The following is a 72,089-nucleotide window of genomic DNA, read 5'->3' as shown; positions in this document are numbered from 1 at the left end:
ACTATACAGCGTGAACAATGGGAATTTATTAGCTTACAGCTTTGACTGTTAGAAAATGTCCAAATCAGGCCATCTTCAATGCAATGCTTTCATCCCAAAGACTGACTGTGGCAAGGTATATGGTAACATCTGCTGGTCTTTCCTTTTCTTCTGGGTTTTACTGACTTTCGCTTCTTGCTTCCATGGCTTTTTCTCTTTCTGTATTCATTCCATTTATATTGGATTCCAGTGATAGGATTAAGTCTCATCCTGAATGATGTGGGTCATATCTTAACTGAAGTAGCCTCATCTAAATATCCTACTTACAATGGGTTCACATCCACAGGAATGGATTAGATTTAAGAACATGTTTTTCTGGGGCTTATACAGCTTCCAACCACCACAGAAGGGATTTGGTCAACATATTTACTCAGTACCTACCATGAGTTTAATAGGCATTGGAGATTCAGCAATACAATATTCCCTCATAGAGTATCCTAATGAAAGGACCAGGGAATAAACAAGTTGTCAGGGGATAAAGCCAAAATGAAATTATAAAACTGGAGAAAAGAGAGTGAAGGGGGTTACTATTTAGATGGGGTGGTCAAGGAAGACCTCACTAATGGGTAAGAGATATCACATGAGACCTATGTTGAGGCAATTTATTGTGATTAAGGCAAGGAAGGAAACCTCCATAAAGACGGAGAGTAGGGGGACTGGAAGTAACTTTGTTGGTGTTGCAGAACAAGAGTCAAGTTCTGAGTCCTAATCTTGGCTCTTTCAACAGCCTTTCCTTCTTAACTTCATCTTTCCAATGAGGGTAATAATGTTTGCCATGTATGTAACTTGGAGCTACTGAAGTGTGAACTAAGGTTTAGAAAATATTTTGAGCACCACAGGCAAGTAGCATTAGGAAATTACAAGGTTCAATTATGTTGTTTTCCTCATATTTTTCTCCTGTTTCTTTCAGTTCTGGCTGTTTTTTAAACATAACAGAGTTGGTGGCCTATTTCTCCCTATCTGTAAGCCAACCTAGTCAGTCAGTTTAAACATGCTTCATCTATCAAGGGCAGTCCTGATATCATCTCCTCTAATTATAGGGTCAAGGTCAGCATCTAACTAAAAAGAAAATGTTCTACCATTTAAGGCAAACTATCTCTATAAGCCATGATTGGACTTGGTGTGTGAGGTTTAACTCTACAGGGAGGTTTCCCTTATAAAATTTATTCTCAGAAGAGTGAAAAACACAGGATGTCACTAAGTTCTTGAGGTAAAAGTAGGGGGTGGGTTGTGTGTAAATAAAAGGTCTGGCAGCAGCTCTCCTGTTTACTGTGTTGACTGTTCTAGATAGGTGGGCAGAATCCTACAAGACCTAACAGTTTTTCTTGGGCTGGGCAACTCAATTAACCTCCTTTCAAAGCTCTCAGATTTTATTCTAACTTCTTTTTATTTTCTTTTAGATACAATAGCCTCTGTTTCCAGGGAAGATTAGAGTAAACCTGGAAGAAACAGGATGATTAGAGGAGGAAAGAAAATAGGAAAATTTAGAGTCAGGCACTGAAATTGATTGGAAACAACAAAAGTTCATGAAAATATTTGGAATTCAAAATTTTAGATATGTACAATGGGATGTACAGAAACAACTCTTCTTACTACACAAAAGTTCAGTCATATTTTAAAAGAGAGTAAAAATAGTTTAATGAACCCCTAGGTATCCTTTACATAGCTTCAGTTTCCAACTCATTGCAAGTTTGTTTTATCTATGTCTCTAACCACTTCCCCATACCCCCCATGGATAATTTTTTTAAAGGAAATTCCAGATATCACATGACTTCATCAGTAAATATTTGACATGTATCTCTAAATGATAAGGACTTCTTTTATTAACATACCCACAATACTATTTTCTCACTCAAGATTAGCAATAAAAATGGGATTTTTGAATGGTATTTGTTATTCACTCATTATTCAAACATTTATTAAGTGCCTACTGCATGCACTGATATTGGATTAGACTTAAGTTTGCCAAAGACAAAATTGCAGTAATTGTATATAGACATACATCATTTTATTACATTTTTCTTTATTGTGCTTTGCAGATAATGGGTTTTTTACAAATTGAAGTTCTGTAGAAACCCCGAGTTGAGCATTTTTCCAACAGCTTGTGCTCACTTCATGTCTCTGTGGCATATTGTGATAATTTTTGCAGTATTTCAAACTTTTTCATTATTATTATATCTATTATGATGATCTGTGTACTTTGATGTAATATTATAATTGTTTTGGGGCACCAAATCTGTACCTATGTAAGATGGGGAACTTAATTAATAAATTTTGTATGTGTGTCTGTGTTCTGACTGCCCCACCAAATGGCTGCCCCCCCCCCCAATCTCTCCCTCCCCTCAGGCTTCCCTATTCCCTGAGATACAACAATATTGAAATTAGGTCAGTTAATAACCCTACAATGACCTCTGAGTATTCAAGTGAAATAAATAGTGGTACATCTCTCACTTTAAATAAAAAACTAAAAATTATTAAGCACAGTGAGGAAGTCATGTTGAAAGCTGATAGGCTGAAAGCTAGGCCTCTTGTACCAAATGGCCAAGTTGTGAATGCAAAAGAAAAATTCTTGGAGGAAATGAAAAGTGCTAGCCCAGTGAATATCAGGTGATAAGAAAGTGAAACAGCCTTATTGCTGATATGGAGAATGTTTGAGAGGTCTGGATAGAAGATCAAACCAGTTACAACATTTCCTTAAGCCAAAGCCTAAACCAGAGCAAGCCTCTAACTCTCTTCAAGTCTATGAAGGCTAAGAGGTGAAGAATTTGCAGAAGAAAACCAAAGCTAGCAGAGGTTGGTATATGGGGTTTAAGGAAAGAAACCATTTCTAAAACATAAATGTTCAAGGTGAAGTAGCAAATGCTAATGTTGAAGCTACAGCAAATTATCATTATCTAGCTAAGATCATTAATGAGAGTGGCTACCCTGAACAACAGATGTTCAGAGTAGACAAAACAGTCTTATATTGGAAGAAGATGCCATCTAGGACTTTAATAGCTGAAGAGAAGTCAATGCCTGGCTTCAAAACTTCAAATGACAAGCCAACTCTCTTTTTCAAGGGCTAATACAGGTGGTGACTTCAAGTTAAAGCCAAATGCTCATTACTATTATGAAATTCCTAGGGCCCTTAAGAACTAAGCTAAATCTACTCTGCTTGTGCTCTATAAATTGACCAACAAAGTCTGGATGACAACATATTTGTATACAATATGGTTTAATAAATAATTTCAGCCCACTCTTGAGACCTACTGCCCAGAAAAAAAAGATTCCCTTCAAAATATTGTTGCTCATTGACATTGCACCTGGACACCCAAGATATACGATGGAGATATACGAGAAGAATGTTTCCATGCCTTCTAACACAACACCCATTCAGGACCCCATAGATTAAGTTGTCATTTTGACATCCAAATTTTATTATTTAAGAAACACATTTCTTAAGGCTATAGCTGCCATAGATAGTGATTCTTCTGATGAATCTGGACAAAGTAAATAGAAACCCTTTTGGAAAGGATTCATCATTCTAGATGTCATTAAGAGCATTTGTGGGAAGCAGCTGTGGCTCAAGCGATTGAGCTCCTGTCTACCATGTGGGAGGTCCTGGGTTTGGTTCCCAGTGTCTCCTGGAGAAGATGAGCCTCCTAGAGAAGATGAACAAAACAGTGAGCTGGTGTGAAGGGCAGGCATGGCAAGCTGCTGCAACAAGATGATATATCAAGGAGACACAAAGAGGAAAGACAATGAGAGATACAACAAAGCAGGGAGCTGGGGTGGCTCGAGTGGTTGAATGCCTCTCTCCCACAAGGGAGGTCCCAGGTCTGGTTCCCAGTGCCTCCTAAAGAAAAGATGAGCAGAGACAGAGACCACACAACACACAGACACAGAGAGAAGACAGCAAGTGCAAACAACAAGGGGGAGAGGGAGTAAATAAATCTTAAAAAAAAAAAAAAGAACATTTGTAATTCATGGGAAGGAGTTAAAATATCAACATTAACAGTTTGGAAGAAGTTGATTCTTAACCTGCATAGATGACTTTGAGGAGTTCAAGACTTCAGTTGAGGAAGTGGTGGAAATAGCAAGAGAAATAGAATTAGAAGTGGAGCCTGAAAATATGACTGAATTGCTGCAATCTCCTGCTAAAATTTGGACAGGTGAGGAGTTGTTTCTTATGGGTGAGCAAAGAAAATGGTTTCTTGAGATGGAATCTATTCCTGGTAAATATGCTGTGAACATTGTTGAAATGACACCAAAGGATTTAGAATATATCATAAAGAGTTGATTTAAAAAAAAAACTTCCATGAAAAGAATAATCAATCAATATGGCAAACATCATTGTCTTATTTTAAGAAATTGCCACAGCCACTCCAACCCTCAGCAAACACCATCCTGATCAGTCACAGCCATCAACATTGAGTTCCTCTACCAGAAAAGGATTACAACTCATCAAAGGATCAAATGATGGTCAGCATTTTTTAGAAATAATGTACTTTTGAAAAAATTACGTAAGTTTATTAAGAAAAACAAGAGTCCTCTATTTGAAAGAATTATAGAATTTTGTAGTATTTATCAGAAAGATTTTACAAATTCTCACAGAGATTATTCCTAGGTATTTAAGTTTTAGGTTATTTTTAATTGACTTTGTATTGCTTTCATTTCCACAGTATTTTTTTTTTTTTTTGCCATTTGCTTTTAATCCATGATTTTTAAAAAAAAATTTTTTTATTAAGGAAGTTGTGGGTTTACAGAACACTAATGTATAAAATACGGGAAGCACATAGATCACCCCACTACCAATACCTAAAGTGTTTTTTAATTAAGATTATACATTGTTTTTTAGACATAATGCTATTGCACAGTTAATAGACTACAGGATGGTATAAGCATAACTTGCATATGCACTGTGAAGCCAAAAATTTGTGTGACTTGTTTTACTGTGATATTCATTTTATTGAGGTAGTCTTGAACTGAACATAATGTATCTTCCAGGTATGCCTATAATGTCCCATTCCAAATATGACAGTAATTTCAAATATTTCACATTAAGGATTTTTTGCAATTTGCTAATGTGGTTTTTAGAGGGCAAGATTCCCAGCTGGCATGAAGGGCCATTCACTATTACTATTGTTGCTGATGTACCTACTACTACAAGGATAGCATTCTTTAATTCCTCACATCCTTCAGTAGTTGTTAGGTAAACAACCACTGTGCTGTTCACTACATTGCTGATGATTGTATTTATGAACCTTTCTTTGTGAAATTAAAACTTTGCCTAGTATTACATACTGCCTAAGAGTTACCTCCTGAAAGCCTCCTTGTTCCCCAAATGTGGCCTCTCTCTAAGTCAAACACAGCATATAAACACACTACCTTCCCCCCAGCATGGGACATGACTCCTGGGGATAAGCCTCCCTGGCACCAACAGATTATTACCAAGTGCCAACTAACAATGCATCTGGAAAAAGACCTTGACCAAAAGGGGGACATGGTAAATACAAATGAGTTTTTATGGCTAAGAGATTTCAAAGTGGGTCAAGAGGTCATTCCATAGGTTATGCTTATGCAAGTCTCCACAGGATCTCATTGACTGCCACAGAAAACAATGCCTCAATAGCAGGATTCCTGAGGACTCTAGAGACATCTAGAAACTATGAGCAGCTCAGGCAGCTCAGGAATTCAGCACCCTGTCAATGGGCCTTACTTTTGAATTTATGCTCCCCAGTGAAACAGAATTAGACTCATTTATAGGTTTCTACACATGGCTCTTCTGCCTCTTTTATTTCAATATTTAATTGACACTATACTTGATAAATATATGTCCCAGAGACTTAAATCTTTGGTCCGTTCATGTACCAATTGAGCCCTGAATTTCAGCAGAGTTGCAACAGCTACTCTCCAGTTAACTGGATTCACCCAAGACCACTAACAAGGAGAAGATGATGAACAACCCCCATTCCAAGGAGCAGAGAGTGTCTGCAGCTGAAAGCAAGATAGCTTCATCCATCTGCCCGTTAGGATCTAAGCAACCTCTCAACTAGAAGCAGAGTGGGTATCACCATCCCCAAATCCTTAAGATTAGGGAATGAACAATGGACTAAAGTAGACTTATTATTAATCTACTATAGACATTATTATTCTAGCAATCAAAGAACTATTATTGATATAAAGGCAGTGGCCACCAGAGGTTCTGACGGATGAGAGAGGGAGGAATAGGTGTAATTTTTAAAATATATATATATATTTTTTTTATTTCTCTCCCCTTCTCCCCCCAACCCCCCCATTGTCTGCTCTCTGTGTCCATTCACTGTGTGTTCTTCTGTGACCGCTTCCATCCTTATCAGCAGCACCGGGTATCTGTGTTTCTTTTTGTTGTGTCATCTTCCTGCATCAGCTCTCCATGTGTGCAGTGCCATTCCTGGGCAGACTGCACTTTCTTTCTCACTGGGCGGCTCTCCTTACGGGGTGCACCTCTTGCGCATGGAACTCCCTTGCGCATGGGACTCCCCTACATGGGGAACACCCCGTGCCACACGGCACTCCTCGCGCGCATCAGCACTGCCCATGGGCCAGCTCCACACAGGTCAAGGAGGCCTGGGGTTTGAACCGGGGACCTCCCATGTGGTAGGCGGATGCCCTATCCATTGGACCAAGTCCACTTCCCAGAATAGGTATAATATGGGGGCGTTTCAGGGCATTGGATTTGTCCTGCATGACATTACAGTAGTAGATACAGGCCATTGTATATTTTATCACCACCTACAAAATTGTGCAGGACAAAGTGTAAACTATAATATTATCTGTAGTCCATGGCTAGTAGCAATGCTTCAATATGTGTTCATCAACTATAGTACCACATTAATGAAGGATGTTGTTAATTTGGAAAAGTGTGGGAGAGGGAGAAAGTGGGGCATATGGGACTCCCTTATTTTTTTTTTAATGTAACACTTATGTAATCTAAAGTGCCTTAAAAAATAAATTTTTAAAAATTGGCAAAAAATAAATAAATACAATCTGTTTGTTAATGAGTTCCGCATTTAGGTGTCTGCCCCTGACTTATCTGCTGGGCTCCAGATTCTTTTATTTAACTACCTATTTGACATCTCGTCTTGGAGATCTAACAGGGATTTCAAACTTAAGATGGTTGAAAGACAATTCACTATCTGCTTCCCTGGCAAAAGATTCCTATTCCTTCCCCAGTCTTCTTCATCTTCGCAAAGTGGCTCCAAGCCTACACTGATGTCCATGCCAAAAACTCAAGAGCAATCTTTTATTCCATTGTTTGCCTCAACTTCTATATACAATTCAACAGACTTTTTTATACCTGACTTTTCCTTTTCCCTCCAACTCCACTGGTTCTGTGCTTTTCTCAGCCATCTTTTGCTGGGACTGCTAAACAGCCCCCTAGTTGGACACTATGCTTGCACTCCTGTTTTTCTAAAATTTATTTTTTCATAGAACATTGGGAGTGATATTTATAAAGTGTAGATTAATGTCACTTTCCTGTTGTAGGCTCTCAATGACGTTCCATTTTACTTACAATAAAATTAAACTTCTTCCGTGACTTTCAACAAATTTGGTGATATAGCCTCTGTCAATTTCTCAAGCTCATCCAGCATTGTTTTCCCTCTTGCCTACTACCCTGTAGTCACACTAGTATTCTTTCTGTTCTGTGAACACCACCTTTGTACTTTCTATGCCCTCTGCCTGGAACACTCTGTCCCCTACAAGTTCATGTGATTGATTTCTTGACATTTAAATCTCAATTAGAATCATATCTATCTATATAAGCCAGTTCTTTAAAATCATGCTGCTTTTATTTACAACAGCTTAGGGTAGGTGATTTATGTATAGTGGTTCTCTCAAACAAGACAGAAAATGCATAAGGAGGAACCACTTTTGAAGAAAATTAGTTCAATTTAGGATCTGTTGTATTTGAGGTAGAATGACTGACAAGCTGTTGATTAATAGACCTGGTCCTTAGGATATGTAGTTACTAGTGCATAGGTAGTACTAATGCATGAATATAAGTAGGATTGCCTCAAGAAATCTGGGGTGGATGGGGACTTTAAAATAGCTGAGGACTGAAAACCTTAAAATGTACCCATTTCATTGAAGGGTGGATGAAAGGAAATAAAAGGCCTGGGAGATAAGGGGTAAGAAAACCAGTGGAGAATGGGGACACAAAGCCAAAGGGAAAGAAGTTTCTAGAAGAATGAAATGATACTCTACAATACATAATTAAAGTGTAAAAACTAAGAGGGGGAAAACACTAAAAAAGTGTTCATTGCAAGATCATTAATGGACTGAGTGAGAGCTTCAAGTTTGATTGCAGTGGATTAGAGTAAAAAGTACAGGCAATGACTGTTGACTGCTTATTTATTGAATGTCCATCTTCTTTGGCAGATGATAAACTCCATGAGGGCAGTGCCCATTCTGTTCATGTGTTCTCGAAATTCAGAACAGTGCCAAACACAAAATAGGCACTCCCCCTCTCAAAAAAAGTAGTTAATCCAATGAATGCATGGAAGGGAGAAGTAGGGAAGAAGGAAGAAGGAGGAGAGCAAAGTGGAAATAAGGAGAGAGAAATGGAGAAAGAAGGAAGGGGAAAAAAAAGAAAAGAAAAGAGAAAGAAAGACAAGGAAAGATACAACAGTATGTAGACAAGGATCTAATTGTTTTCAGGGTGTGAAAGGCTCTAGCTTATTTGTATGTGGAAGCAATCCAATAGGGAGAGTTGTAAGATGCAGGAAAGAGAAAGGCAAAGACAGAGAAATCTCTGTGAATGGGTAGGAAATGGGATCAGGAACTGGGGGAAGCTGCATTTTATTTTGATATTCAATGAAAATTATTCCAGTAAGACTGACAGAATGTCATGATAAGCTACAAATGAATGATAACGTGTTATTTTAAATTATTGTGTAATACTATCATTTTCTTATTAACTGGTTTAATAATGTAATTATGTGAAATAGCTAATATTTGTATCCAATCTTATATTCTTCATTAAATCCTTAATAACTCTGTTACAATTTTTACTAGTTCCATCAAAATTGTCATTTTTAGAAAAACTTTCCACTTTAGTGATAAAACATGGAGGTGTGGTAGAAATAAGACCAAGAATAAGAATAAATATGCTGAATTTTCACATACCATAAATGTCTGAATCTCATTTTTTAAAAAGGAAAAGAGGAGTTCTGCTTTGCCAGCATCAGAGCCAAGAGAGGGCAATAGAAGAAACAGAGAAATAAAGTTTGTTATTTGTTTCAAGAAAGATTCCAGGCTAAATCTCATCTATTTTAGTCCATGTCCTTTGAGGAATGTAAACTTTTCCCCATCCCCAAAGGAAAAAATTGAATAGTCATTAAATTCTATTTCAGTGTTGTGCTAATGTAGCCAAATTTCTTGTTTACAAAAATTGAACTTTCCTAAATTCAAAATGTTGAGGACAAAGCTCTACTGATTTGAGTGTGTGTATGCTTTTTAAAACCTTATTTTGGCCTCACCCCCAAATCCAAAGAAACAAATCTGAGCTTTACCTAATTTGAATCATAGCTGAAGACAGGTAAGAAGTACAAATTTATTTTATTCAAAAACTAGTTTCCCCTGATCTACCAGTAGATTCTTTATCTTTGTTTCATTGAATGTTTGTTAGGTTTGACCTAAGAGGTCATCATTTTTTAAGGAGACTCTGACACTCGGGAAGTCAAAACAACTTGACTACATGCCACTAGTTCTTGAACAAAACTAGCCCTAGACCCCAGATTTTCTGGTTCCTAGACAAGTTCATTTCTTACTCTTCATCAGGTGCCTTTTTGAGGAATCTGCAAATACTATATATGACTGAAAAATTAATTGTGCAACCAAGAAATGACGAGTTCATTTGATTTTTCTAAAGTAAAATTTTTATTCCACTTCTGTCTCAATCGTACCCACTTTCACTAATTCAGAACACAGTTCTCCTATCCCATTAGCAACCTGAACCCATGTTCCCATTTTGTTGGGGTCTTTTTATTGCTCAGTTAATGTCTCCAGCAGTGCAGATGGACACTGTGAACACAGGCGAAGCTTCCTTCATCAATTTAGTTAACTTGCAGAGTTGTAAATGGTATATTAAGAGAACTTTGAAACAAATGGCTTATTTAGGGTTTTGTGGCTCTTTTTTCTTTTATGTGGAGATTCCTCTTACGTGGTTCCATGAACAACTGAGAGCTCTGGAGTGGACACAGGTGGCTGCTCCACCAGCTTTCATGCCCCTCCCCTATCACATCCCTTACTGCACCCACTCAAAGGCTCTTGGTCCACCTGCCTCTTGTCCCAGTACTGTGTGGACACTCACAACTCCACGCAGGGGCAGACCCGGGCTTCCTGCCTATGCAGGGCCCTGCTTAGCACCTTTTTACCACCATCACCACCCCACTCACATACCCAAGCACACACTCAAAGTTCAAATGCAGGGTTTTTTCACAGCCAGGTTTTGGGTTTTGTTTCTGTTTTGTTTGTTACCAATGGGAGAAGGACATCCTTCCACCTTTTTCTCCAACCCGTTCCCCAAGGTTCTGAACACAATCCCTGGTAGACCCAAGCAAGTCCTATCTTCCTCAAGTTTCAAGAAATTCATTTCCTTGAATGTGTGAAACCCTTCTAACTCTTGTTTCATTGAGAAGTTTTCAAAATTAGATTGTCGTGGTTCTCCTAGGGTGAAGAACGGGGGGGAAAAAAGAAGGTGGGTTATGCAATGCTTATAGAACATGACACACAGGTAGCTCTTCCCAGAGGTGGAGCACAGATGTAGCCGGCACAACCAGAAATCATCTTTTACCTGTATTTTTGGCACATTGAGGAAGACACAGAGACCCCAATAGTAATTTCTGTAATGTCTTTAAATCTTATACCCACTAAAATTCCTCCTAGTCTGTTCTCAAATTTCTGTTATTATTTCTCTGACCTACCCTGTACATTTAAAATCTTTCTATTTTCAGCCTAACTTTCTCTTAAAATCTTCTTCCTCTATTTCCTGCTGCTTTGGCCCTGGCTTTATGCTCCTCCAGATTTCCACCATAAGCAGCTATAGTACTTCTATAAAATTTTCTAGGAATTATGATGCCTTAGGATGAGAATGACTCATGAGTTATATTTTAACAGTGGTTCTCAGAGTGTAGTCACCTGAGCAGTGTCAACAAGTGCTGAACTTGACAGAAATGGAAATTATCAAGCCACACCCAGAAACCATGGGTCGGGGGGAGCATCAATTTGTGTTTTCACAAGCCCTGCAGGTCATTCTGATGCACAGAGTTTGAGAACACTATTACAGTAACCATTGCCACATGGTTCTCCTTCAAACCTCATTCTGTATCATCTTACCTGAAAGCTTGTAAGACTTACAGATTCTTGAGACCCATCCCAAGACATTCAGTTTCACCTGAAGTTCCTAGGTGATTTTAATGTTAGCCAAGGTTCTGAAACATTTCCCTATCCTCAAATAAGAATGGAATAGTAAAAGTATATATATTGTCGAAGTTTGGTACGTGTGGTTTTTTGGTTTGTTTTGTTTTTAATGTGGGGGCGAGGGGACAGGGCTTGCCGTTTTCCTTCTTTAAGTTTGAGATGTTTAGGTCTATATATAACCTTAATTCTACAGGACTAATTAGCATAGGTATAGAGCAACATGACATGTCCAATTTTTTAAAAACTTGCTTCATTAAAATATATAAGTGGTCTTTAGAGTTTCTGAGCAGCACATACAGTGGAATTGCTTTAAATAAGTAGAGCTACTTCCAGCATCATGGACACCTAGAACTGCCACAGCATTTTTGTGGTTCACTGATAGCTGGCTTGGTGCCTTCCCACTTAACAAATTTAGCAATGCTTTAGATTCGTGCCCTGGGTAACTGGCCTTCTCACACCCTCCTCTCCAGCCCCAGTCCTTTGGAACACAACTACAGTTCTGCTAATGTCTTTAGACAAAGGCATCATTTTATTCAGCTTTTATTAATAGCAGCAATGTGTTAGCGAATTTGTAGACTGAACCCTGTGCGGAGAAAAGTCATAGACTGGGTGTGGATTTAAGCATTATACTCATCAGGCCATTTTTCCAGTTTCTTTTTATAAGAACCAAAATAGACAATGGAAAAAACACCAGTTTCAATTTTCCAAATGGATGTGAAACTCTGCTTCAGGGGTTTGCTAGTGAAGTTAACGTTTAGATAAAATAACATATACAATCACACAAATCTCTACCTTTTGTGACTTAATCTGCCTCCACTTACTGTCTGTTGACTTGATTAAAGGACTTTCTCTCAGCCTAAGTAATCCTATGGCATGTAGTTATAAGTAATATAATCTTCCTGTTTTAAGAAAATGAAGGGTTGACCAATGTATTCAATTTTCAGCATTTCAATTTAGGTTGCATGAATTACATTGAGGTTCTTCTGACAAGTAAATAAGCCAAAAATCTAAAGTGTCTTATGGCTACCCAAGGGACAATTGTCAAACTGCAATTCAAGGAAAATCTCTATAATGCATGTGGTATTTATGAAAAAAAATTGAATGCCAATTTGTTTCTTGTCTTTACCAACAACAGTAAAATGTTTTTAGTATCTAGACTGTGCTTGCAGTGTGCTAAATAAGCATAAAGGAAAAACATGAGAGGCACTGTAATTAATCTCCAAATGAAAGCACTTCTGTTTTTTGGCTCATGATATTCTAAACAGTACTAGGAATGGATACTCTCTTAGTTTGCCAGGCTGCTACGACAAGTACCACACAAGGGTTGGCTTAAACAATAAGGATTTATTGGCTCACAGTTTTAGAGGCCAGAAGTCCCAAATCAAGGCATCAGCAAAGCCATGTATTCTCCCAGGGACAGTAGAATCCTGGTGATGGCAGTCCCCCATCATATGACAATGTCCTGTGCCTGCTTTCCAGGTTTCCACTGATTTCTCCCTATAAAGGACTCCAGTAATAATAAAGACTAACCCTGATTCAATTTGGCTACAACTAAACAGGATCTTAAAAGATCCTATTCATAAATAAATCCATACCTGTTTTAGTTCCCAGCTGCTGATAAATACCACACAATGGGTTGGCTTAACAATGGGAAGTTATTGGTTCTCAGTTTCAGAGGCTAGATAGCTGGCTTCCTCCCAGAATTGGTAGCATTCTAGATGTCCAGATGGCTGGCCATCCTCGGGTTCCTTGGCTTTCTGTTACATAGTATATTACTCAGCCGAAGGGGTGCTGATGCAAAATACCAGAAATTGGTTGGTTTTTATAAAGGGTGTTTATTTGGGGTAGGAATTTACAGCTACCAGGTCATAAAGCATAAGTTACTTCCCTCACTAAAGTCTATTTGGAGTAAGATGGCTCCCAACATCTGAGAGGGTTCAGGCTTCCTGGATTCCTACGTTCCTGGGGCTTGCTTTTCTCTGGGTTCAAGGTTCCCTCCTTCCTGGGGCTGGCTTCTCTTTCCTCTGCATGCTGACTTCCCAGGGCCCCAGCTTAAGTCTTCAGCATTAAATTCCAACATCAAAACTCCAACTCAGAAAACCCTCAACTCTGTTCTTTGCCATGCCTTTTATCTGTGAGTCCCCACCCCTAATCATAACTCAGTCATGCCCAGGTACAACTCAGACTACAAATATAATCCATTATCTATTCTGGAATTCTAAACCATATCAAACTGCTACACGTGGCAATGTCTTCTTCATTTTCTTCTTGGTTCCATTGACTTCCAGTTTCTGACTCCTTCCCATGGCTTTCTCTCCCATAAGACCTCCTTTTATTTCTACAGGATTAAAAGTCATCCCAATTCAATTGGCTACACCTTAACTAATCTTCAAGAGATCCCATTTGTAATGGGCTCACACCTAAGAACATAAGTTTTTTTGGGGTACATAATTCAACCTACCATAATACTTTAACAGAGAGAACCCAGAAATAAACCCTCACATATTTGGGCAATTGGTTTTCAACAAAGGTACCAATACCTTCAATTGGGGAAAGGACAGTCTCTTCAATAAAAGGTGCTGGGAAAATGGGATATTTCATACAAAAGAATGATGACCATGTACAAAGAGTAACTCCAAATGGATCAAAGACCTAAATCTGAGAACTAAAACTAAACAACTCTTAGAAGAAAACATATGGGAAATTATTCATGATCTTGGCTTTGGCAATGGTTTAAGTATGGCACCAAAAGCATAGGCAACAAAAGGGAAAAAAGGGGTAAAATTGGTTTCATCAAAATTAAAAACATTGTCCATCAAAGGACACTATTAAGAGAATGAAAAGACAATTCACAGAGTGGGAGAAAACATTTGTAAATCATATATCTGATAAGTGGTTAATATTCAGAATATATAAAGAACTCCTACAACTCAAGAAACTCAAGAAAAATGTGAAGTGGAGATATTTTAAAATTCATGAAAATAGGTTAACATTTATTGAACTTATACCAATGGCCAGGCAGTGTGAGACTTTTGTGTATGTCGGTGGGGGCAGGGGGAGGGGGGCATCATCTCAATTGTCTAGCAGTCCTGTTAGGTAACCACTGTTCTCTCTATCCTTTTATAGATGAGAAAACTAAAGCTTTAACAGATTCGATACCGGATTTACACCCAGCTCTAAATGACTCCTGCACTCACCCTTCTGACCATATAGATTATATAGCTCTTTCTTAATTACCCTCTCCAAAGATAACCAGTAGTATTAAGATCCCCGAGAATGTTAAATACCAAAGCACATATAATACAGGAACTAATTTCTTCCCATAAATTGTAAACGTGAATACCTGGGTACTCAATCCCTGTAGTTTTCACAGTTTTTTGCTTTTGTTCATCACCATTTTTTATGTCTTTAATATATTATTAATATTTTTTCCTCTGCATCCCCCAACTCCTATGCAGACTCCCAAATGTACTTTTTGAATCAAGACATTCAGCTTAATAGAAATGGGAACCAGAAAAAGAGGTGTTTTGTTATTCTAGTACTATTTTTAACCTCAGATTTTTTATGCAGCTGTAATAATTAGATATATACAACAGTGAGTTCTATTATATTCATTTATATTGTATTATAAGGATTTCTTATATTATTAAGCACTCTTCACAAAAACATTTCAATAGTTCATAACATTGTATCAAATGAATTAATCACAGATCTATTAACCAATTCTCTCTCATGTGACATAAAGCTGAATTTGAAGTGTAAAAGTTAACCTAACTCTTACTTTAGCCCTTGATAACTAGAAACTAATCAGCAAGTGCTGCTCTCAGGTTGGTGCCTAAGAAGCTATGCACTCAGCAAATTGAATAGCATGTCATACTTTATCAATTTTTACCATATTAACATTGATTACATGTTTCTCAAGTTTCACAGGGAAGTCAAATAATTGACCACAGCTGGCAATATTTTATTTTACATGGAATTCCACAGCTGGAGGACTTCCAGCCTAACCTTAGGCAGGGCTTTAATTGACTACAAAAATTTAAAGGCAATGTCTTCAGCTGGCTGATTTTCTCTCCTTTGTTAGGCTTTCATTTTCTGTCCGCATATTTTCAAAATTACTCATAGGAGTTATATGTCCTTCACTGAGGCCAAAATAGAAGCCAGCAGCCTAATGATATTTATTTCAAAATTGAAAAACAGCTCCTTGAACATTTAGAATACATCATAGGCATTTCTACTAAGCAGTGTTTTGAAACTCACTTGATCCCCTCAAGTTTTACAGCTGCTTCAAATCGATAACCAGGACAGTAACTTCAGAGAACATATTTTGAATACCAGTGATTCTTGCTGTTTGATTTTTATAAACACAAATAAAATAAAAATGAGAAATAAAATACTTTTCCTGCAACTTAGGTTTACAACCTCTTACAAGTTGTAAAATGATGCACCCTTGATATTTTACCCAAATGAACTGATGAAAAAGAAGAGTTCTGTGAGTGTGTGTGTGATGCAGCCTTATTCTTAATATCATGCTTCGTTATTCTGTAGGAATGTTAATAGGTACTTGCAACAGCTTTGTTATTAGAAATAAATGTAAAATCCATTCTACCCACATAATCCACAAAACTTGAATCAACATGTTGTATGAATTAGGCTTAAAATTTTGTAAAGATGATTCGTTTTTATTGGGCACTGTAAGAAAAAGGGAAAAATATGACTGGATGAGGCAATTTCTAGGATATATCCCTGACTTACTAAAAATTGAGACAAGTGAATAGCTTAATCTTATTACAACTGCTTTTTACTTAGAACAAAGAATGCTGCTGTCTATAGGAAAGACACTTAAGGCCCACACGTGAAATAAGAAAAATAATCCTTTAAAAATGAAATAACTACAATATGTCATACCCTAATTTTAAAACATAATTAAAGGTCAGCTGGGATCAACTGGATGACAGTCTTTAACATCTAATAAATAACGTTACATGCATCTGTATGTATGTATGAATATATAAAAATATACACATTTACCCACAAACTCTAGCCTTCTATAATAATTATTTATTTTTACTTTAAAATGAATGTTTAAAATATCTATTTTCATGGAGAACAATTTTAAAAGTTAAAGTACTCCATTTTTAGCATCCTTCAAGCTTTTACTTACAGTATTTCTCAAAATCTTACATTTAAAAGCAAGTCAACTGACAACTTTAAATATACCTCCATTTCTCCAGAGCATTTTTCATGGCCTTTGCTGGGTTAACATGGATATTACTGTTACACACACTCCACAGCCAAGGAATACTTTAAAGGAGTAAAAAGTCTCGTAGGTATTTTATCCCAGGGATTATTCCAATAGCACTTAAAAATGAGATGCCATTTGGAGCCTTAAAACAGTTTGTAAATGATTTTAAGTGGTAAAATATACATCAAAATTGCAAGCTATTAGTAATAAAAAATAATTTTTACACAATTTAAAAATTAGTAACAAGTTTATGTTACCATGGTAGGTCTAATTGCCAACAAATGCAGGCTTTATTATTATTATTTTTTAAACTCAGCCTAAATGTCTGCAGCCCCTTCCTTCTACTGGTGTCAAATGAGGCCATTATGTTGGTACAGTGTCTTTTGTACTATCACATGTGGGAATTCAGTAACCTTTTCACCGCCACAATTAGAAATAACAAAGAGGTATGTATTCATTCAGTATATTCTTAGCACTAATACTTGGCCCAGGACTGGTGAAGTTATTAGACTGGCTCATATCTGGCTCATTGTGTTCTGCCTGTGTAAAATAAGCATTCAGCTAGGGTTCTCATGCTTAAGGCTAGACACCGGTTTATGGGGCAAAAGGCAACAGGGCAATTTAACTTTTCGTTAAGTGTTTTTCCATTAATTGGGCCACACATTTTTACAAGCACCATTGCACACAGATTCGTCCTGAGAAGATTTGCAAATGTTTTGTGTGTCTTTTGTTAGTTCCAACTTGCTTATCCTTGATTTAGCAGACTACATTTATACAAGACTTTTCTTAATTGCCTTTCATGCATAGTTGGGAGAAACAGCAGGCAGCCTTTAAGGAAAGGTTTTGTAGCCTGCGATGGTAGCTTAAATTGCCTCCTTTCCTGTGTTTATTGTTGACAATTCAATTAGCATGTCAAAGCAGCTGTACTGTTTAAGAGGCAGGGTCAACCGGACCACAGATACAACTAATTTTATTAACGCATGAAACTGGCAAAATTAGCTGCCAACGTGCTTCTCCTGTGCACTCACTAAGGAACATAATGGAGAGGGAAAAATCTAGCCAGTTTTCCCAAATATAATTTAATCTTGTGGAAAGTCACAAAGTGAAGCCATTTCTTCCCATTAATGGCTATGGGAAAAAGTTACCCATTTTCTCACTCTTCAACCTTTAATAGAAAACAACCTTCCAATAGTGAGACAAAGACCTCATATTTATTAAAGGTTTTAGGTTTTCTTTTAATAAAATAACATTTTTAACCAAAGAAAGGCAAACAAAATAAGTATTATTCCGGTATTTTATGGATAATTCAGTAGACAATGAAATTTTGGGTAGCCACAAGCATACTGAATTGCTTAGTGCTTGTGGTAGTACAACTGTAACTGGTAAGAGACAGTCTAAATAGTGCAAAAAGGTTACAGGTAGGTGAGCTGAGGTAAGTAAGCTGAGGGGTGGAATGGGAGAAATTTTTCAGTGGAATCTGACAGGGAGGTTCCAGGGAGCAAACACTGCAGGCTCTGCTGATGCAACTGATCTCTGGAGCCATGTGGCACCAGTTTCCTGAATGTGTGCTAGAATTTGGTGGTGACTGCTGGTGCTCTGGAAGTTCCTCATGGAGACTGGTCACAGTCTGCTGGTATGTACTAGCCAGAAGTGGAGACGGGAGTTCTTCAAAGTTCAGTTTGGTGGTGATGATTTTCCAGGTGATAACAATTATATCTTAATGACTTTGATTTATCTTTGGGCATCACAATTGGCTGGCGGTTTCAGAAAGTTTGAGTTGGAGGCAGAAAAAATACAGGATGTACTCTCACAAGGAAACAACTTGGGGTGGCTGTTCTACCTGCCCTGTTTAGTTGCATACCAAAAATTCTACACCAGGTAGAATTTGAGAACTGCATTACTTTTCTTTCCCTTGAGTCATACTATTATAATCCTACCACTGTCTCTGCCTCTTTTCCCACTTAAAATCATTTTATTTTATCATTAATATGTTCTTCTTTAGGATTTAACACTGAGCTATCAAGCATCCTGCAAGTGTTATTTTCACCCCTGAATTTTACCCCTAAAATCCTCATGTTGGATTGCCTGTTGCACTTATATCTCCTTTTATCATTTTCTGCTACCTTCCTTACTCTCTCTCTCTCTCTCTCTCTCTCTCTCTCTCTGTCCCTCCCTCCCTCCCTCCCTCCCTCTCTCTCTTTCTCCTCCCCCCTCTCTCCCCCCCCAACCCCCCCCCCCCACTTCTCATTCTTTTTGTTCCCGGATTAGGCTCCTAGAAAACTACTATTTGGCTTCAAAATAAATATTTCAGAAACTGTTCATGTGAGGGGGTAGATGACAGGGGTCCCACAAAAACAGGAAAACTCCTATATCACCAGTTCTCATCAAAATATAGAGGTCTGAAGCAAAGGATTCTGAAATAAGATGGACTCTGATTCATACAAAATCTACCCATGGAAAATTTCATATTAAGTTGAATGACAAGTTGACCCTGACATTCTACACGGTGTTGCTGGTATTCCCAAAGCTTTGCAACCTAATGGTCTCCTTCCTGAATTACAGAGTTATTTCAATATTGTGTGTTCTCTAAAAGTCTCAAAAAACTGTTGTTTGTAGAATGATACAACTTGTTTTAGAATGATTGCAACTACTGATTATGTAAACTAATCTAGATTCCTTAAGGAAAATGTAAGCAATTTTTGAGAGAACAGCATAACAAATTTCTTCCCCTTTATTGTATAATATCTCCATTTCACAGCTGCTTGAAGTTGATTACAATGCTAAAGACTCCATGAACAAATATGGATTTGTCAGGCATCTTCTACCCCCAGATTATGCTGAATTATATTTCCTATTTAGAACTTTCAGTTATACTTGGAAGAAATTAGAAAGCCAGCTTAGCCAATATTTCTCTTACTTACTTTTTGTAAAAATGTGTATTTAAGTCTGGGAAAACATCTCCTAACTGAAAACCTAAAGTCAAGGTCTTAATCCACCAGCAAACACAATATTGGTCACATTTCATGCATGCTGCAAAAAACCTGGTCTGTTCATTGTTTGGAATGGTTCAGTAGTGTCATAAAATTGTTCCTCACAGGCCACTAAGAAATGTAAACTAATTCAGATAACAAAGTCAAAGCCTAATTTATTAAGACAGTATACGTATTTCACATACCGAATTCATTCCTGCACACTTGAATGGAATTAAATGATGCATAATCATGTGTAAACCCATAATCTCTATTTTATATAGCTTTCAAAGAGATGTCAGCATTGACATATTGGCATATATATAACTATATCCATTTTAATATTAATAAATGCCTTCCTAGATATTCCTAGAACAGCTTTTTTGTGATAAATACAACTTCTACCCATCTGCCAACATCCATTTACTATGAATCCTCCAGTGCTACCTAAAAGTAACTTTTTTTTTTTTTTTTCAGGTACCAGAGTTAGGGATTGAACCTGGGACCTCATGGGTGGGAAGCCAGTGCTCAACCACTGAGCCACATCGGCTTCCCCGAGTTGGTGTTATCATTTATTTTGCTTGTTGCTTGTTTTTGTCTTTTCGGGAGGCACCAGAAACCAAACCTGGGACCTCCCATGCAGGAAGTGGGCACTCAACTCTTGACCCTCATCTCCTCCCTGAAAATAACTCTTCAATTTAGCATTTTCACTTAATCCACTTTGGAGTCTGTCTTATCTCAGTTATTTGAATTATGTAATGAGGTACCAGTAGTGAGGACAGGAGTAGAAATATTCCATTGTTGAGATACATTGCATTTATCAAATATACATTGGTTACTCCCAAACTTTTACCTATAGCTCTCCTCTAAGTTGTCGACTCATATTTCTGACTGGCTAGTCACTATCTCCTATTGGTAAATAATGAGTATACTAAATTTAACACAATCAAATCAGAATTCTTGTCCCCACACCCAATTTTTCCCTCTTCCTCAGTCTTCACCTTCCTAGTCAGTAGAGCCACCATCAACCCAGAGGCTCAAGTCAGATCACTGTTCAGGTTATCGTTGACTCTTTTCTCTTCCCAGCTCCCTACATCTAACTCATCAGCTAGTCCTATGGCTTAGAAATCTAATATATATCCTGAATCTGCCCTCCTCTGTCCCTACCACTGCCACCACCCTAGGCCAAACCACCAATACCTCTCACCTAGAATACTACAACAGCTTTCTGTCTCTTATCTTGCCTCCCACCCCTATATCAGTGTTTCAGAGTCTGAGTAATCTTTTAAAAACAAAAATCTGATCATGGTATTTACCACCTTAGAACACCAGTAGTCTTACATATCACTTGGAATACATACCATACTCCCTAACATAGCCAATATGACCCTACATGTTTGCCCAACTTTATCTCATTCCCCCATTCTGTTCCACCCATGTGGTAGAAATGGTTAAGCAATTGGAAGGCAATTTCCTCCTTCAGTATTTTCAAAAGACCTTTCAGTCCTCCTGGCTTGTTGTGCCCCCAAATCAAGAATAGCTGGTTCCCTCTTATCCTACTGGTAGCAACAGAAATGTCTCCCAAGACAAGCCATTTCTAACCACCAAGGGTGAATCCAGATTTTGTGATCCCTGAAGCTTATTTAATTTGGAAGATGCTTTTTAAAGGGAAAATAAACTTTTAAAATCTTAAGTTAGCAAACTTTTCAAAAAACATGATATTGGGAATTGTCTTAGTTTCACAGATGATAAAACAAATACCATACAATGAGTTGGCTTAAACAATGGGAATTTATTGGCTCACAATTTTGAAGGTAGGAGAAGTCCAGAACTGAGCTGTCAGCAAGGCAATGCTTTCTGCCTGAAGACTGTGGTGTTCTGGAGCTGCCTGTCAGCGATCCTCGGGTGCTTAGATTTCCTGTCACATTGCCAATGCACATGGCAACATCCTCTCCTTTCTCTTCTGGTCCCTTTGACTTCCAGTTTCTCCCTATGGCTTCTCTCTCTGTGGCCTTCTCTGTAAGGCCTCCGGGAATAGGATTACTGATTCAGTTGGCCACAACTTAACAAAAAATAACACCTTCAAAAGGCCCTATAAACAGTGGGTTCATACCCACAGGAATGTTAAGGTTAAGAACTGTTTTTTTCTGGGGTACATAATTCAATCTACCACAGGAATATCCAGGGCCTTGAACGGGGCCAGTGCAATGATCCCATGTAGTGATTGCCCCTTTTAAGCAGGTTCTTTCCCCATTCCAAGCCTAATATTCTCTACCATTGCAGTCGATTCATCCTTTTTAGAGCATTTTACAAACTGTGACTTGTTTATTGTCTGCCTCATGCATCAGATTGTAAATTCCAGCAGGGCAGTTACTATACAAATGTACCCACCACCAAACATTATGTGTGGCAAGCAGCACTCATTTGTTGAATGAGTGAATTGTCCAGTGAGATGCACAGTGCCAGATAAATGTAAAGAATTATTTTACATCTTGAAGTTTGCAAGAAACAACATTGTTTTCCTTTATTTTCCTCTATGGTAATAAGAAGCTATAGCATGGCACAATTCCTGATGTGGAGCAAGCAATTGTTATGCCTACCTACTCCAAGCCTCAGGATATTTTAAGACCACACACTTTAGTTTCAGAGAGAAAAAAAAAACAACACTGTTGTCCGAGAGTATTGGACCTGATTGCCATCACCATCCTCTGTGTTCTGGGGGAAGAGATGTGCTTCAACATGGCTTTTAGCTGTGGTGACACTAGACGGGCGCCAGGGCAGGGTGTCACCATCATCAGTGGAGCCCTGGACTCTTCCCTGGTGCAGGCCCTATCCTTCCTGGTACCTTCATTCCCCTGTCACCTCATTTATTCATGTATTATTAGTTGGCCTGGCCTCTTCCCCGCAAGACATTTCCCTACTCTTGGGGGTGTGGCTCTGAGAAGGGCATCAGGGAAAGGGCCTGTAGCTTGTCCACCCCATCTCTAAGGAGAACTAACAGCTGTACTCAAACGTATTTGGAGCTAATTAGCTCCTTTCTGAGCTTGAAGGAGAAAACTAGGACTTGAAATTTTACGAACGCTTTCTAAGATGATATTCAACCTAAGTTTGAAATATTTTCAAATTTGTCTAAGTGAAAAGTATTAAGCACTTGAAAATATACATAACTTTTACAATTGTAGATAAATGTTTTATGTAATTTGACATCTTCTTGTGCTAAATCCTGAAATGTAACTTGCCAATAGCAGGAATTCTCAAACTCTAGAGTTATCTACAGATGGAGATCATTAAATGTCTTTCATTGTACTCATCTTGAATGAGATAGATAAGCCACATTTTACGTGGTTTATATTTGGTTTTACCTGGACTAGACAAGTGCTAGTAGGATTGCTCCCAAGTCTGGAGTGCTACAAAAATCCTGTTTTCCTTTCATTGAAAACCAAAGTCCTCAAAAAAACAATGAACTGCAAAAATTCAGGCATGGACTCAAGGTTCTTTTGTGTTTATGTGAACAAAAAAGGTTCCATTTATTGAGTAGCTCAGAATCTATGCTATTCATTTATTTGTGACAGTTTAACCAGTCAGCTGGAGTTTTACGGTTAAATTAACCTGAGCTAGGTTAATTATGATGACAATTGAACCTCAGTCCTATACCCTGCAGACCGAATCCTAGTGTGAGCATATTCAGCTTTAAGTTACAGTATACCAAAGACAAACTTCTAATTGGGAGCAGTTTCAGAATCAATTGGCATTCAAATAAAAAGGCACTCTAGTGAAAGGCACATTAAGATGTTTAAGTTATGGAGCATGTGGGATTCATCAAGCAGCATAGGCAGTTGTAAATCAAGTCTTTGGTGAACGGGTTACATACACAAGACTGTTTTAGTGCATGAAAAACACTTCCTAAAATCTTTTTTTTGCTTTCGCAACTTAAATGGAAGTTTTAAGGAGAGAGCAAAGAAAAAAAAACTACCAATCATTTTTACACTTCTTCACTATTATTCGTATGATAAAAATAAGTGATAATTTGCAATGGGAACACATTTTAATACCTCAATCTACAATGAACAAGGGAGAGGGCAAAAGAAAAATGAGACAAGCAGTTTGAGGGACTTTTTAAAAAAGAATTACCTTTCTTTGGTGTGTGTGAGCTACTGGGGTTTGAACCCAGGACCTCATATGTGGGAAGCTGGCACTCAACCACTGAGCAACACCAGCTCCCCAAGAAGTACTCTTTTGTTCTTGCTTCTATAAGATTTAATTGTCTGGTATTATATGTGGATTTTCTCTGATGGATTATTAGATTCCACTTCTTACCTTCAATTCCTGGCATTGAGCCTTGCAATAAAATAGATGTCTGTTGACTGTACGTTTTATAAACTAAGTAGGCACTCTGAATAGTTTAGCACTCATTTATGTAGGACTTTATTTCTAAAGAATGTACCTTTCCAGGAATAAAAACATATTATTAAGGGAGTGGATATGGCTCAAGTATTTGAGTGCCTGCCTTCCACATGGGAGGTCCCGAGTTTGGTTCCTGATACCTCCTGAAAAAAAACAAATTAACAAGCAAAACCAAAAAAATGAAAAAACCAACTAAGGAGAGCTGATGTGGCTCACTGGCTGAGTGACAGATTACCACATATGAGGTGCTGGATTTAATCCCCAGTCCCAGTACCACACACACACACACACACACACACGTCTGTCCTACCCAAGTTTATTTATAGATTTAATGCAATCCCAATAAAAGTTATAACAACATTTAAAAAAAACCTACATATTATTGGGTAGCTAAATGAACCTGATGAATAATTGTTTTAAAGGGTGGTGGGAGAGATAAGTTAAGGGCTAACAGCCCCCTCTCCCCTTTCAATCACCCTTCTTTTCTCTCTTGGTATCCAAACTGTTAATTTCATTAAGTCTGAAAAATGATGAAATAATTCAAACTAGTTAATAATCATTTTAATAGGCCCACAAGGGTGCCCAAACCAAAGTCTGTGGGCCAAGTCCAGCTATCCCCTGCTTTTGTAAATAAAGCTTTATTGGAACAGTCATGCACATTCGTGTACATGCATGTATTATCAGTGGCTGCTTTTGAGCTACGATGGCAGAGTTGAGCAGTTCCAACAGAACCTTTATGGCCTGCAAAGACTTAATTATTTACTATGTGAACTTTACAGTAAAGTTTGCCAGTACCTAGAGCAGGTTGTTCCCTTTTTCAGCTGACTCTTTGGTTATCTTCCATTTTCCACCATGGACTAGTCCAAGCCCTTATGAGTTATCTTTATTTCCCAAGTTTCAGTAAAAGCTACCTCTGTACTGATAACCCTCGGTGTGTAGCCTGGAACGCAGAGCCTGCACTTTTGAAATACAAACACTTTGTCTCGATATAATTTTAGTACTTCTGGGACTCCCTAGGAAATGAAAAACACCAAGAAGCTCCTCTGACAAAACTGAGCTCTGATTAAGGACACATATCTTTCCAAGTGGTCTATTCTTGCTGACCTAAACTATGAAAAATTACAGTCTGGAGGGAAGGCAAACTTTTATAAGTAACATTAAGAGAAAATTATATATTACTTGCTGTGCTCCTTTATGTGAAATAATCTATTACCTAGAAAATACAACAGTAAATTAGGAGAACCTGATTCCACTTAAAAGTTCAATTAAATTATCTGGAAGTTGATATCTGCATAGAGATGACCAACATGAAGATATTAAATTTTCTATAGATTTATTATCCTCTGTATTTAAAAGTAGTCAGAGAGCCACTGTTAATTGATCTTTGAAAATATTTTGTTTTTTTAATTTCCAAAATAAATCATATTTGGAAATACCAAATAAATTTGTATTGGTGATATAAATATTTGTAGAATTAAGTATTGTATAGTTTTTCCAAAACTTTATCTCTTTTGAAACTGAAAGAGTATTCATCCAACTGCCTAGTTGGAGGAAAAGGAAAAGAATTCCCATCTTACACTTGAGGATGGGTTGAGAGAATGTTTTTAGTTTGGCATCTTAAGGATAGAGGAGAGAGTTCAGGGCAGGCAATAGGAACTCTTGAAAACCACTTTTTCTTCCATGCTTGGTAAGGGCTCAGTGATGCCCTGGTTGACAATCGTGTAACTTGCAGAGAGTATTTAGGCATAAACGGTAGAATAATCCTGATACTTAAGCACCTACCATGGCCCAGCTACTGCTCTACAGGCTCCACTCATTTTACCCAGCTCAACTCAATCCTCACAGTGCTTATCTTTAAACTCTAAATGAGGTAAACAGTCAATGAGTTGCAGAGTGAAAATTTGAATTCAGGTGCCCTAACTTCAAAGCTCTTTTCAATGTGTGAGGAAAGTCATTTTGAATATTTGAATTTCTCAAAATGCTGTCTCTAAGGAGAGAAGAGTCTGAGCAGCTATAGTTTCACGCTGATGGTAATGTGTGTGCAAAAGCAGCTCTCTTCAGCCAGTGAAAGTTTATCTAGGAAAAGTGGGGGAAAATGGCCTAAAAGAAATCATGATGAACATCATGAATATCAAAGAAGGGATTTAAAGAATATCAGACAGTTTTTTCTCTTTGTTTTGTGCTTGATTTTCTAGAAATTCTGAATATACTTACTACAGGCATGTGTTTATTTTTGTTTGTTTTATTTATTTTAATGTTACATTCAAAAAATATGAGGTCCCCATATACCACCTCCCCCCCCACCCCCCAAGGCTTATTTTTAAATAGCCAAACAATATGAGGAGTAGCAGAATAGATGAGAATGGCCAGGAGGGGAAGAAATGACTGTGAGTAGATAAGACAATGCACACTTTGTGGGCAGAATGTTTTCTGTGCTTTGTGGTTTGTTTATTTTATTTTTGTCCTCACAGGTCTTTTTAGAAGCTGTGATAGATCAATTGAGTTAGAAGTCATACGGAAAGAGTTTTTCAATTGGGATTTTGTTCATATTGTTCTCTTCTTTTGCCCAGGTCTTGGCCTCCCACAGTTGGGTTACATCTATTCTTCCCAAATTCTACTCTTCAATGGTAGTACAGGGATCCCATCTCTGAGAAGCCCAAATCTTCCAGAATCAACAAAATAATGCAGAAATAAAGACAATAAACCTCATCATCTTTATTAACTCTATGGTATTGTTAAAAAAAAAAAAAAGGTTGGTCCCTGTTTTATAAAATGTTTAATATCTCAGAGCTATCCTAAATTTCATAAATCACCCATTACCCACCCTTGCTGATGTCTCAGATTCACCCAAGTTCCAACCCCATAATCATAACTTCAGTTCCATTTTGTGATGTTGTATGTGTATGAGGGGTGGGTGGTTTGGAAGACTGGCCCAAGTATTACTCTATAATGAGGAGTATCATCCTCCTCCGTGTCCATGTGTTTCGTGGGAACTTCTTTCCTGCATTTCATTCATTTCTGCATCAGCCTCAATAATCCACAAGTCCTTTCCTTTTGAACTGGATAAGTTTCTCTGAGCACATCTTTTTCTTTTTCATAGAGCAATTCCTTGAAGTCTCAACATCCACAATCAAAATAGACAAATGAAGAATGTTGTTTGCATTTTACCCAAACAGTTTTGGTTGTCTTTCAATATCACATTGAATCCCTATCATAAGGAAATGATTTAAGAAAGAAAAGCAGGGGAAGTAGGTGAAACAGAAGGATTTTCTTTCTAGATTATGGTGGGTCCTGGTGGTGGGAGGGATAAGGGAAACAATCAAAGAACAAGAAATCAGAGTTCCCAATGGAGAGTAGTCCTTCTGGTTTTATTTGTAGTAACCATCAACTTTTAATTTCAACTTTCAACTTTCCTCCATCATGTTACATACTATTAAATCCATAATGTTATCCAAAATCCTAGGAGAAACAGAAACTTAGAGGGGAAATACCATTTCCCCTACTTTGAATCATATTTTATTTGTTTGTTTTTTAAGGAGGTACAGGGGATCAAACCCAGGGCCTTATATATGGGAAGCAGGCAGTCAACCACTGGAGCAACATCTGCTCCCTGAATCATCCATGCTAAGAGAGTCACTTTAATTTTTCATTCACCTTCCTATATTTTATGAAAAACATTCCATTGAAATTTTGATTTGATAGGTGAAGACAACTGAAGAGTTAAAGTGACAATATTTTGTGTCAGAGTTGGCTTTTGGTAGACCCCGGCCTCAGAAAAAATATATTAGTAACTGCCACATGCATGGTGCCATGATTTTTTACAATGTCTAGATGCTTTTCTCCTTTTTGTCGGCCCTTGCAGTGGGGGGAAACATGTAACTCAGGAAATAATAATAAGCAGCTCTGAGGTCCAGCCCTGCTACTTACATAACCCTGAAGTTCTAAAACCTCAATTTCTTCTTCTATGAAATGGGAATAACAGTATTTACTTTACAGATTTTCAAGGATTAAGTGAGGTAATACATGTACAAATGTTTTATACAGAGTACTAGCGATTGTTAGACCTTACCCAAAAGGCAATTATCAAAAGGTATAACTAAACTGACTTTGTTATTAATACAACTGGGAACCATATTTTAAAAGTCTAAGGGGGGAAGCGGACTTGGCCCAGTGGTTAGGGTGTTCGTCTACCACATGGGAGGTCTGCGGTTCAAACCCCGGGCCTCCTTGACCCGTGTGGAGCTGGCCCATGAGCAGTGCTGATGCGCGCAAGGAGTGCCCTGCCACGCAGGGGTGTCCCCCACGTAGGGGAGCCCCACGTGCAAGGAGTGCACCCCACAAGGAGAGCCACCCAGTGCTAAAGAAAGTTCAGCCTGCCCAGGGATGGCGTCGCACACACAGAGAACTGACACAACAAGATGATGCAACAAAAAGAAACACAGATTCCCGTGCTGCTGACAACAACAGAAGCAGACGAGGATGACGCAGCAAATAGACACAGAGAACAGAGAACCGGGGTGGGGGTGGGGGGAGAAATAAATAAATAAATAAATCTTAAAAAAAAAAAAAGTCTAAGGGTTGGATTTCAATAACCTAGTGTTGGAAATCTCTGCTTTACTTAATTTCTACCTTCTTGAACATTTGTGTATATGAAAATATATTAAAAATTCATAATGCTAAATAAATTCCAATTTTGAAATATTTATGTTTAATAATTTGACTTGTTGAAATATAATAGCAAATAATTTCTTGCAGAAGGCAATAAGTAGTGCTATTTACTCACAGGGATTGTAACTTTTGTATTCATCTTCTTTAATATATAACAGATGTGGAAAGACATAGGTTTGTTCCACCCCACGACCAAATGCTAAGTGCAACATATGGCATCGAATCAGATTTCACTCTGTATGAAACACAATAAAATACTCACGTGTCAATGAACAAGAGAATCCAAGTTTGCTGTTTTATTTTTTGTCAGATTATTTAGCATTTTTGTTATTGTGCTTTTTGGCTAAGAAAATTAAAATCCTGAAGGTAAACAAAATTTTCCAAAGAAATTTTAAAATTAATTTTATAGATTCCAAAGTTACTAAAAAGGATGCATTATGTGTGGCTTTGAGAGTTAATACTTGACAGAAAAACCTATAAAATACTAGTGAGTTGTATTTGTATTACAACTACTAAAGAGTAGAAATGGTTTGGCAGTCTGATTAGAAATGTACCATCATCATAAAATCATATCATTCCCCAGAAGAGGTCTGCACATAGTTTATTAATGCAAGATATTACGACTATCAATTGAAAACCAAATGTGCTTTATTCATGGACCTTATGCCACTAGAAATTTAAATATAATGACAAAAGCCTAATACAGGTGAGCAAAATGAAACATAGCCAGTACAGATCATTAAACCAGGAGGTAGTAATCACACTGTAGAATCTAAGAATCTGGCCCTCTTTTGCTTGTAAATAATATCATTTTATTTTAGTATAAATTGTGTCAAACTTCAACACAGAAAATAAATATACCAACCCCCATCCCCCTCAAAAAAAAAAGAAAGAAATCTCCAGGGTCAGGAAACATCTGTGGTTTCCATTATATATGAAACCATTTAATCATTTTAAATTGCTCTTACAATGCTTTGGAAGAGTTGATAACATTTTGTGGACTTGAAATACCAGTTACTTTAAATCTCCTGTAGTCAATTCTTGCCCTTATTATTAAAGTTAAGATGAAAAAGGAATGAGAAAATATGTTAAAAGCACAACCACACAGAACTTCTTTCAAGTCCTCCATCCTCAAAGCTCAGTTGAATTATAAACAGTGGGAAGAGAGACCTGACATGAAGTTCCTCTCATGTGGCATTTCATTTCTACCCTGTGACACCCAAACTCACCTTCTTTAAGGCTACAGTATCAGCACTAAAAAGAGATGTCCCTGTCCTAGGCTTCAGAGAATAATGCCACATGACTAGAGTGCAAAATTAACTGAAAGCAGTCATGTGGTGGCCCCAAAGACTAAGCAGTGCTCATGTGGGCAAAGATAGGATCTTGTTCTTCTGGGATTGGGGAAATGGTTGGGGTTTGGGGTTCAATCAGAAGGTGGGAACATTCTCTTAATTCCAAAAGAAAGAATTTAGATGAATCACTGCACAATTTAAGAAAGTTTTGTGCAGGAATGAATTCCATTCTGCATGACTATCCTTGTAAAAGGAAACGCAGTGCCATTTTGCTTCATACATGTTTTATTTTCAGTATTCCATAGCTTAGAAGTTTGGTTCTACTAATATTACACACATAAATTGAAGAAAGTGGGCTTTGCAAATGATTGGCACAAGCTCAAAATAATCCTGCTGGAGGAAGGAAATAAAAGCGTCACTTGTTTCCCATGATCCCTGGGGAATCACATCAAGTTTGGGTAATCAGTGTACATTTGGTTCAGAAGTCAGAATGACCTCTCTCCTCACACCTATAATTCCTTTTATTAGACATTTTGCTAAGCACTGAACAAGCACAATTCCAAATGATAAAGTGCAGGCCAGTGCACAGGCTTGGTATTTACAAGTATACAAATATAGACATACACACATTAAAAAAATAACAAAAAAAAACTTGCACATATCATTGTCCTGCAAACTATGCAAAACAGAGCTATGTACCTTTTAAAATAACACCATGGTACACATGCATGCATACGTTCTTTTCCAGGTTAATGCAGCAAGTCAGATTATTCCAAAAAAATGGGGCAAGGTGGGGAAAAGACTTATGCCAATGGGTTTATTTAAAAGGAAGCAAATTAAACAGAGCTATGCCAATAACAGCAGATGTCTAGTTATAATTCACTTCCCTAATGCCGATTAATATATTCATGAACAGGTCAAATGTATTGCCCAAAGAAAAATGCGACTGTTAACACCCCAACAGCTACTGGTTTCATTTGGGCTTCTCGGTCAGGCAAAATGTTCTTTCCCCAGTTCCTAACACTATTTATTTTGCTTCCTGCCAATCTTGCAAATCATTCATCTTGTGTGTCATTTCCTCATAAATGCTTCCCGGTGCTTGATTGCTTCGCCTATGTGGCATTTGGTTTCAAACTGCCATTTTACCTTTATAAACATTTAGAACTTCCTAAGCATGAGGAGAATGCCCTAAGGCATAGGAAATTGAGGCATAATTAGATCAACAAATATGTTTTGCAGCATATCTAGCTTTCTGTGTTAACAGATATCTCTCTCTGCATCCAATATTGCATTCCCAATCTGTGTACAGACAGTAAATTAACATCTGGGAACTCCAGCAAAGAGGCCCTGGTACAAACATGTTTAATTTATTATTATTGCAAAAGAGCAGTTTTTTCCAGGATTAGTAAAATAAGAAATATATATTTAAGGATCTCCAACCAGACTACAAAAAGAGGAGGTTGGGGAGTGGGGAGGAAAGAGAAAAGCAGAAAACAGAAAAGAAGATATAAGTAGTATCAGTTACCACATGATTTTTTCAGTAAACAATAGAATATGATGTGCAATAGTGCAATTTTCCTTTGCTAGTCCAGCAATGCAAGTCTTAATAGGAAGTCCACTGATCTTACTTTTTACATTTCAGGATTTAGTTGCGAGCTTGCCGGGGGTTAGAGGTCCTGCCAGACTTCTGACTTTGAGTGGATTCAGTATGGCTAGAGTCACTTTTACTCATTCCAAGATGACGGAGCTTCATATCCCAACGCTGTGAAATTTGAAACAGAAAATGTTCATATGCACATATCACCAGGACCATCACTTTTGTATTATGCTAACAGCTGAGTAAGACTGCAAAGTCATATCCCTAAAGCATATCTTACTACCTTTTCCAAAAATAGAAAACCCATATCCTGGACAAATAACAAAATGGATGCTATATGAACATAGTTCTCAGTCCATGGTTAGTAGCAATGCTCCAATACGTGTTCATCAATTGTAACAAATGCACCACACCAACGAAGGATGTTGTTAGTGTGGGAAAGTGTGGAAAGGGGAGGGAGTAGGGCATACGGGACTCTCTTATATTTTTTATGTAACATTTATATAATCTAAAGCTTCTTTAAAATAAAAAAAATAATAATTATAAGAAAGTAATAGGGGAGCAGATGTGACTCAAGTGGCTGAGCACCTGCTTCACACATGGGAGGTCCCAGATTCGGTTCCCCAGTGCCTCCTAAAAATGACACAAAACAAAAAAACAACAAGCAAACAAGTGCAAAAACCAACTCAGGGGAGCCAATGTGGCTCAGTGTTTGAATGCTGGTTTGTCACATATGAGGTCCCGGCTTCAATCCCAGGCCCTGATACCTAAAAAAAAAAAGAAAGAAAGAAAAGAAAGGGAAGGAAGGCAGGAAGGCAGGAAGGCAGGAAGGCAGGAAGGCAGGAAGGCAGGAAGGCAGGAAGGAAGTATGGAAGGAAGGAAGGATAGAGGGAGGGAGGAGGGAGGGAAGGAGAGAAAAGAAAAAGAAAAAAAAGCAATAGCTAAAGTTGGGCATCCATAATATAGTTCAGTAATACTTTCCAATCAAATGAACATAGAAATCACCCGAGGGGCTAGTCAAACTGTAGGTTATGATCTGTAGTTCTGGGTTGGGGCCCCAGATTTTAATTCCTAACAAGCTCCGAGGTGATGCTAAAATTGCTGGTCCAGGGGCCACACTTTGAGTTCAAGGAGCTAATATCCAAAATCCTAATACCAGCATTTCCTATGCAACGTTTCTTGCACTTAACAATTCTCATTTTCATCATTTCTCATATTTGAATTAAGGATAGAAACTACTTTTAAAACTATCTTGAAGATTAACTGACAAGCGTATAAAGTACTTAGCTCATAATCAATATTAGCTATTGTAATTTTTTCTTATTGACAGTAACAATTCTTTCTTCATTTTAGCACACTCTATCCACAATTCTACATTTGTTTTCATATCAAAAAGGTCACACAGTGTGAATCTCAATTCCCCAAAGCGGCCCAAATCTCTTGCCTTGAACAATCAGACTTAGGTAAGCCCCAATTTGCATGGTAAATTTAATTAGGTGAAGACCAGTTTTTTAAAAAGGTCTTTGTTTAATTTTTTATCTGTCTGGTAAGGGCAAACATCAGTTGAAAAGGGCAAGCCATTAAAAAAATAATAATGCTTTCTTCACCGTAAAACTCTTTCTTACATCCTTAAATTACCTGGAAAACTAAAGTAAGGGTCCCAAAAATTCTGTCCAAAAGATTTTTCCACCTATGCCTTTCAGCCCTGCATATCTGGATATAAAATAAAAATTGTTCAGTTTATTGGTTTATTTCTTCCTTTTAGCATATTTAAATACAGGCTGAGAAAATAAATGCTCTCATAATAATTACTTTGTGAATTCCCCATAGAGAGCAATGAGAAATATGTTCTCTTACTAAGAAAAAGAAAAAAATGAAGCATTGGCCGAGGCCTTTATATGATTATACTATTTGGGTTCGGTACCAATAGAGGAGAATTAAGCCTTGCTATGTTTTGCAGCAGGAATTTTGAAAGCTCATCCTACTGGTACAAGAATTTAAGACAAATTCCTGTTCTGCGTTAGCAAACAGAATATCTAGTTAAAAGGACTATAAACGATGCCAGCATATTGAAGAAGAGCCACTTGTACTTTAATAAAGATTAAACTTATTGAAGAGAGATACAAACAGAATTCTCACAAGCCTGAACTTGAAATGGATCTCACTTTTGACGAATATACTGTAGGGAAGGTGGTTTCTCAACACAAAATAATGCCCTCCACATTTTTGTAGGTCACTTAAATCCAAATGTGCCTGCTCTGTCAAGTGCCAGATGTATAAGTTAAACTGCCCAGGGGTGTTTAACTTACCCTGCAAATGTTTCCCAAGCCTTCAAACTCCCAGAAGGAAGAGAAGGTATTATGTTTGGTACAGTTCCCACTCCCCCTCTCACATGCATCCTTTTAGATTCTTTGCCCCTCTCTGCATATTCCCCAGCATTCTTGTCTTTGAAACAGATTTGCTTTGTGCACTCAGAAATAAAAATTTCTATAATAAAGTAACTTACTGTGTGATCTTTTAAAATGTATCAACTCCAGAATCTAAGAGTGTAAAAATAAAGCTACATTACTGCTCTAGGGACTCAATTTGGTCATATCTCTTGATTACAAATAAATGTGGCTATACTTTGTACATAGAGGGATTAGTGCCTATGCATTAAGACAACATTGGTAGTTTTACTCTCATTTATTCTCCTCTTCTTCTTTGGCCCACAGAACCACAATTTTGTTCAAAGAAGCAAATGCTAAAAGACTACATTTCCTAGCATCTCTTGCAGCTAAGGATGGACATGAGACCCAGTCCTGCCCAATGACATTAAAGCAAAAGTTGTTTCATAGGGTTCCTAGAAACCGCTTTTCCCTCCTCATTCCACCTGAAATGCAGATGTGATGCTGGAGGTGGAACAACCATTTTGTGACTTCTGGGTGAACATGAATATTGAAGCAATAGCTTCAAGAATGGCAGAGCAATTAGGTAGAAGGGGCCTATGATAATATGAAGCCAACCTACCAGCAATGGACTGACCACCTCTAGATTTCACATTGTGAAAAGTTAGGCACATTGTGTAAAAGTTAGTTAGCTTGGTCTCTGATACATATAAAAAGGAACCTGTTGCTTAAACGAAATAAACATCAAAGACAAACTCAGTCCTTATTGGTTGGTTGGATGGATGGATGGATATATATCTCCATGTATTTCCCAGTAGTTAAGGGTGACTATCTCATTTAAATGATAGATAGCTGGTTTTCTCCTTTTGTTTTTTCATTACTTTGAACATAAAATATAAACTTACCTTAACTTTTTTACCAAGTCGATCCTTCCATTTCTCAGCTATAGAACCTTCTACCAAGAGTAATCTGTATATTGCAAAGAAGCAACCATTTTTGAAAAGTTAAAACACACTGCTAAAAAAATAGAAGGAACTGGTGCAAAGGCATATCTGTTTATTCTAGAATGGGACAGCAACATTCTAAAACTAATTCTTAACCTTTTGGGAAGCACGGACCCATTTAAGAGCCAATGAAATTTATGGTCCCTCTCCCCAGAAAAATGCACACCCATAAAATGAACACATACAATTTGACATCCAATATATGAAATTGAGAGATCCAACTAAAACCCACCTATGCTCCCCTAAAAAGCAGACAGACCCCATGGTAAGATCCCCAGGGTTCTTCTCTAGAGGAGAATGCCATCAAGGTAGGAAAGGCAAAGACAATTTCTGAATACTTAAAGGGTGATTTACCTGGAGCGTTCCTCATCTTCATAGCCCATGATGATATATTCCTCATTAACATTAAGTGGAGGGCACAGGCAGCCAGAGGTGGTATAAAGGTTGATGGTGTCCCTTGGAATGTTTACCAGAGAAGCCTTTAGAATCTCCTTTACCTCCACTACTGCAGTCACATCGTGGCACTTAGTCTTTACCTCCTTAACTTTAGCTCGAATGACTGAAATAAATGATAATGAAGCTGATATGGTAATATGATACACAAGAGGTGCCCCATTTTTAAAAAGGCAACTACACTTCTTTCCTGTCAATTCTTATCCCCTCAATGGTCAATGAATGGAGGGGAAAAATCACCTAGATATTTTTGCTTGAGACTTCAGTGAGTGACATACTGAACAACACCCTTGAGCTTTATTTGGAGGTACCAGGGATTGAACTCAGGAACTCACACATAGGAAGCAGATGCTCAACCACTTGAGCTACATCTGCCACCCTTGTTCTTTTAATATTCAGCGCTGGTCCCCTTCCAATTTGTGAGTTGTACATATTTGTGTATATGTGTGTTTGTGTTTCATTGTGAGAAGCTCATGTAGATAATCAAAAGTGAAGAGAATAATCTGAGAAACTTTTCCTCCAATATTTCATGTAAACATGTATTTGTGAAGTTCCACTTGCTGCCAACAAAAATTTTAACTACATTAACTTCACTATATGTAAAGACCAAGTACTCATATATGCTTTGCTTCCTTGTCAGCATTCGTCTATCACATCTATCAATATATGTTCTGAAGAACTGGCAGGGGAAGGGGGTATTCTTTAGTGTTAGAAGGTTATCCTGTTTCGCATGTTTCCAAAATCATTCTATGATCCTTTTTACTCTTCTTACATTGGTCACTGTTTAGATATCAGCTCCTTTTTCCTTTGTTTCAGTACAGATTATCTCTTATACTTGCCTTTAAGTATACAACATTTTCATTTTGAAGAAACACTATCATCACTGGACATTGGTTCCTCTAACTTCTTGAAGTCAGACACACCAACATTCCTTCCCTTCACATGCTATGGAATATATTCTAACGTATCAATTGCATTGATCTATCTCTTTCTATGAATATACAGGGGGCTGATTTAACCAAGAGTTGGTTTCACTTTTCAAGTAAAAAACAAACTGCATAAAAAAATCAATCAGTTGGAAAGGCAATTTTTTTCCACTCAGAATCTAGAAAATACAGTTGTGCTTCTTTTCTGTATTTCTCACCTTTGGAAGAACCAAATTCTTTAGATTCCTACTTTTGGTAAATGAGTTTTTCAGAAAGCTAGCTAGATGAAATAGAGTTTGAAAAAAACATAGAAGTAAAACCATCAATTAGAGAGAGCCACCCTCATTGCTCTAGTTCAATATCCATGGTGGTTATACAGAGGAAAACAATTTATCCAAATGAATCTACCTTTTGAAAGCCTTTCAGGTATATATCTACAAACCATTTCATCATTTAAAGGGTTTGGGACTGAAAAGAACTGAGAAAATGTAATCCTTGAAAACATAAAACCAGCTAATAAACCATTCCCCCATCCATACCCCAAATCCATCAGGCATTTATTCGATAACATTTTTCCAGTTCAGCATGCATACGAGAGAAATTACCACTAATTAACTCTAAAAGTTTGGGACAAAACCTTATTTTTACTTCATAGGTACTTGAATCTTCAGCGAATTCATTGCCTGAAGTATGAGAAATTGTAGCAGTCAAACTATTACTGCCCACCTGTCCTTACTTGGGGCTATCTGTGAGAGAAGTCATCACTTTCTTTTAGCGTTCTCTTTATTCTGTAATTTGCCCTTTTAAAAATGCTCTTTGGGAAAATAAGATGATAAATTCACAACCCCAGCTAGTAGACATTTTTTTGTGAGCCCTGGCTTAAGTGAATTTGCTTCATAGCATCCATCAACTATTAGAGGTTAGTGAACTGTGTAAATGTTCTTAGACTAATGATTTATTTATTCAGTGTACCTACTATTTTCATTAGAAATTTTTAGCACATGTACCCTCTCCAAAATAAATATCTCTCAACAAGACCTACTTTATTATTCAAGTAATTTTGCTAAAGCTCAAGAGGTTTTAGCTGAATTAATCTGAATGAAAAGAAATTTCATTGGAATTATCAAGTGCTCCCATTACCACTTTGTTTTCTCAATAGTTGCATAAAGATATATGGCAACAAAGAAAAAAGTCAATATATTTTGAGAGTAATGCTTATTTCTTTTCAGATTTTTTCTTCTATTATTGAGTGCCTACCTTCCCCAAGTAAGAAGAAAGCTCCAGACAACTTAAAATCCTTAAACCATGGGCAACTGAATTACTTACTGCTTGTTTTTGAGAAAGAAATTTTCTGGTCTTTTCTATTAATTGTTATCTGCATCCCATTGTATTTTATAATACTCACTCAGGTACCTTCTCTAAGAGCTTCCCTTTCCATGACTCATAACCACTAGTATTTTACCTTTTGACAAAAATAATCAGCACCAATCACTGTGACACTAAGGAAGCTAGATAAAAGAAAAATATATAAATATACTAAATACCAACCCAACTAAATTTCCCTGACTTAAATTTCTTTTATGCTTTCACTTTTATTATAACTGTACTTAAAAATTCATATTCAATCTTAAAAAGCTAAAACCCTGTGAAACGAATGTGGCTCAAGCAATTGGGCTCCCATCTACCACATGGGAAGCCCTGGGTTTGATTATTGGGGCCTCTTGGTGAAGGTGAGCTGATGGCCTGTGCCACAGAGATCTGGTGCAGCAAGATGACACAACAAAGGGAGATGCAGAGGAGAGAGAGTGAGAGAGACACAGCAGACCAGGGAGATGAGGTGGCTCAAGCGATTGAGTGCCTCTCTCCCACACTGGAGGTCCTGGGATCAGTCCCCGGTGCCTCCTACAGAGAAAGACAAGAAGAAAAAGACAAGCAGACACAGAACACACAGTGAATGGACACAGAGAGCAGACAGTGAGTGCAAGCAATAACGGGGGCAGGGGGCGGGGGGCACAGGAGCTGACCTAAAATTTTAAGATCCCTTTTTCTTCCTGAGGTTTTTCATATCAGTTTGTAGAGGAAAAGGTTCTCATACAAGCAGGTAGGCATTTGGATTCTGGGATAAATGTAACCTTTCATCCTTGGAGAGTACATCCATCATTGGCAAAGTTTAGAAGCCAGACACTGTTTGAGTATAATGTAAGCAAAAGATAAAAACGGATTTCACTGAAGAAAACCTTGGGAAACTTGGTACATGTATTTTATTTATTTTTTATTTTTTATTTTTATTTTTATTTTTTTAAAAGATTTATTTATTTATTTCTCTCCTCTCTCCCCACCCCCCACCCCGGTTGTCTGTTCTCTGTGTCTATTTGCTGCGTCTTGTTTCTTTGTCCGCTTCTGTTGTTGTCAGCGGCACGGGAAGTGTGGGCGGCGCCATTCCTCACCTCCTTCGCGCTGGGCGGCTCTCCTTACGGGGCGCACTCCTTGCGCATGGGGCTCCCCTATGTGGGGACACCCCTGCGTGGCGCAGCACTCCTTGCGCACATCAGCACTGCGCATGGGCCAGCTCCACATGGGTCAAGGAGGCCCAGAGTTTGAACCACAGACCTCCCATGTGGTAGACGGATGCCCTAACCACTGGGCCAAGTCCATTTCCCAGTACATGTATTTTAAAGAGACTTAATTGCACTGGTAATTTTCTACTCTAAACCTTTTAATATGCAGTATTTTCAAAGGTATTGAAGATTACTCTGTTTATGGTCTTATCCATTTCTCTCCTTCCAGTTTCCACAAAGTATAAAGGTAGAAATAAATCTGCTCGATGGGTTCCATATGCCCTAAAATAAGGCACATAAACTCAACAGCAAAATTCTCATTTTAGTAAAAACTAAAGTTCACTTTTAAACTCTGTTATGTGCTACATTTAGTCATTGACTCAGCTTCTGCAGAGTTAGCAATATGACATTTATTAATCTTACAGATGCTTGGAAAAAATCATGATAAAATATCTATGGGATTTAATAAATATTATTTATCCCCTACTTAAACCGGAAAACTCTTTAGTACTTGACCCTTCTAAATATAACAGTAATTGATATTTATGACTGTGAAGCATACCAGTATCCCAAAGTACATTCTGAGTCATCAAAGGACAACTTATGTTCAATAATCACTGATAAATTCAGAATAATAATCTAATGGAGTATTGAGAATAATAAATAAGATAGTATACCTAGCAGTGTACCTGACACAGAGCACCCAGCAGGTTTTTTCCTCCTTCATTTTTTTGTTGACTACATTTGGATTGGTACTTATTCAATAAATATTTAGTTTATTACTATGTCATGTTTCTAGGCCAAGCTGGCTAATAAAACATTTCTTTAATTAAATACCAACAACTTCTGTATTATTTTTTCAACTCTACCATTGTTTTCTATGAGATATACTGACCAAAGAAACAAAATTTGATTCTTTTAACCATTCTTTATGTAAAGTGTTCCTCTGTTGACCCCAATGAAGTCAAAGTTAAAAACATACCTGATAGGGAAGCGGACTTGACCCAGTGGTTAGGGCATCCATCTACCACATGGGAGGTCTGTGGTTCAAACCCCGGGCCTCCTTGACCTGTGTGCAGCTGGCCCATGCGCAGTGCTGATGTGCGCAAGGAGTGCACCCTGTAAGGAGAGCCGCCCAGTGCAAAAGAAAGTGCAGCCTGCCCAGGAATGGTGCCACACACACACAGAGCTGACACAACAAGATGACGCAACAAAAAGAAACAGATTCCTGTGTCACTGACAACAGAAGGTGACAAAGAAGAACACGCAGCAAATAGACACAGAGAACAGACAACTGGGGTGGGAGGGGGAGAAATAAATAACTCTTTAAAAACAAATCAAAAACATACCTGATTGACCCATGCAGCTCCAAACATTTGAGTTCAAATCCTCTTTAGTCTCCCAAATAGAGAAAAGTCCCACCTAATTTGAAGTTTATCTCTGTGGACCTATTTGTATGGTTCTAAGCCAGCAATACAGCTTCAAATGCTTTAAAAATTAAGAGTTTTGCCTAAATGAGACATTTTAGTGGTTCAGGACAATGGAATTATGCTTTCAAAAGTTGTGTGTTTTGTTTTTGTTTTTGTTCTAAAGATTTATTTATTTATTTATTTCCCTCCCCTTCCTCCCCTCCCCTACCCTGGTTGTCTGTTCTCTGTGTCTATTTGCTGCGTCATCTTTGTCTGCTTCTGTCGTTGTCAACGGCACGGGAATCTGTGTTTCTTTTTGTTGCATCATCTTGTTGTGTCAGCTCTCCCTGTGTGCGGTGCCATTCTTGGGCAGGCTGCACTTTCTTTCGTGCTGGGTGGCTCTCCTTACGGGTGCACTCCTTGCGTGTGGGGCTCCCCTATGCGGGGGACACCCCTGCGTGGCAGGGCACTCCTTGTGCGCATCAGCACTGCACGTGGGCCACCTCCACACGGGTCAAGGAGGCCCGGGGTTTGAACCGCGGACCTCCCATGTGGTAGGTGGACGCACTAACCACTGGGCCAAGTCTGCCGCCTATATTTGTTTTTAATCCTTTTTTCTTAAACTGCTCCACTCATTTACACACACACATTCACGCACATAAGCACCTCTTTCTTAACACAGTAATTTCAAGGTCTACCGTGAAGATATCCTTACCATAGTTGTAATTGTTCCGGAAATAGATCTTCTGTGTAGCTCTAATAGGCTTACATTTGCAGCGTTCTGAAAAATACATTTTATATGAGAAAAGTTCAACATTAGGTTTCATTTATTTATTCACATTTTTTGGTAAGACTAGAACCAAATTTGGCAGTGAGAAGGCTGTTAGTAATTCTGTGTTTCTGATATTTTTCTTGTGCAATTACATTCATGTTTACTCCATCTACGTAGTCTCCCATTCAAGGTCAGTATGCCCATACGCTCCCACCCTCCAACAGAACACCCAAAACCTGAGGAAACCCTGTTCGCCACCACACATGAGAGCCTGCTGCCTAATCCTGAAAGAGACGAGCTTAGTGCATATGGGAGGAGACCCAGGCCCTTTTTTGGCTTTTGCTCCAGTAGCTGGCTTACCCCTAGCATGTACACCTAACATTCATATACATTTTACAAATTACACAGCATTACTCCAAATGTTAGCTCATGGATCTAAAAGCAACTCAATGAGATAAGCAAGTGTTATTACCATCTTAGTTTACTGATGAGGCTCAGAATGTTTAAATAACCTACCTGAGACAGTAAGTGGTCATGCAAGGACATCAACATAACTTTCTCTAACTTGAAGTTCAGTGAGCTTAATGAAGTTCTTAGGAAGTAGGCCATGATCCCCCTTTGGTAGAAAACTACCATTTAACTCAATAATATTTTTATACTTATGTATAGAAAACTGCTATGCACATATTTTGAAAAGAGAAATGCCATGTTTTTTTTAATTTTGTTTGTTTTTTCCATGTGTTTCTGAATATCTGGTAAGCAGTAACCAGAAAAAACTTCTATGCAATACAGGTGAATGAATACAAGTACTAATAATCTCAAAATGTTTCACGTATAGATCATTTAACAACTAGGAGAGTGGATTGATATACCTTTTATACTTTCATAGAAGAGTCACATTGCCAAGTTTACTTAGCTAGGAAATATACATAATAACCATGGTAAATTGTTAGTAATCACAATTATTCTAAAAATAGAAACTAATACATTTCCTTAGAAGGAATTTTATTGAAAGTAAAGATTTCTTTAAAACAATACCCTGAGAAACTTTCATTAAAAATGAGCAGACTCCTCTTGACATAAAGGTGCAATGGACACAACCAATCCAGTGTCCACATAGAAGAGGTGGCATTGGATTGGGAAAAGTGGACATAATGGACAAAGGGTATGGGGAAAGGCAGGAAGAGATGAGAGGTGGAGGCGTCTTCGGGACATGGAGCTGCCCTGGATGGTGCTTCAGAGGTAATCACCGGACATTGTAAATCCTCACAGGGCCTACATGATGGAATAGAGGAGAGTATGGGCCATGATGTGAACCAATGTATATGAGGTGCAGAGGTGCCCAAAGATGTACTTACCAAATCCAATGGATGTGTCATGATGATGGGAACGAGTGTTGTTGGGGGGGGGGGGAGAGGGGGGGGTGGGGGGGGTGGGGTTGAATGGGACCTCACATATATATTTTTAATGTAATATTATTACAAAGTCAATAAAAAATAAAAAAATTAAAAAAAAAAAAAAAAAAATGAGCAGATGTAGCGCAAGTGATTGAACACCTGTTTCCCATGTATAAGGTCCCAAGTTCAATCCCTAGTACCTCTGCTATCCCTCCTGCTCCACCCCCACAAAAAAAGTGGTATGTGTTTCTTCTATTTGGACAAAGGAGAAAAGAAAAAGGAACACATCAATCAGAGAAAGGAAGCCAACAGAAAAGTTTTGTTTAAAAAGTGTTTTATGTTATCATGGGGACCAACAAAAGGCAGGAACTTTTGTTGGCCATTTCATGATGTGTTTTCTAATCAAAAAATTTTTTTTATTTCCATCTGAATTTGTAGATAGCATGCTATAAAGTAGCAGCCCCATCCTTACTGCCAGTTCTAAGTTTTAGAAATGAACATCTCCTTTGGGGACAGTCAGCTGTTCTACAAGGAGGAAAAAAACAGCCAACAGCAGCTACATTTTCACAACATTTCTTGTTTGTTTTTAAATATATTTATTTTTTAAAAGGTATTTAGATTACATAAATGTTACATAAAAATGTAGGGGATTCCCACATGCCCCGCTCCCTAGCCCTCCCACATTTTCCCACATTAACAACATCCTTTATTAGTATGGTACATATGTTACAATTGATGAAAACATTTTGGAGCATTGCCACTAAGCATGGATTATAGTTTACATTGTAGTTTACACTCTCTCCCATACAATTTTGTAGGTTATGGCAAGATATGTAATGGCCCTGTATCTGTCATTGTAATGTCATTCAAGACAATTCCCAAGTCCTGAAAATGCCCCCATATTTCACCTCTTTTTCCCTCTCCCTGTCCCCAGAACCTCCAATGGGCACTGCATTCACATTAGTGATATAATTTCTTCCATTGCTAGAATCACAATAAGTCAATAGTAGAATACCGGTAAGTCTACTTTAGTCCATAGTTCATTCCCCAATCCTGATTCCGGGATGGTGATGCCCACTCCACCTCTATTTGAAAAGGGGCTTCGGCCCATGGAGCAAATGGATGGGACCACATTGCTTGCAATTGTCACTCTCTTGGTTCCTTGGGATGGGCATTGTCTATCATCATCTCCTTATTAATTGTCCTGGGTGAGTCCAATGAACTGGAGAGTAGGTTCACAACATTTCCTGCACAGTACTTCCCTTGTTCAGCAGATAATTGTTAACATGCATTTTCTATGAAGCAAAGATTTTGGCCCACAAAACAGTGGGTAATATCAGTTTCGATGCTATTTTGAAGACTCTCCCCAAAATAATTTCCTTATTAGAAGAAAAATTTGTATTCCCATTGAAAGAAAATGGAATGTTATTGTCTAGTTCGTGGCTTCTTTTATAAATATTTTATCTTGTACTGAAATGTTCCATATTTTTAAGGAAGGTATTCTTGAGATGAGAGTATTTCTGAAGAAATAAATGCTATAGTTTTTGATTTACAAATTATCCTTCATCTATGTATAAATAGGAGCTTGTGATCTATTTAAAAATGCACATCTATTTACATAAAAACAATTCATGTAGATAAAAATTATCTACACATTTGTAATTCCTCAGAAATCTGCATATGCTCCAATTTAAAAATTATTAGCAAAAAAATACACCAAGTTGCACTGGACTGAGTGTGATTTTATGTTGTCTTCCATAATTTGCCTATGAAGCATTTAAAAAGAAGTCCCAGGCTGAGAGTTTTTAAAAATTGTATTGCAAAATGATTAAGAAGATTTCAAGTAGGTATTTACATAGCTATGTATATGATACATACATTGCTAATCTATTCTCTATTAGCTGATAAGCTAAGCAATTATATTATGGAGGCTAAAGTTTGCTCATCCACAATGCATTTGATACTTTGCTGGTCTCAGTGGTGGCAATGCCATACTATGAATATGGGGCCCTTTCTGTGCTCTAATTCTTAGCTATTGCTATAACCAAATATGTGTCTGGTTGAAATAAATAGTAGCACAATAAAACAACTGACTAACAAGGAGGAGTGGAGTTCTAACGTCACAAGGTACAAATACCAGAGAACTTCCTTTCACTTATTTATGCTAATTCAACCCATGTATATTCACATCTGAGGGCATTCAAAAAGTGTGTCTTCAATCAACAGATTTGAAGGATCATCCCTCTTCCAAATTATATTTACACACATCTGCATTTATATTCCCAAAAACCTAAGAATTGGAAAATTGCAAAGAATCACAGAAGTATACATTGTACACGTTGACATTTATTACATTTTTTGTACCTGCCACCCTTAACCAAATCATACCACCAATGACTGATTTCTTGACACTTAAAACTTTTATTTGAGCAGTGGCATTGTCATCATTGCTAGTTTCATTCTCTAATAAGTTTGCAGAAAATCTTCCTCTCCGTTTCCCAATAGCACAAAGTTTTAAAATTTTGATTTTTATATTAGCAAAATGAAAGCTACCATTTACTCAACTATGCACAAAACCATTAGATTTTGCTTTGCTTGCCTTTTGCTGTTTAAAAGAAAAGCTTATAATGGAGTCTGCTGTGGTGCTCTTGTCTAAGGAAAAAACTTTAAGTTATAGGAGTTGAGTAAAACAAAATAGGCTGAAATGACAAAAGATCTTCAACTGTGGGATAAATTTTAATATTAACTACTTATTCACCTCAAAGCACAGAATTAAAATAATACCCTGGATTGCAAAAAAAAAAGTATGTAGTCGTCCCACAGCCAACCAGCATCCACTGGCCACCACCAGGAATCTGTCCCTAAGCAACATTTTCTCACGTTTTCTCACTGGGTTCTTTGAGTCACTATCCCAGAGGCAATGATTAATTCTCTGCTAATGAAACTGAAGACTGTTTCACTATCCCACTACGAAGGAATTGATCACTATGAGTTTGCAAAACTACCCTGCCTTGGGGGTGGATATGACTCATGCGGTTGAGTGTTCCCCTCCCATATAGGAGATCTGGGTTCAGTTCCCAGTGCCTCCTGAAAACAACAACAACAAAAAACAAAAACAAGCAAAACAAATGAAAAAACCAACTCAGGGAAGCCTCTGCTTCCCACATATGAAGTCCCAGATTCAGTCCCTGGCCTCTGGTACCTCAAAAAAACAAAACAAAACAGAACTACCCAGAACTCCCGTGGATTTGGTCTGCAGTTCAGGGGAGATGCCCTACAGTACACTGTGGTACCTGAGCAGTGAACAGCCTCACTTCACCGTCTCTACAGGGAGCTTCCTTTTCTGACATATAAGCATACTAGTCTTTTTGAAAAGGCGACAGGATTTTACAAGATCTAAAGAATTTTAAGTAGCTGGTACAATTATGAAATTTGACACATATTTAATGTAACCTTGTTTTAGCTCAAGCTTAAGTGTGATATAACTTTCTACTAACCCCTGACCTTCATTTGAAATTGAACTCTCTTGAGTCTCATCCAGAGATAGGCTACTATAATTAAGTTTGTCGGTTTCCAAAAACCCTATGATATTTCATTTACCATGGCATTGGAAGATATAGGATATTTTGTTGCTCTCTGTTGTTTAATTTCATTTTTAGAAATAGACCTTATATCTTTGCTCAGGATTTATCATCAAAAAGTGTGTGGGGGAGGGGAAGAAAATACAAATCTGTTTGTGTTATAATTTCCACTGTAACTCTTTCAAGACTAACTTTTCCTAATCCAATCAGAATTTAAATAATTTTAGTTTGTGCTCTGTTTCATATCTTTCCATTTGACTCAGGAAATCTATTTTCCCCCTTTATGCCTATTTTAAGATATATAATAGCAGTCCATGACAAATTTTAAGACAGGTAGAAAAAATAAACTTTTTTAACAATTTGAAAATCTATAACCTTAACTATGACTTCTTTACTGACATCTAGGTCTATATTTTTCTATATTTAACTGCCTGTAAGAGGTGTCTGAGCAATTCTTGAAGTAATTTTAAGCGTCTGTTAATGTTCACCACACTATGACCTTGTTTTCTTTCTATGGTAACGGTAGTGTATTCTGACTCCACAACCTGAGATTGTTTATACTTCTTTAAATATGAAAAAGGAAAAGGAACTAACATTTGTTGAGCCCAATCAGTCATTCATATTAATTCATTCATTCAATATGATTGGGCCTCTGCTACATGCCAAGCTCTGTGCTAGGCACGTAGGACACAGAGATAAACGATGCAGATAATCCAGCAGCAGATACAGATATTGAACAAATAATTACACATATTTTCATATATGATGCAAACTATGAAATAAAAGTAGTGTGCCATGGGAACGTGTAGCTTGAGGATCTAAACTTGTCTGGCCTTCAAAGTCCTGTGAGGAAGTAAATTTGCAAACAGAAGGATGAATTGTACTTATCCAGGATAGGACTATATATTTGTGTATAAGAGAGAGGAGAATAAATCCAAACAGAAAACTGAGAAGTAGAAACCACTGACATGAAAGGAAATCTAGGTGAATATGGAGTCAAAAAAGATGAAAGAAGAGGGTATCCCAAGAAGAAATGAATGTTGCCCTCTGCATCAACCCTCAGAGTTCAAATAAGTTAAGAGAGAAAGAGGTCCATTTAATTCAGTTGGCAAGGAGATGACAGGACCCTGAGCAAATGGAAGATTTTGAAGGCCTGAGGGACTCTTCATCGACTATATAAGAAGAAAAAGGAGAGAAGGCTACTGATGTGGACAGGCTTATACATTTGCTAGTGGGACGTTAGGAGAGTTCCTTTTGAAAGTTTTTACCTTCTCACTGGAGAATGAAATGAAGCCATCAGCTGCAGGGATGAGGGGCTAATGAAAGCAGGTTGTAGGGATGTGAGAAGAAAAGAGAAAGCATAAAAGTTATTTCATTGAGTGGGAAGGTAAACTTTCTAAAGAAACAAGGAGGGTTGTTAGACAATGTTAATTGCCTATGTGAATTTTCTATCTTGAATTTTCTATCAGTCACCCAGGTGAGGGTTTTTCTCAAACAAATAGAATTGGGGATTTTCCAGGTGAGTAAGACAGAAGAAAAGAAAAGCCAGGGAATTAAAGGTATTTTTAAGGAATGATTTTAAGGTAGACAAGAAAATTAGTAGATGAACAGATAGTAGTAATTGATGAACAGGCAGTCTTGATGAAGAAAAAAAAAAATTTAGCAGTGATGATACTAGAGAAAATCAGCTAGAGTGATAAGAGGTGGTAGGCAAAGAGTAGAAAAATAGAAATTAAAATTACAAAGCTGATACCACTGCTTGATGGCAATGTTCAGGATGTGCTCTTGGGAGTGAGAAGATGAGCAGGGGTAGAGTAGATGAGCAGGTTAGTGAAGTGAAGAAGTCAAAGAAGTAGATGGGTCATCTACTTTATTATCAAAGTCATTAAAAAGGCAACAGGAATGGGTCTGACTGTAACATGTTTTCATAGCCCCTAAATGGAGGGTGAGCAATACACCACTTGATCTTCCACTGTCCTTCTATATACAGAAGGTAGGAAAACATACCTAGACCACACCCCTAGAACTATTGTCCTTCTTCCCCAAATTTCTGGTCACCAAATGGACACTGAAATATCTAGAGAGTTGTCTTATTCCTGGGACATCAAAAAACAACCAAACAGGGAAGCTAGAAGTCAGCGGAATCCAGAAGAGAATGAGGACAACACCGAGTGGTGGGAGGGAAGGAAACAGGCCAACGTATCCCCAAGGTCTGCCCCAGTCAGCACCAGAACATGATAGCCTTGCCTTGCTGAAACCTCTATTTTGGACTTCTTCTACCCTCAAAACCATGGCAGAGAGGATTCCAGCCCTCCTTTACCTTCAAAGAAGACACCTTCTTTCCACATGTAGTGCTTTGAAGCTATATATACCCCAGAAAAACATGCTCTTAAATTAATTCATTCCTGTGGGTATGAATCCATTGCAAATAGGACCTTTTGATGAGGCTACCTCAGGTAAGGTGTAAATTACCTCATTCAGGACAGAACTTAATCCTAGTACTGAAATCCTTTATAAATGGAATGAGATAAAGGGAGAAAGTCACAGAAGCAAGAAACTGAAATCAACGAAATCCAGAAGAGAAGGGAGACACCATCAGACACCATCATGTGTCTTGCCATGTGGCAGGGGAAGCCCAGGATCACCAGCAGCTGGGCTTTGGGAAGAAAGTATCACTGTGATGATACTTTAATTTGGATATTTGCCCAGATCTAACTATAAGTGAATAAATTCCCATTGTTTAAGCCAACCATTTCATGGTATTTGCTTGGAGCAGCCTAGAAAACGAAATACCCCACTAAAACCAAGTCAACCAGGATAAGTAATATGTAGAAAGCAAGATAACTACTACCAACTTAGACCAGATCCAAGAACTTGGAACAGCTAGCAAGAACTGGCAGGAACATCTTTCTCAAAGCTCCAGAAAACATTTAAATGACTATAGTAACAGAGAGAGCACCTAATTAACAAGGCTACTTAAAATAAGTAAGATCCCCTGATTCCCTGGCTAGCCCCTCCCTTCCTTGCTCATAGATTCAGCACAGAACTGGCCTATGCTCCCAGTGCAGACCCCTGGGCCTGGTACCAGAGAGAGTACAGCAACCCTCATACACATACTGGGAGATTGTATACCTGGATGAATGCCTGGTGGTAGCCTGAGGGACTCACCATCCCAGCACTTGCTTTGCAAGTGGGATGGGCAGAGCAAGTTCTGGGAGAGCATTAAGTGGATGTCTGGGGCAAGGAATTGCTGTCTGTAGGACATGCATTGCAGTGTCTGGGACCATGAGGGAACTATTTCCTAGGGATATGGGAACATTTGTATCTGAGTAAATGAGGAAATTCCTAGGGCCACATACACCTTCCCAAGACAAAATCTATGAGCAGAAAGGATCAGGGAGGCCCAAGCTTTGGTCTGGAGCTATTCTCTAAACTCATGGTATGGATAAGCTCTGAAGGAAAGCATTCCCACAGCTAAATCTGCAAAAATTGGGAACAGTGTTTTCTTTTTTTTGTTCACTCCTGGCATTCAAAGAAAGTTCTGTCATATCACTAGATAGATACCAGCTGGAGAAACAGACACCCCCAAGTCTAAATTCCAACAACATATTAAAATATCAAAATGTCCAGGTTTCAGCAAAAGATTACAAAACATTCAAAAAGACAGGAAGTGATGGTCCAGGCTAAGGAGACGATTAAAGCATTAGAAACCATCAATGAGGAGAACCAGACTTCGAACATACCAGAAAAACACTTCTTAAAAATGGTCCTAAGTGTACTCAAAAAACTAAAGGAAAACATGGATAAAGCACTAAAAGAAACCAAGAAAACAATAGATAAACACAAAGAGAATTAATAGAGAGATGGAAATTATGAAAAAGAACCAAACAGAGCTGAAGATTATAGTAAGAGAAATTAAAAATTCCTTAGAGGGGCTCACCAGCAGATTAGATTTGGCAGAAGAAAGAAGCAGTGAACCTGAAGATCATTCAGTCTACTTAGCATAAGGAAGAAAGAATGGGGAAGTGAACACAGCTTGAGGAACCTGAGGGATACCATCAAGCATACCAATATTTGTATTGTGTGGGTCTCAGAAGGAGAAGAAAGAGAAAGGGGCAGAGAGAATATTCAAAGAGATAATAGCTGAAAACTCCACAAATTTAAAAAAAGACATGAATGTATACATCCAAGGTACTCAACAAACTCCAAATAGGATGAACCCAAATAGACCCACACTGTCAAATGCCAAAGATACAGAATTCTGAAAGCCACAGGACAGAAACACCATGCCATCTACAAGGAATCTCAATAAGATTAAGCGCCAATTTCCTCAGAAACCGGGGAGGCAAGACAGCAGTGGGATGAATTAATTAAAGTGTTGATAGCAAAAAATTGCCAACCAAGAATTTAATATTTCAAAAATAAGGGTGCCATATTGGAATCCTGTATTTTATGCATGATTGTTCTGTAAACCCACAAACTTCTCAAATAAATTAATAATAAGGGAGAGATTAAGACATTCCCAGGTAAACAAAAGCTGAGGGAATATGTATCCACTAGATCAGCACTACAGGAAAAGCTGAGAGAAAGTTCTACAGATTGAAAAGAATGGACAATAGACAATAGATCAAAGTTGCATGAAGAAGTAAAAATCTCTGGTGACAGAAACAACACAGGCAAATATAAATCTCAGTACTACTGTATTTTTTGTTTATAACTCCACTTTTAAGTTCCTACAGGATCTAAAAGGCAAATTGCCTAAAACATAATAAATGAGCAGTGTTGAGCTCATAATGTATAAACATGTAATTTGTGATGTATAATGTATAAATGTATAAACATGTAAATGCAGGGGGGGTGGAAGGGTATAGGAACATTGCATATATATAATATAGGAGTTTGGTATGGTTATGAATTCCAAAAATAGATATTGGATTATGCTTGTAATCTGATCTGTACCTGCACATGATTGAGTGATAAAAGGCACGGCAAAGAACAGAATTGAGGGTTTCTGATGTTGGAGTTTGATGCTGATGTCTTAAGCTGGAGCCCTGGGGAAAGAAACAGCCGTTCGCCTGATAGTTTACAGCTGACTTTGTGGAGGAACCAGAGGAGCTGAGCCCAGAGGAACCCAGGAAGCCTGAACCCTCGCAGATGTCAGCAGCCATCTTGCTGCAACACGTGGAAAGAGACTTTGGTGAAGGAAGTAATTTATGCTTTATGGCCTGGTATCTGTAAGCTCCTACCCCAAATAAATACCCTTTATAACGCCCAGCAGATTTCTGGTATTTTGCATCAGTACCCCTTTGGCTAACTAATACACATACTATTGAAGTTATGTTAATACCAAAACAAATGAGATTGTTAGAGATTTAGAATATTAAATATAAGCCCCATGAAAACTAGGAAGAAAAAAATCAGAGAATATGCAAGCCCATAGAGACAGAAACTAGAATACAGGATGCCAGTGCCAGGTGGTGGGGAGTGACAACGTAAGTAGGGAGTAGTGAATAATGGGTATACGGTTTCTGTTTAGGGAGATAGGAAAGTTTTAGTATCCCATTGAATGAAATGCTTGGGAATGGTTGAAATGGGAAATTTTACATTACCCACAATTTAAAAAAAAGAGAGAGAGACTAATGAGACAACAACTAAAAGCAATACATGATCCTCTAGCAAGGGAGGAAAAAGAGACTCAAAGGAACACTATTGAGTCATATGAAAAAATTAGAGTATCAACTATAGGGTTTATATCAATGTTAAATTTCTTAAACTTGATAACTATACTTAAGGTAGTTACATAAGTGAATATCCTTGCTCTTAGGAAATATACATGGTAGTATTAAGTGTTCAAGGAGCATCATGTGTACAACCTACAATCAAGTGTTCATAAAAGAGATTCATCGATTAACAGATAGACAAAATGATGTGGCAAACGTGGAACTATATTAAAATTGGTAGATCTGAGTATCTGGGGCTGTCTAGAGGTATGTTGGGGTTCTATGTATGGGGCTTGTGTTATTTTTGTAACTGTCATTTAATTTTGAAAGTATTTCAAAATAAAAAGCAAAAAAAACAAACAGGAGAGCAGTTGTAGCTCAAGTGGTTGAGCACCTGCTTCCCATGTATGAAGTTCTGGGTTCATTCCCCGATTCCTCCTAAAAACAAACAAACAAACGAAAAAGTCAACCCTCATTGGAGAGCAGATGAAGCTCAGAGGTTGAGCACCTGCCTCCCATGTACAAGTCCTGGGTCCAATACCCAGTACCTCCTTAAAAAGAAAAGGGAAAGAAAGAAAACCACAAGCAAACAAACCTAAAAAGCTTCATAACCCTAGTATGATGAAAGAAATAAAAACAATACATCTCCTGAAGAATCATAAAACAAGCCAACTATCTAGACTAGGCAGATCTAGACCACAGCAGTGGAGCTCAGAGAAGAACTATGCTTACAAAACAGATTTTATTGTCAGACAAAAATAGAGCTGAGTCTGGGCTCCACCCCTTGCTATTTATATGACTTTTGAGACCTTAAAAGTAGTATCTTATAGAGTTGTTGGGAGAATTAAATGAGATAATTAATCACATCTTGCCCCATAAATGTCAGGTTTAATAATACTCAACATTAATTGGGATGCCCAATCCATCATTCATAGACTACCTAATGAGTAAGGGAGGCAATATTTTCCAAGGCTTCTTGCCACCTACGGAAACTGGTGTCGTCAAAACTAAGTAAAGCAATAACATTGTGTAAATAATGCTTCTTCTACTATTTTGATCCAGGTTGATCAAGTTAATTTTCATTCTTCTGGATGGAAGTCATTTGAACTATCATTTACATATCCAAAATGTGAAGGATCAAGCTTAGAAAATGAAAATGACGATCTACATGAACATTCTAATGATCCTTATGGTGCTAGAGAGTATGGCAAAGTGATTAAGGACACATCCTAGCTCCACTATTTCCTTGCTACATGGCCTTCGCCAAGTTATAAAATCGGTTTCTATTCTAATGCTGTCTACTTCATTGAGTTTTGTGAGGATTTAGAGAGTAATACATACAGTGAATTTAGCACAGAGCCTGGCACTTATTCATCACTTACTGAATGTTAGCTATCATTGTTGTAAAAACATGAACAAGCAAAAAGGGCTTGAAGATATTTTATGCAAATTTAACAGCCACTTATGAAACAGAAGAGAATTTTCTAACAAAACATCATCTATAAGCATGAAGATAAAATTTTACTCAAATTTTCTTAGAGATAAAACCATTTAATTTTGATGTATTTCATTCAGGTTAGGGGGAAACTATTTGAAAAGGAACAGAATTTAGAAATCATATTAGTATTATACTCATACAATGGCAGACTATTCAGCAATAAAAAAGAATAGAATGATAGCATACAATGGATAAATCTCAAAAACATTAAAGTAAGCAAAAGCAGTCAGTTACAAAAGAGTATATGCTGTATGATTCCATTTACTCTGAAGAACAGACAACCCAATCATTGTGATAAAAATCAGAACTGTGCCTACCTGAGGTTGGGGAGATTGGGCACAGAGAATTTTTAGGGGTGACGGCAGTGTTCTTTATCTTGTTTATGGGTGTATACGTTTGCCAAAATTCAATGAGGCATATACTTAAGATTTGTGCCTTTTACAGCAGGTAAATTATAACTCAATAAAGTACCATTAACATAAGAATTCACATAAAGCATTCCATTTATTTTTCCATAAATTGAAATGTGGCATAACTGAGCAAGCTGTTCATTACATGTTTAAAATAATATTTCCTGAACATATATATATAAGGCAAAGAATATCATATTAAACTTTATTTTGGATTAGAGTAGTATATGGAAAATGCAATGAAGTTGACTAGTCAACCTAGGTAATATAATAGGACTTCAAAAAGAAAAAGTAACATATACTAAATTTAGCTATAAAATTAAACCTCAAATATTTTGATAAAGGTCTGAATTTACAGTAATTTGCACTTTGTAAAATGGAATTGCTTAAGAGTAAGAGGACTAACACTATAGGAGGAAGAAAAAGAAATTCAATTTATTTCTTTAGGATTTATGACTTTGGAATATTTAAAATAAACTGCCTTTCACAAGGTTTCTAGATCCAAGAATCATTCAGGATATAGAAAACAGAAAGAACAAAGGAATTTTGTTTTCTCTTGTGACACCTGAATTATGTTTTGTGATGTACTCTAAAGTGATCAATTAATAAAATTAATAAAGTAAAAAGACAAAAAGAGCTTTATAACTCTTTAGAGATCATGTATCTACTATTGCCAAGCACACAAAAAAGAGTGGAAGAAAAGTGAAGTGCCAGTCAACTCCTTACTCCTTCACCCCTTTGTACATAGTATGCCAGGTTGATAGTAGGTGCTCATTAAATTCTTGATAGATGGTAAGATAAGTGGTCTAATAAGCAGACTATGAAGTTTCAGTACTGGGAACCTGGAAAAATGATGGTGCCACATATGAAAGAATATAGTTAACAAGGAGGAAATTTTTAATGAAAACGTAACTTTATTTATTAAATATGTTTGAAGTACAAATAGGACATACAGGTAGAAATGTTTATTGGAGGAGAAATGTGGTACTCCACCTGGGAGAGCTATTAGAAGTAGAGTTAAAAAATGATGATTAAACATTTGTAGCTAGATTAACTTCAACAGGAAGAAATCATCTTAAGGGGAGAGGAACAGAGGTTAAGCACATAGCCTTGGGGAATGCTCACAAATTCCCCCAAATGGATGACAGGAAGAGAAGTAGGAGAATGATTAGGGAAGAGAGTGAGTCAAAATTGTCAAATGCTGCAAAGTAATGGAAAAACCCAATAGTTGCAGTTACTGTATAATTATAAAAAATATTCTTTATCAATCTTTTTTTTTTCAATGGAGACTAGAAATTGACTCAAGTTCATTCAACTTGCACAGTCAGTAAACATTTGCACCAAGAAAAACCTAGATTCCTTCCCAAAATTGGTAGGCGGCCAAAAAGGAAGGAAAGAAAGTTGGAGAAGGAAAAAGATAAAATGAGTTTATACTACCAAATCTAGGCATAGGCCATCCCAAGTAAAGAAGGAGTGTCAGGGCAGGCCTGGCAGCCCCACGCACCTAGAAATCTCCAGTTACTCAGCAGCTACCACTCAGCTGCACAGAGAAGTTTCTCAGGAGCACCTTTGAAGTAAGGCCAAGAGAAGGTTAATGAAAACTCTAGGAGAGTATCCAATTTACACTCAGGGACATTGCTAATGTTCCCCCAATTTGACATCAGAAAAGAATTCAGAGATCAATATAATCTGATTTCCTATTAGGAAACAGACCCAAAGAAGTAATGTCATCAAAATTTATTAACTCTTATCATTGCTCGGGATAAATTTGTGTTTTTCAAATATAAAAGCTCATAAATTAGTCTCCACCACAAAGTAAAAAACTGGGAATTATTTTTCACGATTATTTTTAAAAGACATCTCTTTTCATTAAACCATTTGAATACCTGACTTAATTTTCTGTGTGATTTGACAGACCAAGAGATTCAATAGAACAGAACTAAAATCGTTTTCCTCCACATTCCATGCTGGGGATTCAGGAAAGGATTTACTCATTATGAAGTGGGTTTGCAACAGTAAAACACACTCACAAATTGGAAGCTGCTCAGAGACATCACCTCAAAAATTTTTCCTTTTTTTTAGAGGAGCTTTAGATTACATGAAAGTTACATGGAAAATATCAGAGATTCCCATATGCTCTACCCACTTCCTCGTATTTCCCCATTAACAACATCTTTCATTAGTGTGGTACATTTGTTATAACTGACAGAAAAAAGAAAATTATTAGGCCTCCTTTCTTCCTTACTGCTCCCTATTGGCATTACTGTACTTTGAGGCAAAGGACAAATTAAGCTGCAGGGAAAGTATTTCTTTTTCAAATTCCAGACAGAAACAGCTTTTCAGTTTTAAAAGGGGTTGCGTGGGTTATGTTTCTTGTGTCTTCCTCATTTCCTGTTTTATCATGATCAACTTCAGCTGTTACATGACTCTAAATCATAAAATTCTGTGTTTGAACAAATTACACTTTCTTTTTAGAGTAAGTAAAGGTGTTTGGGCATCTTTCATAAGCAGAATGAGCTTTGGTTCTGTTTGTTTGTAATGTTTCCATTATGCCAAGGTACAAGAAAACACTGATGAGAGGAACAGTAAACAGCAAGGCCAGGAACACTGCTCTACATTCATCTGAGGGGATTTCAAACATCGAGCTATTTTTGTATATTGTTTATAGTGTTGCTAATGTCTTCTTTTCTCTCTTTCACACACTGGAGTTTTATATTATTCTAGCCACAACTTCTGAACAAACTGATAGTCCATGTACTCACAAGGCCAAAAATTTTGACTCACCAGCTGAAATATACAAATGAGATTTTTGGTTTGCTTTGATCAAACATAATAGAAGTGATCCCTAAAATAGACACCAATGATTCCCAAATGATTCTGTGACACTGAAGAATATTCTCAATTACATCAAGATAATTCTCAATCAATTTTATTTGACTTAAATTTTTAAAAAGACAAATGTTTGTCAGGGCACCTTTGGTGGACATTGTCTGGGGTCAAACCCCAGTCACCCTGATAAGAGTCAGTGAAAATCAACAGTGAAAACAAAACTATACTAATATAATCAAAATATTACTAACTTATTTTACAATCTTCATAAAGTATTCAGCTTCCACATACTACATTCTTGTAAAAACAAATGCATTATTAGTCATAGTGATGAAAGCTGAAAACATCCCAAATACCCATGAACATTAGAAAGAATAAAGTACAGTATATGCATATGATAGAATGCCATATAGCAGTGAAAATGAAGAACTACTGATAGAAATAACCTAATGAAGAACAATAGAAGCCACACACACTCAGAATCCTATGTAGGATTCCATTTATATAAAGTTCAAATCAGGCAAAATTAACCTATGGTATTAGAATTCCTTTCTTTAGGGAAAGGAGTGGAAGTAATGATTGGGAAGGACAACAAGGGAGGTTTCTCAAGCACTGGTAATGTTATATATCTTGATCTGTGTGGTTTTTATATGACTGTTTACTGTGTGAAGATACTGTTTGTTTATAATTTGTGTACTTTTCTGCATATTATACATATAATCATACAGTTTATTTTATAATAAGATGGAGTAAGCAGACTCCATTCTGCCTCTCCCACTGAACAGAATGAATGAAGCAGCTAAATAAGAACTCTGAAAAATGGAAAATATTTGGCAGATTGGGGAAGAAGACCAGTACCATCCAACTGTTGACCACTTTACCATTTTCCCCCTTTTCATATTTCCAGCCTGTTCTCAACCCAGCCCATACCCTGGATGTGGGCACTGGTGCAGAAAGTACTTTAGGAGAAGCCCCCTAGTTCTGTCTCAAGAAAAGGGAAAAGATCTCTTAACACTCCATTCTCTTGCACGCCAGTCTTCAGGAAATCCTGGGGCAATGGTAGCAGCCAACAGCAGCAGCAAGGGAGGCCCTTAGGAACCTAAAATTCTGAGGAAGGGAAGCATTTCTCTCTGATGAAAGGACTGTGGTACCAAGAAAATGGGGGAAATCTGCATTGCTTTTTCTCTCTCCCTGTCTTCCCATTACTTAGCCACAAGACACAGGACTAGTCACATAAAGTGCGTGGCAGGGTACAGTAAATAAAGGCCCAGCTTTCTGGCCCAAGGACCAGAAAGGGGTGCCCCAGGGAACTGAGAAGTATTGGGGGAGATCAGAGAGAGGGAGGAGCTTGGAAAAGCAATCCCATAAAGTTGCTTATGATGTACTGGGCTCATCCTTGATCTGGACATGTGTGGATTTGGACTAAAGAGTATATCACACACTTGAAAAATTGAGCTGTGGGATAGACTATTGCCCTGGTTTTAGACTGTTGGTTACTGGGTGGTGCACACATGAAAGATCTGAAAGACACTGCAAAGGCTTTGGAAATGGAACAGATCGAAACCATGACCCACAAAAAGCTGGTTGGAATTTGTAGTCCAAACCAAACTGAAGTCCATTCCTGCTAAAACAAAAATATCAACATTCTCCACAATATTTTAAATAAGACCCAAATCTCATGATTTTCAAAATGTCTAGGATGCAATTGAAAGCTACTTAACATATGAAGAACCAGGAAAATCTCACGTGTATGGGAAAGGACAATCAGTTGATATACATGTTGAAAATTTTTGACAGTAACTTTAAAGCCAGTATTATAAAAATGCTCCAACAAGTAAAGTGAACACCCTTGAAATGAATGGAATGATAGAAAGTCTCAGCAAAGAAACAAGAAATACAAAGAAGAACCAAATGGAAATTTTGAACTGAAAAACACAATAACTGAAATTTTTTTTAAAAACTCACTGGCCGGGCTCAATAGCAGAATGAAGATGACAGAAGAAAGAGTCAGTGAATTTCCAGATAGAACAAAAGAGTTTATCTAATCTAGACAATAGAAAGAGAAAAAAATTGGAAAAAAAGATCAACAGGGCCTCTGGGATTTGTAGAACAATGCCAAAAGGGCTATCATTTATGTCATCAGAATCCCAGGTGAAGAAGAGAAAGTGTAGTGCAAAATTAAATATTTGAGGAATAATGGCAGAAAGCTTCCAAGTTTGGCAAAAGATATAAACTTAAAGATTTGAAAAATTCAATTAACTCTAAACGAGATAAACTGAAAGAAATCAATGCCCATATACATCATAATCAAACTACTGAAAATTAAAGAAAAAACCTTGAAAGAAGCCAGAGAAAACTGGCACATTATTACAGGGGAACAATAATTTGAATTACTGAAGATTTTCCATGTGGAATCACAGAAATTAAAGTAACAACATTTTTAATTGCCGAATGAACTGCCAACCCAGAATTGTACATCCAGTGAAAATATCCTTCAGGAATGAAGGTGATATGAAGACATTTGCAAATGAAGTCAAAGTAAGAGAACTGATTACAAGAAGACCTGCTCTAAAAGTGGTGCTAAAGGAAATTCTTTAGACAGAAGAAAATGATTCTGGAAAGAAGCCTGGAATCTCAGGAATGAAGGAGAGCAAGAGAAATGATGAACATATATGTTAATGTGATATATTTTTCTTATTTTCTTGAGTTGTATAAGACATTTGATCTCATCAGGTTTTCAACATGTATAAAAGTAATACATTCAGACTTCCAGGAAGATGGAGGATTAAATAGGTAGAGGAATCACTTCTTTCCCAGAAAATATAGCTAGAGGATAAGCAGTGACTGTCTGGAGGGCTGCTCTGTGGCCCAGGACACCAGGGGAAGACAAGATACCACCCAGAGAGAGAGGGGTGAGGAAAGGAGTCTCAGCTGACTGAAAAATCCCATAAATAGAGATACAAAAGCAGCAGCAGGTGCCCTTCCCCCCACCTACAGAGCAAATAGCAGTCTCTGAACTGTAGCAGTAGCTGTGGACTGCAGTGACTGTGAATCAAGGAGGTTTCGGGGTCCTTTTAAGGAAAGGGGAGAGGAGGGACACAGCCTACAGCAAATTCAGGTTTTGGCCAATGAACATGTTCTGCTGCATTGGAGGGGTCACACACTTCCAGGCCCAGGGGGCCATGACATTACTTGCCCTGAGAGCCTGCAGGGAGCTAAAGATAATTTGCCTTCTCAAACATCCTCCCTATTGCCCCAGGCTAGTTGCTGGAGTGGGAGGGAGGGAAGGTATGGTTAGCAATGGATAGAGAACAGCCTCTGAGAAAGTTTGTTCATGGGGCTTAGACAGCTCTGAGGACACTGCTTCTCTACTGCCCAAGGTATAAGGAGTTACACTGAATGCATTACCTCTTAGTACCTGGGGTCTAAGCTGCGAGGTCTGCCCAAGTGCACCATCTGCCCAGAAAAGCACACAGAAAAAGAAAAATAATAAATAAATAGGCAAACAGATGCCTTTACTGCCATCCTTTCCGTGGTCCTTGGAAACTGGCCCGTACCCCTTAGCTTTGGTTTGAGCAGTTAAACAGGGGCAATCCTAAATATCTAGAACAAGTTGAACCAAGAGTCTAAGAACAATGGAGTATGCAGTAAATCCCTAGGCAAAAGAAAGAAAGAGAACATCAGAGTAAAATCAGCATCGGAATCAGATGCCTAGACAACAGCAAAAAATTACAAGCCATACAAAGAAGAAGGAAGATATAATTCAGGCAAAGGAACAAATCAAAGCTCCCAATAAGACTTGAATTAGCTAATCAATGAGGTTTATACAAATCTCTTAAATCAAATCATGGAGTTGAAGGACAATATGGTGAAAGAAATAAAAGACATTAAGAAGACACTGGGCAAGCACAAAGAAAGATTTGAATTTTGGATAGAAAAATAATAGAGCTATGAGAATGAGAGACACAATAAGTGAGAGTCAAAATACAACAGAGGCACACAACAGCAGATTTGAAATCACAGAAGAGAGAATCCGTGGCATAGAGGAAAGAAAAACTGAAATTGAAGAGAGAGAAGAACAGAGAGAGAAAATAACAGAAAAAATGAGCAGGGGCTCAGGGAGTTAAATGATAACATGAAGCACACCAACACACATATAATAGGAATTTCAGAAAGAAATGAGAAGAGAAGAGGGGCAGAAAGAGTATTGAGGATATGATGGCCAAAAATTTCCCAACTCTCATGAAAGGCACGAATATGTGTGTCCAGGAAGCACAACATACTCCAACTAGGATTAATCCAAATAGACCTATCCTGAGACACATAATATGTAGAATGCCAAAATATATTCTCTGGCCATAATGGAATTATAATAGACATCGATAACAGGAAGTCAACCGGAAAATCTACAAATGCTTGGAAATTAAACAGCACAATTCTAAATAATACTTAAGTCAAAAGCCAATCTCAGAGGAAATTATAAAATATTTTGAAATGAAGAAAAATAAAAATATAACTCATCAAAATTTATGGGATACAGCTAAAACCATTTGTTGCAGTTTGGTATTGTTTATGAATGCCAAAAATAGATATTGGATTATGCTTGTAAACTGGTCTATTCTTCTGGGCATATTAGATTTTAATGGATTCAGAGGTTTCACTTTTACTTGATTAAATAATGATTAAGGCTTTGATTGAGCCACATCAGTAGGACTTTTCATCCCTGCCCCCTTGGTGGGCAGGAACTCACAGAGAAAAGACTTGGCAGAGAACAGTTTGGAGTTTTAATGTTGGAGCCCTGGGAAGTAAACACACAGAGGAGAAGAACAAAGAGGAAGACAGAAGGCTCCATTAGACACAGCGGAGGCCCTGAGAAGAGAGACCAGCCATTCACCTGACAGTTTACAGGTGGCCTTCTGGAGAGAGCAGAGCAGCTGAACCCAGAGAGAATTGAGCTCCAGGAGAGAGAGGAGACTTTTCCCAGCCTGCAGCTGAGACTGGAAGAAGCTGGGACCACGGAGCCTTGGGAGTAGGAGGAAGACTGAACCCTGGCAGATATTACTTGCCATCTTGTGTCAACAGGTGGCAAGAGACTCTAGGTGAGAAAATACCACTTGCGTATCTTGAGTTGGACTCTTTAGGGCTTTGTGACTGTAAGCTTCTACCCCAATTAAACCCTTTATAAAAAATAACCAATTTCTGGTATTTTGCATCAGTACCCCTTTGGCTGACTAATACACCATTAGAGGAATATTCAGAGTTATAAATGCTTCTATTAAAAGGGATTAAAAAATGGTCTTAAATCATAACCTTCTTCCTTAATAAACTTTTTTTAAAGAAGAGCAAAATAAGTACAAAGTGAGAAGTAAATACTAATGATAAGATAGAAATTAATGAAATTAAAAGCAGTAAACCAATAGAGAAAATTAATGAAACCAAAAGTGGTTTTCGTATCCAAAATATATAAAGAACTCTCAACATTCAGTAAGAAAACAACACAGTTGAAAATGGACAAAACACTTGGACACTTCACCAAAGAGGATAAGGATAACAAGCACATTAAAGGATATTCAATATCATTAACCATAGAGAAATGCAATTTTAAACCATGATGAGCTTTCTCTACATACCTATTAAAATGTCTTCAAAAAAAGAAAAACGTTCTGAGGACAGCAAGTGCCAGCAAGATTACAAAACAACTGGTACATCGCTAGCACAAAATCGAGCAGCAGCATTTTGGAAAACAGTTTGGCAGGATTTTTTATAAACTTAAACATATACTTATAACCTATAAATACCATTCTTAGGTATTTAGAGAAATGAAGACTTGTGTTCACATAAAAACCTTTAAACAAATATTTATAGCACTCTACTCATAATTGCCAAAAACTGGAAACACCCAAATGTACTTCAATTGGTGAATGGATAAAAAATGGCAATGCACCCAAGTAATATGACACATAACAATAAGAATGATATAAACTATTAATACAAGCAGCAATTTGGATGAATCTCAAAGGCATTATGCTCATTGAAAGAAACGAATCTCAAAAAGTTACGTACTCTATCATTCCTTATATGACAATCTCAAAAAGACGAAACTATCATGATGGAGAACTAAGCAATGGTTGCCAGAGATTTAGAGTGGGGAAAGCTTGTGATTATAGAGGTACAGTGCTTTCGGGGATGATGAAACTGCTGTCTATGCTGATTGTGGTAGATGTGACATGAATCTATACATGCATTAAAATTCATAGATGGGAGCAGGTATAGCTCAGTGGTTTGAGTATCTGCTTCCCATGTATTAGTTCCCGGGTTCAATCCCCAGTACCTCCTTTAAAAAAACAAAACAAACAAAAAAACAATAAGACAGAATTGTGTGCCAAAAGAAAAGGTCAATTTCGCTATGTTAATTTTTAAAATAAAATATATATAAAGACATACATTTTTAAATTGACGTTAAAACTGTAGGGCATAAATTTCCACAAATAAGACTTGGGTATCTAGTTACCTTAAAAACTAAGTCGACCCACAAATAAAAAAATCAGGAAGATAGTACTATACTCACCACTGCTTGCCCCTCTACAATTTCCATTACTAGAATCCATAGGAAAATCTGAAAGGAGGTGATAGAATAAAGAAAGAACAAGAACATATTCGTTATTATATTATATCAAGCATTCCCATATAAAAATATAATTCAGTCATAAGTTGACTTGGTAAGAAACCAGGTGTCTCATGGAAATAGATTCTTATTAGTGTTCTCAGGTTGACACTCTATCGTTTGTTGGTGGAATAAGGAAGACTAAGATCAATTCTTGTGTGAGTGAAAGGTGGTATTCTTTTAAATTAAATTTCAGGAATTAATAACTTTTTAAGCTTTGAGTTTCACAAAATTTGTAAATTATGAGTGTCCTATCACAATAATGTCCTTGTACATGTTAGGCACTCGCCAAATACTTACGGCTCAATGACTAAAAGAACCAAAGACATTTTTTCGATAAGGAGATGAATCATGCTGAGCTGGCATCCATTTAAAGCCTTAGTGCATAGGAAAACATTCAGAAAGTGTTCTTATGCCCTTTGTTAACTGCATACTAAATAGTTCAGCAGAAAGGAAACCTACCATCCAGGGATTGTTTAAGCCAATGCAATTAATGAATGCAACATGAAATGTTGAATGAATGAAACATTTATTATTGTTTCATAATAGTATATGAAATATTTCATATTATTGAACATATGAAATATGTTTCATAATAATAAGAATGAAACATGGCAATAATTAGAAATTGCCATGAATTCTTTTCATGATCCCATAAAACCCAGAAAATGGTAGTGGTAAAGGTCTTCTGTATTCTAGTTAAGAAAGTAGCTGCTAAAGAATAACACTAAGTGCCACAGCAAAGCACCATGCCGAGATATGCTGTACCTAAGTGTTCATTCTTTTTTTTTTTTAAGATTTCTTTATTTTTCCCCCTTCTCCTTTTCCTGCCCTGCTGTTTTTGCTGTCTGTGTTGTCTTCTCTTCTCAATTTTTCTTCTCTAGGATTCACTAGGATTCAATCCTGGAGACTCCTGATGTAGGGAGAGGTTCCCTGTCAATTGCACCACCTCGGTTCCTGCTTTCTGCTCCAGTTCACCTTGACTCTCCCCTTGTCTCTCTTTTGTTGCGTCATCATCTTGCTGCATGACTTACTTGCACTGGCACTGACTCACTACGTGGGTACTTGCATGGCACTGGCTCACTGCATGGGCATGCTTTCTTCTTTTTCACCAGGAGGCCCCAAGGATTGAACCCAGGTCCTCCCATATAGTAATTAGAAGCTCTATCACTTGAGCCACATCAGCTTCCCAGTGTTTATTCTTATTGACACCCCAACTAGGGTATCCTGTCTGTAATTTTGTTTAAAAACATTTATATTAGTATCAATATTTTACGTTAAGTGATTTCAATGCCTCTGTTCATCCTAATTGAAAATAATAGACTTCTTCTGTCCTTTTTCTTCATAGGTCAGATCATGAATAAATTAAACAAAGAAGGTTTAATGCTGTTTTAGGACAATTACACCCCCAAATTATAATTAATTAGCAAGTTTAGCAATCATCAACTAGTACTTAAAATGCTCTATACAAGGAAAGATACCAGCCACCAAACAAATAGATAAGCAGGCATCATTTTACTTCTAAACCATTTAGTTCAATTTAGACATGAACTATTAATTTAATGACATTTATTCTGTTCAAAGATTTTATTCATGATAAATAATACTCTTATCTAAGTATTAGAGTAATGCATCAGTGGTTTTTCTATTCCTGAATTACTCAATAACCATGTGATAATATACATATGGTTTATACAAAAATGATTTCCCTATAAATGAAGAATTGATATTAGTCTACATTTGAAATAATATTTTAGTGTTCAAAGGCTGAAATGAAAAATAAAACTCTTCTCTTGGAAAAAAGAAAACCCCTCTGAAACAGCTGAGCTAAGGAAAACAGTTTCTTTCCTTCTTATTCACAAGAAAATATTTCTACACTTGTAAAAATGCACAGGAATCAACTGTTAGAATTTTAAGTGAAAATCAAAATGTTCTGATCATAAATAATGCAAAAAAATTTCTTTCAGAAAGTTAAATTTAGGAATTCCACCACAAAAATTATCCTAAATTAAAAGAATAGGTATTAGTATGTTTTATACACCCAAAGTTTTCTGGTGGTGTCACAGAAGTTTCCAGAAGTAAAGCTTTAAAGGATCTGGAGAAAGTGGAGAGGGTTTTCCAGACAGAAAATGTCCAGATAGAGAATAGCACATGCAAAAGTACATGGGTAGAAACTACAAACTCACTGTGGGAAGTGCAAGTTTTCCAGTGTGACGGATACAGAGAGCTATATAAAGAGAGAAATGAAACTAGAGAGGTAGGGAAGGGTGCAATCATGACTGCTGAAGGCAGATACCAAATGATTTTAAGCAACAGATTTGCATTTCAGAACAATCAACCTGTTGGAGTACAGAGGGGGGAACACTGGTGGCAGGAAACCAATGATCATCCTTGATTGATATCCACATGAGATCAAAACTAAGGAAGCAGCATTAGAGACAGAGGGAAGCAAGGAAATGGATTGGGAGAGAGGGGTGCACAGGGAATAAATCCAGTAACGTGTTGTAACTATTGAATGAAGTTAATATGCAAAAGGATGGCATCCATATTGACTCCCAGGCCTGGGCACTTGCAAAATAATTTTTAAAAATCTTTGTTCCTTTAAACGCAATTCAATGGACAAAGAGACAGCTTCTCTAAAAAGTGAGGAATCACCTCTTTTCTTAATGAGAGGAAGCATAGCATGGAATGAGCTCTGGTTTGAGTCCTGACTTTTTCTTACCAGCTTTATGAACGAGTCACTTAACCTCTCTACATGCCTCACTTTCCTTTCCTGCAAAATGAGAGTGAAAGTACCTAGAGGGTAGTTATTGTGAGAACTAAACAAGCTAATATGTATAAAATACTTTTATCAGGGCCTAGCATATGGTAAGCATTGTTAGTTCTTATTCTGCTAATAAGAGGATGACCACATCCCTTTCACCAGTGATGATGATGATGTTAAACACTTAGATCGTGTTTTACCATTTGTTAGTCACTTCACACAAATATTTTTCTTGTTCTTCATATCCCATCAATGTCAATGTCAAATGACTTGTTCAAGGTATAAAATTAATGGCAAATCTGAAATTCCAGCTAAGAGCATACTTTTTTTTTTTTAAAGCAATTTTCTTCAATTTGAGGAAATGCAGCCAACTCTTAATTATTCAAAGCTATATGTCTATATGGTGGGCCCTAGTCTCCTCTTTTTAGATACCCATAAGAAAGAGAAAGGCTAAATATACCTTAGTAAATTTTTCTATTCATAGCTAACTATCTGAAAGTTTGGTATGAACGGATATTAAAATAAGGTTTGGGGAATACAATTGATCTATACTCCTAAGATTTCTTTACCACTGATGATTGAGTCAGCTATAAATAAAATTCAATACCATAATACTCTGAGATACTCCTCTCTACTCCATCCAAAGTGTCTTTCGATATTTTGCATGACGAAGGATCCTTAGAATAGTGTTTTCTTTCAGATCTTCATCTAAAATTTCCATTTCTCTTTTGCATTCCATTTTCTGCCTCATATCACACTAACTTCTTCTTTCTTGGAATTTAGTCCCTCAAATATTTGTGCACCAGGGCTAAAGAAAAGATTGCCTGTTCCTCAGAGAGTGGAGAAATGATTAAACAGCAGTTCATGCATGTGAAAGTTGGCGCAGCTCTGCCAGTTGAGAGAAGGCCTAGAGAATCTGTTGAGCAAGAGCTGAGGTGACAAGTTAACCCTGCCATGGAAGCCAGCTATACTGAGAAGTGATTATAAAGTCCTTGGCATGGCAAACCGTGGTTGCTGTATAAATAACTGTTAAATATCAAACTATAAATTTTCTTAAATACTTAATTTCTGGGTCTCTGAGATAAACTATTTGTAGTTAACAAAGACAGATTAGCCTCCTCCCTTTTTTCCGTTTGCTCCCAAAGTGATTTGCTTTTAAGCCTGAGGTCCAGGTCAATTTGTATGAAATGAAACACAAATGTTATATATTCAGAAGAAATAAAATCTGCTTTTTCTATTCAGTCCCAGTGTAAAGCTTCTTTCCCAGAGTTAAACTGAGAAAAGTTCTAGGCCATCTTTACAGTTACTGACATAGCCATTAAATAAATAAAAGAAAAAAAGAAAACATCAATTTGAAACAATGATAATAGTAGTAAAATAGCAACAACAGCTGCAACAACAAATTGTTAACAGCTGCCAATGTACCAGGTACAGGATTGGATACTTGACATGTTATTTATTTTAAGCTTCACAATGCTCTTGGGACATAGGCAGTATTGTTTGTCCCCATTTTGCAGATAAGAAAACTTTGAAAAAGGTAAGTCAAATAATTTTCCTGTAAGAGTTGATACAGGGCAGAGTCAAGATCCAAATCCTAGTCTGTCCATCTCCAAGGGAATACTTTTTACTCACCATGTCACCATGTCATATTAAAGATTTAATTAAAATGTCTTAATTACCTGGCTGATTGACTACATGGAGCTGAATTCTCAGATAATTATTTTAAAGCAGTTGTGAATGCAGGCCACAACCCTACAGTAAATACAAAATATGTAAGAAGCATAAATTTAATGTGAATTTCTTAGTAATGGTCAGGATGTGTCCTTTTCTCTATAAATGTATGTTTGCCCTAAGTATTCTGAAAACAAAAAGCAATTTGAAGCAATACTCTATTTCAGTAAGTCTTTGTAAAATGTCCTAAGCTTGTTTTGGCTTGTGGAGTCATAATATCCTATGGAGAAGCAGATCCATGGGAATGGTAGGATTTGGAAATCTTCTTGGCATTGGAGGAATGTGAAAGGTGGTCCTATTCAGGGAGACCTCATTTTTATATGTGGCTGGCATAGATTCTAGTCATAAGACACATGGACTCTGTTTTTATCTGGGGAGGGAAGAAAAATATTCCTCATAAGCCATAGAGCATACTGCATCTTAAACTGGCCACATGTGGTCATTCCAAAGTAACCCCAGGTGTCTGATGGTTTTGCCCAGGATAGATGATGTAATTTGCAGCAAGCAGGGGACCCATCAGGTTAGAATCTACCTCCCCACTTTTCACTCCCCATTTCCCATTCAGCTCCTTCTGCCATCACAGTCTCAGGAGGTTACGGTAAAAAAAAAAAAAAAAAGAAAAGAAAAGAAAAAAAAGGGGGTGGGGGGACTTCATTAAAATATGGTTCCACCTGCCACCCACACCTACTTATTTTTCTAGCAAGGCAGATATTACGGCATTTTTAAGAAGGTCAGAAATGAAGTCCCGTGGACAGACAACACATTTCCATGCTTATCCTACTGGAGCATGTCAGTGAGGTGATTGTGCTACCTTTGGCCCACAGTGATTGGCAATCCAGGGACTCTGGTAAAATTGCTTCCTGTCAGTATTAGACATGATAGCTATTGAGAGCCATTAACTTTGCCAAATCTCACTCTTTCAGAGTCTATCTCTAAGTGAGGTTTAATAGAACTTCTCCTTTAGGGGGAAGAATACCTTTCAGCATGAACCACTGCCACCTCCTACCCCTAGGCCTGCAAGGACCACCAGCATTTGACTATTTTTAAGTACCGGCCAGATCAGGTAGCCATCGCATTGAGCTCTTCCCAAGTCTGCAGAGTCTGTGACTTCAGTGACAACAGAGTCAAGAGTCCCCTTTAGCCCACCAATTCACAGGAAATACCCTTCTGACTTTTATGCAGCCAGCTCTTGGTTCTTGATTAAATCACAAAGAAAATACATCCAAAGGGTGATCATCTAAGTGAGGTAACCATCAAAAAACCCTTGAAATCTTTTTTGTTTAGTTTTGGTTTTCCAACTATTTGTACAAATCCTTCCTTCTCCACTCATTTTATGTTAAGTGAGCCAATGTGCATAGAAAGTAACAAGGATGGGTCCAGAAAGAAACAATTTTTTAAAAATCAATTCCCTGGTTTTTTGAAAACTAGTCATTATCTACAAATGTACTAAGGACATGAACTTAAGCTGAACAAGCTGTGAGGCAGAGAAAGGAAAAGGTAATGCCCCAGAAATGAGAGGAGATGGAGGCCACCAAGTCAGCACATCTAACAGAATCCATCTGGAAAGGTGGGAACGAAGATGGCCCAAAAGACTGGGTTTATTTCTACGGTATATGAAGTGTGAAATTGGAGGTTTGGGTCAGTTGATAGGAGTGATATTGAGTTAGAATTAAATGTACCATAGTGAGTTAGGTTTAGTGGAGCCTTATAGTTATGAATGTCATAATTAGACCAAATGCTAGTGAAAAAACAACTTGTGGTCATTCCATTAAATGTAGAACTGTAATAAAGATTTATGGGAGGGAAAGATTGAAATGACTGTGGTTGATGCACACACAGAACATGAAAAAAGATATTAAAGACAAGTTATTTGTAGTGAGTCAGAATGGAATCAAGGCAAATTAAAGTGCTGTGTGGGAAAAAGGGGAGTGAGATTCCATGGCTGTATGATGATAACAAGTTTTAAATATAACTCCTTTCATCCATATGTCATTTACAAAATGACTTGAAGGCAAGTGGGCATGTGAAAAGAGCCTGGCAATTTCACTCTGCTAGCTTTGTGGCTGGAGCAGTCAAGGAAGCTAATTAGCAGGGCATAGCAACATTTCACAGCTGTTTGCAGTCTGGAATGGAAGAATATTTATCTCATTGAAAGGAGGGGGAAATTTAAGGTGAAGGTAATTGCTCAAATTGGATTTTGAGCAAACACATACCGCTAACGTCTGTGGGTTGGAGTAAGTTTACTGAAATTATCTTGGCATTTTTAATGATTAGAAGAAACTGGGTCCTCAGTTTTCCATTTACTCCACACAATCTTAACAAACACTAAAGAGACAGAAACCCATGGCTGAGAAATCATGAGAATGGGGTAAGGGGGCAAGAAAGCTCGGTGGTGCTAAACGAATTAAGAAAGTAAGAAACTAGCATACTACTCAAAATATGGGTTACATCCAGGTATGAAAAGTGGAAAGTGAGGGATCAGCGTTGCGCAAAAGTGTGATGTGAGTGGAATGAATGGAGTGCTTTAGAAAGAGAGATCACCTACCGAAATAAAGGGCATCAGCTTGGTAGTAAAGTGAGATAAAAAGGGAATGGTGCTTGATAGGGCAGGGACTAAGGGAGAGATTAAGAGAACTGATCAGAAGGGAAAAGACTATTAGGTGGAGGGAAGGCATGTAACAAGGACTCCAAGAAGTGAGGCGGTTGGAGGGCGGAGGCGAGTGTCGGTACTCACCCGTTCCGTCCGCGGTGACGATGGCCTCGGGAGAGATGCACACGCCGCGGTCGTACACCGGCAGCTCCTCGCAGGCCAGGCTCTCCGGCCACGAGTGGCGGTACTTGATGAGGATGGGCTCACAGCCCTGCCGGGCCCGCTCGCACACGGACTTGCAGGGCTTGATGGGCTCGTGCTGGAAGTCAATGGTGCAGATGGGCGCGTACATGGCACAGAGGAAGAAGAGCAGATCCGGGCTGCAGTGGGTGCCTAGCAGACCTTCAAACTGCTCGATAGCCAGGATGGCGTTGGCCTGGGTGCTGTGGTGCAGGTGGTTGGGCATCTTGGTCATGTTCCAGGGCAGGGACTTGCACAGGGGGATGCGGACGGGCTCACAGGCTGCAGCCCGGGCTCCGGGAACCCGGGGCAGGCAGAGCGCCGCCAGGGCGAGCAGCAGGCTCCGCAGCAGCAGCAGCCCTCCCGGGCTTCCGCAGACCATGATCCCGAGCAGGACGGGGCAGGGTACACCAGTGCCGTGGAGAGGCCCGCTCCGCCGTCTCCTCCTCTCCCGGTGTGGTGGACACAGTGATCTGAGCGCTTCTCCCCCCTCCGCCCCCCGGCAGTCTCACAGCTTGCTTGGATCAAATTCCCCCAATGGGGTCCCACGAGCTTCGCCCAGTTCCAGCCGCCGCCCCCCTACTACTGCTGCTGCAGCTCTGGCTGCTCTTTCCCAACGTCTAAGCCTTCTGGGGCAGCCGCATCTCTTTTTTACTCTCTCTCTTGGCAGTAGCATCAGATTTCTCAGATTAATCAGACTAAGAGGAAAACAAGAGGAAACGAGGGAGAAAAAAATTTTTAAAGTAGAATTCCGCCGATGTAGTTGGAGCTCTGGGTGTCACATCTCCTGGAACTCAAAATCACTAAAGGAAGCATTAAATTCTCTAAAGAGGAGTGTGAACAGAAAAAAGCAAAAGGGGGAAACCAGAGAGGAAAAAACTCTCAAGAGGGGGACCGGAGAGCAAGAGTTTTGCAAGTCTTGTAGGCTCAGGAAGAAGATTTACCTCTGGGTCTGAGCTTGGAACCCGGCTGCGCTCCACTTTCCCACCCCCGGGCCAGGGAGGGAGCTCCGCCCCGTCCCGTGCACTCCCAGGGTGCCTGCTCCTACTCCCAGGAAGAGGTAGGAGGTCGGGGGGGAAAGATCTGTGGGTCGGAGGAGTTGAGGAGAGGTCCTTGAGAGGCAGTGAGGCTGCGGTACCCGAGCAGTGCCGAGGCCATGGGGAGCCTGCCTTTTCCTCACCCCAAGCTGGAAGCCCATCCCTGTCCGCTACTGGGGAACCCTTGATCCCAAAGATGAACCCCCAGCCCCTTCTTGAAGCGCCCATCCCAGTTCCCACTGAGGAGTCCCCCTGGGTCCCTACTTGGTAACCCACTCCAGCCTTTAGCACTCTGGGGATATTTCCTTTAAGAAAACTGCAGTCACCCGATTTACAGGAGATACCTGAGGGGGGAATGTTTAAGCAATATCACTTTACGGTCCCAGTCACAGATAACACCGACAACTGCCTTCGAGCAGTAGTGGAGACTTATCAACCCAGAGCTAGTGACAGCAGAGGTCTG

The 72,089-nt window shown here is 38.0% G+C and overlaps 1 protein-coding gene across 1 annotated transcript; it reads right to left on the bottom strand.

Annotated features, from left to right (window-relative positions):
* Positions 1-29,397: 29,397 nt before the first annotated feature.
* Positions 29,398-71,785, bottom strand: FRZB (frizzled related protein). The gene is made up of 6 exons (XM_004476887.4): positions 70,494-71,785; positions 63,169-63,216; positions 41,109-41,174; positions 35,402-35,606; positions 34,949-35,012; positions 29,398-31,821 (listed from the first exon to the last, which is right to left on the bottom strand). Exons 1-6 carry the CDS (start codon positions 70,969-70,971, stop codon positions 31,705-31,707), a joined length of 978 nt encoding a protein of 325 aa, XP_004476944.1. The 5' UTR covers positions 70,972-71,785; the 3' UTR covers positions 29,398-31,704.
* Between the last annotated feature and the right edge of the window lie 304 nt (positions 71,786-72,089).

Source organism: Dasypus novemcinctus, chromosome 7 (assembly GCF_030445035.2).
Source record: "Dasypus novemcinctus isolate mDasNov1 chromosome 7, mDasNov1.1.hap2, whole genome shotgun sequence".
Taxonomy (NCBI): domain Eukaryota; kingdom Metazoa; phylum Chordata; class Mammalia; order Cingulata; family Dasypodidae; genus Dasypus; species Dasypus novemcinctus.
Note: the sequence above shows the minus strand (reverse complement) of the source record. Positions and strands in the feature narration are given on the sequence as shown.

What these genes read in the sequence shown, in the direction of transcription:
- FRZB (XM_004476887.4), bottom strand. Translation starts at nt 70,971, where the DNA reads ATGGTCTGCGGAAGCCCGGGAGGGCTGCTGCTGCTGCGGAGCCTGCTG. An exon ending in CGTCACCGCGGACGGAACGG is followed by an intron (nt 63,217 to 70,493) that starts GTGAGTACCGAC and finishes ACCTCCTTTCAG; the next exon opens with ATTTTCCTATGGATTCTAGT. An exon ending in CCGGAACAATTACAACTATG is followed by an intron (nt 35,607 to 41,108) that starts GTAAGGATATCT and finishes CATTTATTTCAG; the next exon opens with TCATTCGAGCTAAAGTTAAG.